The following is a 72,089-nucleotide window of genomic DNA, read 5'->3' as shown; positions in this document are numbered from 1 at the left end:
GGGGTGCCAATACTTTTGGCCAGCACTGTAACTGACTTTAAAGGTGGAGTGGCGCTTTAAAGGTAAGCTCTCTGCCACCTGTCATATACTTACCTTCCACCGACGCCACTCCGAACCCATGGCACCATCTTTGTGACAGTAACTTCTCACTGATCAAAGTCAGAAGTTGCGTCACAAGTAGTGAATTGGTGAACCCGGACTGTAAAAGTCCGGATCTGTGCGGTTTCAAATGTACAAGAGTGCCGGGCCCGGAATTTTCAAGGAATTCCAGCTAATGATCGGGATCTGGCCCTCAGGTAATAAAAAAAAAAAAAAATAAAGGAAAAAGAAAGAAAAAAAATAATAAAGCAAGCGGTGCTTCATACTACTCCCGCGGCCTCTCATTATTCTTCTGGGGACGCTTATTAGGCTCATGCATATTCACGGTTTTCCCCGCTCATCGGTGTCTGTGATTGGTTGCAGTCAGACGCGCCCCCACACTGGGTGACAGCGTGTCTGCGGGTCTACATCGTACAGTAAAAAAAAAACCTGACATACAGTCCATCCATATTATGATACTCAGCACCGCTAAACCAACGGCTACAGGCTGCAACACCCAGCTGTGCGCTTATCTTGGCTGTGTATCAAACTAAAAGGAACTGCATGTATTTTTTTTTAATTATTTAAATAAATAATTAAAAAAACAGCATGCTGTCCCCTGAATTTTGATGACCAGCTATGATAAAGTCCAACAGATGGGAGCTGGTATTCTCAGGCTGGGGAAACCAATGGTTATTGGGAGCCCCCCCCCCCCCGCCTAAAAATAGCAGCCTGCAGCTGCCTAGGATTGTTGCATCCATTAGATGTGACTTTCCCAGCACTTTTCCTGGCTCTTCCCGATTGCCCTGGTGAGGCAGCAATCGGAGTAATAAATGGTTAACCGCAGCTCACAGCTACCACTAAGTCCTATATTAGTAATGGGAGGCATCCATGAGACCCCCCGCCATTACTAATCTGTGAGTGAAAAGAAATAACGACCTGTGACCTCAGGTGGTCACTGAGTTTAATGAAATACCCTGAGGTCAGGATACCTGCGGTCATTGGAGCAGGACCATCAGAACCTCCAGCTGTGACCGCAACTTACCTGAGTGACATAAATGCTTATCGCAGATAGTTTCTGCCTGCAGTTACAGCGTGTGGACATCTTCCATGATCGCCAGCTGTAATTTCAGATGTAGCAGAACTGAATCATCGCAAGACTTTGTGTGGATTACATTGGACCTGCAAGGGTGTTTTGGGGGTTAATAAAGTAGTGAAAGAGGGTGTTTTTTTTGTCTATGCCACATAAAGGATTTTTTTGGTCCTTGCCTTTATTTCTTTTCACTTACAGATTAATAATGGCGCAGGGTCTCAGACACACCCCATTACTTATCTATGGCTTAGTGGCAGCTGTGGGCTGCACTTGCCACTGCACGAGGGCAATCAGGAAGAGCCGGTAAAGTGCTGGGATTGTCGCATATAATGGATGTGACAATCCTGGGCAGCTTTAGGCTGCTATTTTTAGGCTGGTGAGCTCCCTATAAACATGGATAATATCCCCAGGCTGTGAATACCAGTCCCCAGCTGTCGGGCTTTATCATGGCTGTGTATCAAAATTGGGAGGGGGGGGCCACACGCTGTTTTTTTTTAAATGAATAATAATACATAAAAGACATGCGGTTCCTCTTAGTTTGATACACAACCAAGATAAGCGCACGGCTAGGGGCTGCAGTCTGTGGCCATATGCTTTATCTGTGCTGGATATCATAATAAGCAGGGACCGTATGCCAATTTATTTATTATTATACCACAATAGAAGCGCATAGCGTCTGTGATTGGAAGCAGTCAGTTGACACACTCACTTAGGGTGGGGATGCCTCTGAGGCAAGGAAAGCAGTACATACAGTGCTGGCCAAAAGTATTGGCACCCCTGCAATTCTGTCAGATAATACTCAGTTTCTTCTTGAAAATGATTGCAATCACAAATTCTTTGGATTATTATCTTCATTTAATTTGTCTTCAATGAAAAAAAATAAAATAAATTGTCATAAAGCCAAATTGGATATAATGCCCCACCAAACATAAAAAAGGGGGTGGACAAAAGTATTGGCACTGTTTGAAAAATCATGTGATGCTTCTCTAATTTGTGTAATTAACAGCACCTGTAACTTACCTGTGGCACCTAACATGTGTTCGCAATAACTAAATCACACTTGCAGCCAGCTGACATGGATTAAAGTTGACTCAACCTCTGTCCTGTGTCCTTGTGTGTACCACATTGAGCATGGAGAAAAGAAAGAAGACCAAAGAACTGAGGACTTGAGAATCCAAATTGTGAGGAAGCATGAGCAATATCAAGGCTACAAGTCCATCTCCAAAGACCTGAAAGTTCCTGTGTCTACGGTGCGCAGTGTCATCAAAAAGTTTAAAGCCAATGGCACTGTGGCTAACCTCCCTAGATGTGGAAGGAAAAGAAAAATTGACGAACGATTTCAACGCAAGATTGTGCGGATGGTGGATAAAGAACCTCGACTAACATCCAAGGGTACAAGAGTGTCAACCCGTACTATCCGTCGGCGTCTGAATGAAAAGGGACTGTATGGTAGGATACCCAGGAAGACCCCACTTCTTACCCCGAGACATAAAAAAGCCAGGCTGGAGTTTGCGAAAACCTACCTGAGAAAGCCTAAAATGTTTTGGAAGAATGTTCTCTGGTCAGATGAGACAAAAGTAGAGCTTTTGGGAATAGCCATCAACATAGAGTTTACAGGAAAAAAAAAGGCATTCAAAGAAAAGAACACGGTCCCTACAGTCAAACATGGCGGAGGTTCCCTGATGTTTTAAGGTTGCTTTGCTGCCTCTGGCACTGGACTGCTTGACCGTGTGCATGGCATTATGAAGTCTGAAGACTACCAACAAATTTTGCAGTATAATGTAGGGCCCAGTGTGAGAAAGCTGGGTCTCCCTCAGAGGTCATGGGTCTTCCAGCAGGACAATGACCCAAAACACACTTCAAAAAGCACTAGAAAATGGTTTGAGAGAAAGCACTGGAGACTACTAAAGTGACCAGCAATGAGTCCAGATCTAAATCCCATAGAACACCTGTGGAGAGATCTCAAAATGGCAGTTTGGAGAAGGCCCCCTTCAAATCCTAGGGACCTGGGGCAGTTTGCCAAAGAAGAATGGTCTAAAATTCCAGCAGAGCATTGTAAGAAACTCATTGATGGTTACCGGAAGCGGTTGTTCGCAGTTATTTTGGCTAAAGGTTGTGCAACCAAGTATTAGGCTAAGGGTGCCAATTCTTTTGTCTGGCCCATTTTTGGAGTTTTGTGTGAAATGATCAATGATTTGATTTTTGTTTCATTCTCCTTTGTGTTTTTTCATTGCAAGAAAAATAAATGAAGTTAATAATACCAAAGAATTTGTGATTGCAATCATTTTCAAGAAGAAACTGAGTATTATCTGACAGAATTGCAGGGGTGCCAATACTTTTGGCCAGCACTGTATGTATGAAGGCTAATGAACGGCCCTGGAAATGAATGGGCAGCTGCAGTTACAGCAAACCTGGAGCCTTGGTAAGTATAGCACACCTGCTCCTATCCCCCCTATCATTTCTACCACCATTTTTTAAACGCCTGATTCTGGTCACCATACACTTATATGAGTACCGGAATCCGGCCAGATACCCGGGATCAATCCCAGGCCGTAACTATATATATATATATATATATATATATATATATATATATATATATATATATATATATATATATATATATATATTTTTTTTTTTTTTTTAAATTCGGTTAGGTCTGCCCATCACTAGTCACAAATGCTCAATCCGTCTCTATGAGAGCCAGGACGAGACTCTCATACAGTTGTATTGAGTTGTGACATGCAGCGCGCTCCATGAAACATGAAGCTGCTGGCAGGTCACAAATCACTGGAACCACTAAAGAAAACAAACAAAAACTGGTGGACTAATGAAGAAAAAAAACAAAACAGTATTTTAGAGTTTTCTGTATGTGCCTTGTGTATACCTATTTTATTGCATGTGTTATGTCTGGGTTGACTGTCATCTTAACTCCTTCTTCCCCTCCAATATAGTTCCCCTAATGGAAGCACTGTTTTGGTACAGATAGATAAACTACAGAGCGAACAGCAGTAAGATTTTGAGAGAAGTAGGAAGAGACGCTAGTGAGCACAAGTTTGAAAATCACGAGTCGTAACCCGATGTCTGCTGGAACTGGCAAGCAGAGCTGAATCCTGATGGTAGGAGTGGGCATTCTACAGTGCTTATTTTTTATAATTGAGGTTGCCCAGGTTTGTGATCAAAGTCTGCGCTTTACGTGACTACACACTTCTGAATCCCCACTGCGTGCTGTAAGGACTCTGCCATAACTATGGTGGGAGTAGACAGTCATGTGAATGCCCCTTTCCAACTAAACGGGCATTGCCTTGCTCAATACAAGTGAACTGAGCGATACAGTGCACGTCTAGTCTGCAGGTGACTGACCGCATGTATGCAAATTACATACTTGTGGTTAAGTGACCTCCCACTCTCCACAGAATCCTTACACAGTGTGCACGCTGAGAGGATTCAGAAGTCTGCAGTCACAGTGACTGAACTTTCATCAAACCTAGAAAACCTCTTTAATGTGCCTAACAGACATACAAATGTAGTAACCCTTATCCTGTTAGACAGCACAATATGATAACATGGCCATGTAGTCTTATAAGGTATGGATTTTACATAAGTACAAGATCAGAACCAATAACAGCACAAGAATACATTACCAGAACCACCATCAGTACATAAATACAATCACCAAATGCCCTGTGTGCCTAATTACGCAAGTAACCTAATTTACATAATTGGTGCAGAAAAACTACAACAAACATCAAAAAACTCACCAAATACAAATCATAGGAAAATAACCTTAAACAGCTAGAATACTGATGGGAAGAAAAAAATTGCAGCAGTGGTACTTTAATTCTTTAACGATCCATGACGTAACTATGTCAGTCATTGGTCGTCTCCCTGCCTTTGACGTGGGCTTGTACACCGAGCCAGCATCTTTCCCTACATGTTAGCTGATTTAACCCCTCATTGGTGCCCCCGCGATGGGATTGTGGGATGCTGATGAGTTGTCATGATAGCCAGGGGTCATCTGATGACCCCTGTGTCTGTCATCTCAGCACTCCTATGAAAGCAAGCGTTCATAGACTGAGTTCTTTTCAATACAGCAATGCTGTGACATTGCTGTATACAGTGTGTCCACCCATATCCTGTTCACTGCCATTAACTTGAGAACGGCGGCAGCTATAGGCATAGAAGTGGTGTCTAGGTGAAGTAAAGTTGCCATGCGCTATGCAATGAAACATCCTATAGCGCCACCTGGTGGGAAAACAACAGAGTTAGCATTTTTATCTCGAAGACGGAACGAGATAGAGAAAAAAAGTGAATTACAAAGTTGTAGGGCATCATCAATTCAATACAAATCGACACGTTGCATACAGAAATGCTATGATTAGAACGTGTAAAACTCACAAGGCTGTGGACGTGAAGCGATACCTCATGGAGACCTTCCTACAAGTCATTGGGTATGGTGGCTGCGTGGAATGGCCTCCATGCTCACCTGACCTGACCCCATTGGACTTCTTTCTGTGAGGTCACATCAAACAGCAGGAGTATACGAACCCTCCATCAACATTGCAGGACCTATGACGACGTATCACAGATGCTTGTGCAAATGTGTCACCTATCATATTGCACAACGTGCAGCAAGATACAGTATGCTGTCCAGAGGCCAGATGTGCATTGCAGCTGATGGTGGCCACTTTGAGCATCAAAGTTAAATGAGCGCCATATGCGGGAACAGCATTCAATGTTTTAGGGGGGGTCATGGGTTTCATATCATAACATTTCTGTATGCAAGGTGTCGATTCGTATTGAATTGATGATGCCCTACAACTTTGTAATTCACTTTTTTCCTCTATCTCGTTCCGTTTGAGATAAAAATGCCAACTCCGTTGTTTTCCACCAGGTGGCACTATAGGTGGTTTCATTGCGTAGCACATGGCTAATTTACTATACCTAGACACCACTTCTATTCCTATAGCTGCAGCCGTTCTCAAGTTAATGACGGTGGACAGGATATGGGTGGATACACTGTATAGAACAAGTGATGAACCTAATAGTCTAAAGTCCTCAAAAGAGGGCAACTAAATACAGTACAAAGTAGAAAAAATGTTTTCAAAAATATGAAAAAATTAGAGATATAAGTTCAAATTACACCTCCTCTTACTACATTGAAACTTAATAATAAAAAAAACAAAACACATTTGGTGTCCCGTTAGGTAAAGCGCATAATGAGAAAAAAAAAAGTTAAAAAGAATGTAGTTTTTCAGCAGCAACAACAGAAAAATATATTAACAGTCAATCAAAACATCATATATACCCCAAAATATCAATAAAAAACATCAGCTCAGTGCGCAAAACACAAGCCCGCAAGTCGTGACACAAGCAAGATTTTATTTTTTCAAAATATCTGAATTTCTTTCATCAGTTAAAATAGTTTGATATCTATGTAATCCAGGGGTGGGGAACCTTTTTTCTGTCGGGGGCTATTTGGAAATTTCTACCAACCTTCGGGGGCCGCACAAAATTATCAATGTTTAAATGACCCTGCTATATTGGGTGAAGCAATTAACTGGGGGCATGGGGCTGGGGGCACAGACACCACACGCGGGGCTGGGGGCACAGACATCACTGGAGGGGCTGGAGGCACAGACACCACTGGAGGGGCTGGAGGCACAGACACCACTGGAGGGGCTGGAGGCACAGACACCACTGGAGGGGCTGGAGGCACAGACATCACTGTGGGGAGGCACAGACATCACTGTGGGGAGGCACAGACATCACTGGGGGGGAGGCACAGACATCACTGGGGGGGGAGGCACAGACATCACTGGGGGGGAGGCACAGACATCACTGGGGGGAGGCACAGACATCACTGGGGGGGAGGCACAGATATCACTGGGGGGGAGGCACAGACATCACTGGGGGGGAAGGCACAGACATCACTGGGGGGAAGGCACAGACATAACTGGGGGGGCTGCACACAGGACTGGGGGGGGGGCTGCACACAGGACTGGGGGGGGCTGCACACAGGACTGGGGGGGGCTGCACACAGGACTGGGGGGGCTGCACACAGGACTGGGGGGCTGAACACAGGACTTGGGGGGGCTGAACACAGGACTGGGGGGGGGCTGAACACAGGACTGGGGGGGGGTGCACACAGGACTGGGGGGTGCACACAGGACTGGGTGATGGGCTGCACATAGGATTGTGTGGGGGTGCACACAGGACATTGGGGGGATGCACACAGGATTGGGGGGGTGCAAACAGGACTACTGGGTGATGGGCTGCACACAGGACATTGGGGGGCTGCACACAGGACATTGGGGGGCACACTGCGCTGAGAGTTTCATGCAACTCTGGGGGAGAAGGTTTACAGAACTGGTGTGGGGAGGCACAAAGCATTGGGCAGGGCACATAGCAGCAGAGGGTCGGCGCTGGACTCACAGCAGCATTGCATTCACATCACCGGAGTGCAGGAGCCGGACATACAGCATCAGAAGGAGAAGGCGGGCACTGATCTCCGGAGGGCAGGGGGCGGACATACAGCATCAGAAGGAGAAGGCGGGCACTGATCTTCGGAGGGCAGGGGGCGGACACACAAGGCTGGAAGCTGTGAGGCTGCTGTGGACCCGCCCACAATTGGCACTGGCCGACGGGAGAACACATTGCAGCACAAATAGCAATGTGTGAATTTAAAGGGCCGGCGGCAGCAAGACCGCGGTGACAGCATCAGCACTGCCTCCCCCGGGAATCTGCCCGGGGCCACATAAAAGGTCATGGCGGGCCGCATGCGGCCCGCGGGCCGGAGGTTCCCCACCCCTGATGTAATCATACAGACCTGGAGACTCACACTGCCAGGTCAGTTTTAGGGTAAAAAGAACGCTGTAAATAAAAAAAAACCAAAACAACAATTGCAGAATTTCACTTTTTTTGCCACACTTAGGCCCGTTTCACACGTCCGTGAAAAAAACTGACGTGTAAAACACGCACATGTCCCTCCGTGTTCCGTGATTCACGGCACACGTGGGTTGTCCATGTGCAATCCGTGATCCCGTGATTGCATATGGACATTACTCACCTGCCTTCGCTCCTGCTGTCCATGGTGCTGAACTCCACGGGTCTGCAGCGTCCACCCACCGCTCTCTGCAGCTACTTCCTGGTCGGCTATTCCTGCTCTCATGAATATTCATGAGCCAGGCAGGAGCTGCCGAGAGCGGAGGTTCCAGCGCGAATCGCAGGCAAGGTAAGTTGAAAATATTTAATATGTCCGTGATTTTCTGGTACGTGTTTCACGGATCACACCATAGTGTGGTCCGTGGGTCATCAGTGATGCCAGAAAAAAAACTGACTTGCCTCCGTGCAAAATCACGGCCACGGGTGTACGCTGCACGGAGACACATTCAGTGAAAAATCACTGATGTGTGAGCAGACCCATTGATTATAATGGGTCTGCGTATGTCAGCGATTCTAGTACGTAGAAAACAAAAAGCACAAACGTACCAGAATCACTGATGTGTGAAGGGGGCCTTGGACATTTTTTTCTGCTTACCATTACATCATATGATAAAATGAATGCTGCCATTCAAAAGTACAACTCAACCCGCAAAAAAAAAAAAAAAAAAAACCTTCACACGGCTAGATCGACAGAAAAAGCAGAAAGTTATGGCTTTTGGTATAAGGTGAGGAAACCGAAACAAAAAATTGTCCAGTCCTTAATAGGTTAAAGTGACTGCAATCTTACATCAATTAGGAGATTAAGGTAGAATGCTAATAGGACATGACTTTGTATGGTTGACATGAAAACTGTACCAACCTTCACTTGACTGCAAGCCTTTACCCTTGGATTATTCTCTGCTACTATGTTAATGGGTTAAAAGTAAGTGGATGCTCCAAATGTATGAAGTGAGGCTTTTCCAAAGGCCCCATTCCCTAGACTGCGGCCAAATTATACCTCTTGGCCGCCCATCTGGAAGGTATAAAATCAGCACTGCAAATTACACTAACGGCATTATGGATGAGATTTTATCGATTTATTTCTGCAGTGTAAATCCACAGAATGTCACTTCCAGCATTTAACATTGATATGTGTATTTTTTCTGTTGCAAATGATGTTCAAATACCCCTAAGGCCTCTTTCACACGTCTGTGAAAATCACGCACTTTTTTCGGGTCAAAAGGTGCGTATTGCCCTCCGTGTGCAGTGTTTATGTCACACGTGTGTTCTCAGTGTGTTATCCGTGATAACACACGGAGAACGGGAACTTTCTACTCACCTGTCCCTGGCGTTGCAGTCCGTGATGCTGATCTTCGGTCTCCGGTCCAGCCGACTCCCCGCTGCTGCTGCTTCCAGCCCGCAGTGGAGTGACTATGCGATGAGCATAATGAGCGGCGGTCAGAAGCAAGTGACAGCAGAACCAGAGACAGGAGGGCTGGAGAAAGTGAGTATAGAAATTCTTTTATCACAGACACGTGTTTTCTCCGGTGTGTGTCACACAGATCACATCTGTGCGTTCCGTGTGACACCCATGATGCCGGAGAAAAACTGACATGTCTACGTGTGGAGCACACGGGCACACGTATGCTCCACACGTACACACGGTCCATGGCAAAACACGCACGTGAGCGCAGACCCATTGATTTTAATGGGTCTACGTGTGCCCGTGTCTCCAGCACGTGAGGAAGAGGACCAAACACGTGCCAGAGACACGAACTTGTGAAGGAGGCCTAAAGCAGTGTTTCTAAAATCCAGTCCTCAAAATCCCACAACAGATCATGCTTTGAAGATTGCCCCGGTGGAAATTCCAGCAGCTGTGCAGTCTCAAAGAAATTCTGAAAACATGATCTTTCGGCGGCTTTTGAGGACTGGATTTCAGAAACACTGCTTTATAAGGCTCGCTCACACCACCTTATATATCAGACAAATGCTATCTGATTTTTTTATGGGATAGCACTAGGTCCAATGATATGTAATGGGGCAGTGCTGATGCCAGATTTCTTTCTCTTATATCGATTGGGCAGGAGAAAAAAAAAATTGCAGGATTGCTTCAATTTGATTCTCAAATCGAATGCCACTCATCCATTCTAGTCTATGCCTTCATGGAAATCATTAACGTGTAGACTGATTTCCGCTGACTCGCAGGATGGAAAAGGTGGAGAAATTGTGTGCTCCAATGCTCTCCCTGGAGAGAATACAACCACACTAAGCTGACATTCAGATCCCACTCTGATCAGTGTCATTAGCATAATTGACTTGATTTTCTCACCCAACAGAATATGACCACACTAAAGGCCCAGTCACACACAACGACTTACCAGCGATCCTGACGATACGACCTGATAAGGATCGCTGGTAAGTCACTGGTGGGATGTCACACAGTCAGGCCTTACCAACGACGCAGTAACGATGAGCGACCTGTATAATGATCTCGGCAGCGGTGGGACCCTGTTAGGAGGTCGTTGGTAGGTGTCAAACACAGCGATGCGTCCTGCCCAGCAGGACATAGTCTTTGAAGAAAATAGTCTGGACCATTCGGCAACGACTAACGATCTCACAGCAGGGGCCGGATCGCTGGTAGGTGTCACACATAACGGGATCACTGACGAGATCATTTCTACGTCACAGAAACCATGACTCAGCAACGATCTCGTTGAGTGTGACGGGGCCTTAAGGGAACACTCTGATCAGAGTGTCATTAGCATAATTGACCTGATTCTCTTGGATGAGAGAATCTATGGTCCTGTGATCCTGTCCAAAGGGTTATTCCAATCCTCACATATGAATAGTTGCAAAATGACCTTTTACAATTTACTTATTAAATGTTGCAGCTGTTCTTGAGAGATTAACACTGTAAACAAACATTTTCATGAACAGTTAATTGTAAAAGTTCTGGTATTTACAGGTACTATCTGAGAAAACTTATGAAGATGGGAATACCCCCTTTATGTTTCACTTGTGTGCTGAAAATTTCTATCCTAATATCCCCCTATTTAACCTGGACACAGAGAAAACTGACTGTTGCACAGGATATCTAGTCTATCTGTATGGGTGACCATGTAATACAGTGATTGAGCTGTGCGTCCCCAAGAGTAGGGACGCTTTTAGTGCAGCTGCATTCCCTCTGATGTGATCAGACATGAACGTTCCTGTACCCACTCTGGGGACTTGGCACAATTACAGAAACCTCTACTCCATGGTATACATCCAACTTCCAAAAGCAGGTCATTTTTTTTTTTCAATTTAATGTACCTGTGATGAGTATTCCTTATATTTTTTTGCCAAGAACAATGTTGGAATTTTTCAAAAAGAGAAAATATATGGAAACAAATCAACAGCTGTGTGAAAACACTGTATGTGTGTACCCTGATGAAGTGTGTACTCTTTGATGAGGGTCATAATAATGGCAGTGAACAAAACAGTTAAATTACCGCTGATGTCCCAATCTTAAATATGTAATGAATCAACCACAAACTGTTTATTTCCGCTCTTTAATGGGTAGCCATTTTGCTGAAGGCCCAATATCCTACATATTTATAGGAACACCTCCACATTCCTGAAAGAAGGGAATTTTGTTTACTTACCGTAAATTCCTTTTCTTCTAGCTCCAATTGGGAGACCCAGACAGTGGGTGTATAGCTACTGCCTCTGGAGGCCGCACAAAGAACTACACTTAAAAGTGTAAGGCCCCTCCCCTTCTGGCTATACACCCTCCCGTAGGAGTACGGATTCCTCAGTTTTAGTACCAAAGCAAGAAGGAGGAAAGCCAATAACAGTTTCAAAAACAAATTCAATCCGATAACAAGATCGGAGAACTTAAGAAACAACATGAACAACATGTGCACCCGAAAAACGAAACCCTAAGAACAAATAGGGCGGGTGCTGGGTCTCCCAATTGGAGCTAGAAGAAAAGGAATTTACGGTAAGTAAACAAAATTCCCTTCTTCTTTTTCGCTCCTAATTGGGAGACCCAGACAGTGGGACGTCCAAAAGCAGTCCCTGGGTGGGTAAAAAGATACCACATGAACGGGCTGTCAGACAGCCTCTTCCTACAGGTGGGCCACCGCCGCCTGAAGGACCTGTCTACCTAGGCTGGCATCTGCCGAAGCGTAGGTATGCACTTGATAGTGTTTGGTAAACGTGTGCAGACTCGACCAGGTAGCCGCCTGGCACACTTGCTGAGCCGTAGCCTGATGCCGCAATGCCCAGGACGCACCCACGGCTCTGGTAGAATGGGCCTTCAGTCCAGATGGAATCGGAAGCCCAGCAGAACTGTATGTGTGAAGAATTGGTTTCTTGATCCACCGCGCCAGGGTGGATTTGGAAGCTTGCGATCCCTTATGCTGACCAGCGACTAGGACAAAGAGCGCATCAGAACGGCGTAGAGACGCCGTGCGAGAAATGTAAATCCTGAGTGCTCTCACCAGGTCCAACAGATGTAAACCCTTTTCAAATTGGTGAACTGGATGCAGACACAAAGATGGCAAAGTGATATCCTGATTGAGATGAAAGGAAGAAACCACCTTGGGAGAAAACTCTGGAATTGGACGCAGTACTACCTTGTCTTGGTGAAACACCAGGAAGGGAGATTTGCAAGATAACGCCGCTAGCTCGGACACTCTTCGAAGAGACGTGACCGCCACAAGAAAAACTACCTTTTGTGAAAGCCGAGAAAGGGAAACCTCTTTCAAAGGCTCGAAAGGCGGCTTCTGGAGAGCAATGAGAACCTTGTTCAGATCCCAGGGTTCCAATGGCCGTCTGTAAGGAGGAACGATATGACAAACTCCTTGGAGAAACGTGCGTACTTTAGAAAGCCGTGCCAAGCGCTTCTGAAAGAATACGGATAGCGCGGAGACTTGACCCTTAAGAGAGCTAAGCGACAAACCTTTTTCCAACCCAGACTGCAGGAAGGAAAGAAAAATTGGCAATGCAAATGGCCAGGGAGAAAACCCTTGAGCCAAGCACCACGCTAAGAATATCTTCCACGTCCTGTGATAGATCTTAGCTGAGGATGGTTTTCTAGCCTGTCTCATTGTGGCAACAACTTCATGAGATAAACCTGAGGCCGCTAGGATCCAGGACTCAATGGCCACACAGTCAGGTTCAGGGCCGCAGAATTCAGATGGAAAAACGGCCCTTGAGACAGCAAATCTGGACGGTCTGGTAGTGTCCACGGTTGGCCTACCGTGAGATGCCACAGATCCGGGTACCACGACCTTCTTGGCCAATCTGGAGCGACGAGTATGGCTCGATGGCAGTCGGACCTGATTTTCCGGAGAACTCTGGGTAACAATGCTAGAGGTGGGAACACATAGGGGAGTCGGAATTGCGACCAATCCTGAACCAAGGCGTCTGCCGCCAGTGCTCGGTGATCGTGAGACCGTGCCATGAAAACTGGGACCTTGTTGTTGTGCCGTGACGCCATCAGATCGACGTCCGGCGTCCCCCAGCGGCAACAGATCTGCTGAAACACGTCCGGGTGAAGGGACCATTCTCCTGCGTCCATGCCCTGGCGACTGAGAAAGTCTGCTTCCCAGTTTTCCACGCCTGGGATGTGAACTGCGGATATGGTGGACGCTCTGCTTTCCACCCACGTCAAAATCCGCTGGACTTCTTGAAAAGCTTGGCGACTGCGTGTTCCCCCTTGGTGGTTGATGTACGCCACCGCCGTGGAATTGTCCGACTGAATCCGAATCTGCTTGCCTTCCAGCCATTGTTGGAAGGCTCGCAGGGCAAGATAGATTGCTCTGATTTCCAGAACATTGATCTGCAGGGTGGACTCTTCCTGAGTCCACGTCCCCTGAGCCCTGTGGTGGAGAAACACCGCTCCCCACCCTGATAGGCTCGCATCCGTCGTGACCACTGCCCAGGACGGGGGAAGGAACGACTTTCCCTGTGACAATGAGGTGGGGAGAAGCCACCAACGCAGAGAGTCCTTGGCAGTCTGAGAGAGGGAGACAGTCCTGTCGAGGGACGTCGATTTCCCATCCCATTGGCGTAGAATGTCCCATTGTAGCGGGCGCAGATGAAACTGCGCGAACGGGACTGCCTCCATTGCTGCTACCATCTTTCCTAGGAAATGCATGAGGCGCCTCAGTGAGTGCGACTGGCTCTGAAGGAGAGATTGCACTCCAGTCCGTAGCGAGCACTGCTTGTCCAGTGGAAGCTTCACTATCGCTGAGAGAGTATGAAACTCCATGCCAAGATAAGTCAGAGATTGGGTCGGGGTTAGATGAGACTTTGGAAAGTTGATAATCCACCCGAAACTCTGGAGAGTGTCTAGTGCCACCTTCAGACTGTGCTGGCATGCCTCTTGAGAGGGTGCCTTTATAAGCAGGTCGTCTAGATACGGGATGACCGAGTGACCCTGCGAGTGCAGAACAGCTACTACTGCTGCCATGACTTTGGTGAAGACCCGGGGGGCTGTTGCCAGACCGAAAGGTAACGCTACGAACTGCAGGTGTTCGTCGTGTATGACGAAGCGTAGGAAACGCTGATGCTCTGGTGCAATCGGCACGTGGAGATACGCATCTTTGATATCTATTGATGCTAGAAAATCTCCTTGAGACATTGAGACTATGACGGAGCGTAGGGATTCCATCCGGAACCTCCTGACTTTTACGTGTCTGTTGAGCAACTTTAGATCCAGGACGGGTCGATACGATCCGTCCTTTTTTGGGACCACAAACAGATTGGAGTAAAAACCGTGACCTTGTTCCTGAAGAGGGACGGAGGTCACCACTCCTTCCGCCTTTAGAGCGGCCACCGCCTGCAACAGAGCATCGGCTCGGTCTGGTGGTGGAGAAGTTCTGAAGAAACGAGTTGGCGGACGAGAACTGAACTCTATCCTGTACCCGTGAGACAGAATATCCCTCACCCAACGGTCTTTGACGCGTGACAGCCAAATGTCGCCAAAGTGGGAAAGCCTCCCACCGACCGCGGGTGTGGGAATCGGAGACTGCAAGTCAGGAGGACGCCGTCTTGGCAACGGTTCCTCCGGCTGTCCTTTTTGGGCGTGACTGAGACCTCCAAGAATCTGAGCGTCTCTGGTCTTTTTGAGTCTTTTTTGACGAGGCGAATTGGGACCTGCCCGGTCCTCGAAAGGACCGATAACCAGACTGACCCTTCCTCTGTTGGGGTTTGTTTTGTCTGTGTTGCGGTAAGGATGAGTCCTTACCCTTGGAGTGTTTGATGATTTCATCCAAACGCTCTCCAAACAATCGGTCACGAGAAAAAGGCAAATTGGTTAAGCACTTCTTGGAATGAGAATCTGCTTTCCAATGTCTCAACCACAGGGCCCTACGCAAAACAACGGAGTTGGCTGACGCCACTGCCGTGCGGCTTGTAGCGTCAAGAACAGCATTAATCGCGTACGACGCGAATGCCGCCATTTGCGAGGTCAATGGTGCTACCTGCGGGGCAAATGCACGTGTGACTGAGTCGACTTGCGCAAGCCCGGCTGAGATAGCTTGGAGTGCCCATACGGCCGCAAAAGATGGCGCTAATGACGCTCCAATCGCTTCATAGATGGATTTCAGCCAGAGCTCCATCTGCCTGTCAGTGGCATCTTTAAGTGCCGCTCCATCTTCAACTGCAACCAAGGATCTAGCTGCAAGCCTGGAAATTGGAGGATCCACTTTTGGACACTGGGTCCAACCCTTGACCACCTCAGGGGGAAAAGGATAGCGTGTATCTTTAAGCCGTTTAGAAAAACGCCTTTCAGGATAAGCGTGGGGTTTCTGGATTGCGTCTCTAAAGTCAGCGTGGTCCAGAAAAGTGCTTAATGTACGCTTAGGGTATCTGAAATGGATTCTCTCGTGCTGCGAAGCTGACTCCTCTACAAGAGGAGCTGGTGGGGAAATATTTAACATCTTATTGATGTTAAATATAAGATCATTAACTATGGCGTCACCATCTGGTGTATCTAGATTGAGAGCGGTCCCAGGATCAGAATCCTGATCAGTTAAGTCCGCCTCATCACCCATAGATTCATCTCGCTGGGATCCTGACCATTGAGATGAATGTGAAGGCCCGTCATAGCGAGCCCGCTTAGGCTGCCCGGGGCCATCGTCCGAGTCAGAGTCTTCACCCTGAGGTGTATGTGCCCGTCCCGGAGCTTGGAGGTAACTCAGCTGAGGAGGACCAGGGGGCAATGATTGCACAGTGTCCGTGGCCTGAAGTACAGGCCTAGCTCGCAATGTGTCAAGAATTTGTGACATAGTGAGAGACATTCTGTCAGCAAAAGCTGCAAACTCAGTTCCTGTCACCTGGACAGCATTCACAGGTGGTACACCCTGGGTCACGTCCAGCAGAGGTCCCGACTGTGCAAGCGCCGCAGGGGCCGAGCACTGCACACAATGGGGGTCCGTGGAGCCTGCCGGTAGAAAAGTCCCACATGCGGTGCAGGAAGCATATAATGTCTGTGCCTTGGCACCCTTGCGTTTTACGGACGACATGCTGCTGGCTCTCTGCAATGTGAGAGAGTCTATAGCCAAAGGGCGACCAGCGCTATGCAATACAAAGTATTTGTAGAAACAAAATACTAAGAATACTACTGGCACAAGAGGGGGTGAGCCCTGAGGGCTGCTTACCGCCCGCTGAATAGCGGGTAAGAGGCGCAGAATTCCTTGTCTGGGTCTCCCCGGCTCCCCTCTGCAGCTCAGCGTGTCAGCAGGAATGGCTGCCGGCGTCTGTGGAGAGGGGCGGTCCGTGGGAGTTCCTAAACAAAAGTGCGGGAAACAGTGTCCCCTCTGTGCCGATTGTGAGGGCTGGAGTATGTAAAAACGACTCCAGCCCTCGGCGCTGATGCACTGACCAGCGTCCCGCCCCTCTCCTGACTGGCAGGTCTGGGGGCGGGAACGAACGGAAGCAGGCCGCAAAAGCCGGGGACTCGAGTTATCAGCGCGGCCGCCGTAAAAGCGCGGCCCGCGCTGAAGTCCCCGGCGCACCACAAGTGCCAGCCGCGCCGCAGTCCCAGCGGCCGGCGCGACCGATTCCCAGAAGTGTGCCTGCTTCAGCGAAGCTGAATGAGGCCATGGCACAAGCGCCGCAGCGCTGATGTCCCCGGCGCACTACAACACCCAGCATGCTTCGGTGTGAGCGCCAAATGCACGGGGACACAGAGTACCTTGAGGAAGCAGGGCCATGTCCCTGATGTACTCCGCTCCATCCAGCATCTTCTCCAGGGGCTGTAGATGGAGCACGGTCTCAGTGCCTGGAGACCAGTAAATCCCACTTCACCCAGAGCCCTGTAAAAAGGGATGGGGAAGGAATCAGCATGTGGGCTCCTGCCGCCGTACCCGCAATGGGTACCTCAACCTTACAAACACCTCCGACATACAGTGGGGTGAGAAGGGAGCATGCTGGGAGCCCTGTATGGGCCCTCTTTTCTTCCATCCGACATAGTCAGCAGCTGCTGCTGACTAAAAACAATGGAGCTATGCGTGCGTGTCTGACCTCCTGCGCACAAAGCTAAAACTGAGGAATCCGTACTCCTACGGGAGGGTGTATAGCCAGAAGGGGAGGGGCCTTACACTTTTAAGTGTAGTTCTTTGTGCGGCCTCCAGAGGCAGTAGCTATACACCCACTGTCTGGGTCTCCCAATTAGGAGCGAAAAAGAAAACGCGGTAGCAGAAAATCATTCCCATGGATTTATATGGTATGTAGTGCAGACCCAAGGCGAGATTCTTCTTTCTTCATTTCCGATTTTTGTAAACATTTAATATCAGCAAGACTGATATAGAAATCAAGCTATGAACGGGGCTCTTGGATTTCGCCGGTGACTGACACGGTTTGCATGAAGCAGCTATTCCAATCCACAGGATTGAGCCGCTGGATAGGGGCAACAGATAGCCGTGGAAATTGAAGAATGCTCCGCTAAACAACCCTAGCATAAGTTTGTAGATTCAGCATTCAAGAAAAAAATATATATGAAAAACAATGCAGCCGTGTACCTTCCCAAAATATACTCAAAGCACACTCCAGTTAAGTCAAACATTTATATTAAAAAAATAAATCAAATCAGACCTTCCCCAAAGAAAAAAAACTGCAGTCTCTAAAAAGTGATTGTTCCTCTCCCCCCACCTTCTGATGGTATTCATTCCCATTAACGAAAGTATGAAAATACCACTTAAATTATCTCCTTAACACCCACATAAGAAACGTTTGTACAATCCATGTTTCTTAGAGGGAAAAAAAGTTCACATTTTGGCTTTGGGTATATTGCCAGATCATTCAGTTAATAGAAACGCTTGTTTCGTTCTTGACGTTTCTGAAACACGACCGCTCCCACCACCGCACAGACTATAATTCCCAAGAGAGCAGCGAGCAGCAGAAGAAACACCTTCCATCCGGTCAGAGGACCGCTGCGGAAGTTCCCAGTTGGATCGTCGACATTATCTATAAGACAAAAAAGAAGAAAAAACATTAAGTATCCAGAGAAAAAAAACTAACAACAGCCAACATATGTGCTTATGAAGATATACCATATCCACTGCAGATAAACAGCTACAAAAAAGGTGTAAATAAATTCACGCAAATTGTTCTATTTGCAATGGGCTATAAGCAAAGTTATACATTGCCATTATCAAAATTGGCTAACCCTTCACGTCACGTGACTTCCGGTATCGGCTGGTAAGTAAATGTTTACCGTCGATGCAGTTATAATGGCACTGTCACTTACGGACAGTGCCATTTAAGGGGTTAAACGACACGAGCAGATAACGATTCTGCTCGTGCCTAGCAGGTGCACATCTCAGCTGTGAAAATCCGCTGAGCTGTGCGCCGATCGCGGCAAGACCGCGGGCAGTAACACTATGACCGCTAGGACGTAATATTACTGCCCACGGTCGTTAAGGGGTTAAACAGCTAAATCAAACATAAGAGATATTAGCTTGTAAAGTTTAGATGCAAGTTTTCCTTCAACCAAGTGGACATTAGTAGAGATTCTTCTCTGATGCAGTTTACGTTTTCTCTGTATGATGTTGCCAATCAAAAGGAAGGCAACCTAAAGCAAGGGAAAAAGTAAAAGCCCCCAAGAAGGTTAGAACTGGCTTTCTCACCGTGATCTGATAAGACCCGTATGTAACTTGGTCAACTAAGATCTTACTGCTCGCATTTACGATCATTACACAGAAGGGAGGGGGACTGCTGAGCTGTGTGTCGTTATATACACCGCTGTGGATCTATCCCAGGCATCAGGGAATAATGCCCCAGGACCTGGGATAGATGGAAAGCAGGGTATGTGACACACTGCTTGTACATCACCACTCTCCTCTCCCTACTCGGTCATAACATAAATGGAATGACAGAGCTGACAGATGAGCTGCATCTCATGTCCCACACCTGGGATAAATGTAAAGCAGGGGGCTCACGGCAATATTCTCCAATGCCTGGTATAGATCCAGGGCATTGTAGGCAATGACCCACACACCGCAGTTCTCCTTGCACTGGTTATGTCAGTTAAAGCGGGCAGTGAGATCTCAGTGTGACCTGGCTAGACATAAGAATCCTACCACATCACAGAGAGAAAGCTGGTTCTGATCTTCTCAGGGGGCATTCCTTTTTTATGACTTGTATGATGCTCCCTTCTTATTACTGGGCACCATCATACTGGGAAAAAAGAAATCACCTTCAGAGAAGAATCAACATGCCCCCCTGCTAGAAGAGAAAATTAATCTCTACATTTTATAAGTCATTATCTCCGTAAGGGAAAAGAACAATAAAACAAATAAAAATGCAATGTTTATCCAGCTCTTCTGATACTTTATCATAATGTTGCCAGATTAGCATATAAGACATGGTGAAAGACCCTGTAAAGGCCCAGTCACACACAACGACTTACCAGCGATCCCGAAAACGATGCGACCTGATAGGGATCGCTGGTAAGTCGCTAGGAGGTCGCTGGTGAGATGTCACACAGTCAGATCTTACCAGCGATGAAGGAAGGGTACAGGTCGCAGTAGCGACCTGTATAACGATCTCAGCAGTCACTGTGACCCTGTCACACAGTGTGAAACACAGCGATGTGTCCTGCCCAGCAGCACATCGCCTTTGAAGAAAATGGCCTGGACCATTCGGCAACGACTAGAGATCTCACAGCAGGGGCTTGATCGCTGGTAGATGTCACACATAACAAGATCGCTAACGGGATCGCTACTGCGTCACAGAAACCGCGACTCAGCAGCGATCTCGCTAGCGATCTCGTTATGTGTGACGGTACCTTAAGATATACAAAGAAGACCTTCGTTTTCACAGCATCCCATTTTTTCTTGCCAATGTATGTAGACGTTTTCTTAATCCCAAGAACAGAAACAGGGATACAGTATAGAGGATAATTGAGAAGTATGACCTACACCACTGTATTGCTGGTCTGTGCTCTGAGGAGTATTTGAAGCAATGGTTTTATCACATCTACACATTTTCTTGCCAAGATTCTAGCTTCTCAAGGGCTTTTCATGCTCAGTTTGACATGTAGTTTGATTGTGTGCCTCAATCAGAAGTGAAATCCAGCATTTACGAAAAAAGACGCATGGCACCCTGCAGTCACGTGAGAAATGGCCACATGTGCAGTCACTTGACAATGAACATATAGAATTAGAGACGGACAAGCCAGTATGGACTTTCTATAAATGCAACAAGATAAAAGAAGGGAATTTTGTTTACTTACCGTAAATTCCTTTTCTTCTAGCTCCAATTGGGAGACCCAGACAATTGGGTGTATAGCTTCTGCCTCCGGAGGCCACACAAAGTATTACACTTAAAAGTGTAAAGCCCCTCCCCTTCTGCCTATACACCCCCCCGTGCATCACGGGCTCCTCAGTTTTGGTGCAAAAGCAGGAAGGAGGAAACTTATAAATTGGTCTAAAGTAAATTCAATCCGAAGGAAGTTCGGAGAACTGAAACCATTCAACATGAACAACATGTGTACACAAAGAACAAGAGCCCGAAGGGAACAGGGGCGGGTGCTGGGTCTCCCAATTGGAGCTAGAAGAAAAGGAATTTACGGTAAGTAAACAAAATTCCCTTCTTCTTTGTCGCTCCATTGGGAGACCCAGACAATTGGGACGTCCAAAAGCAGTCCCTGGGCGGGTAAAATAATACCTCGTAATAGAGCCGTAAAAACGGCCCCTTCCTACAGGTGGGCAACCGCCGCCTGCAGGACTCGCCTACCTAGGCTGGCATCTGCCGAAGCATAGGTATGCACCTGATAGTGTTTCGTGAAAGTGTGCAGGCTCGACCAGGTAGCCGCCTGACACACCTGCTGAGCCGTAGCCTGGTGCCGCAAAGCCCAGGACGCACCCACGGCTCTGGTAGAATGGGCCTTCAGCCCTGAGGGAATCGGAAGCCCAGAAGAACGGTAGGCTTCGAGAATTGGTTCCTTGATCCACCGAGCCAGGGTTGACTTGGAAGCTTGTGACCCTTTACGCTGGCCAGCGACAAGGACAAAGAGTGCATCCGAGCGGCGCAGGGGCGCCGTACGAGAAATGTAGAGTCTGAGTGCTCTCACCAGATCTAACAAGTGCAAATCCTTTTCACATTGGTGAACTGGATGAGGACAAAAAGAAGGTAAAGAGATATCCTGATTGAGATGAAAGGGGGATACCACCTTCGGGAGAAATTCCGGAACCGGCCGCAGAACCACCTTGTCCTGGTGAAACACCAGGAAAGGGGCTTTGCATGACAGCGCTGCTAGCTCAGACACTCTCCGAAGTGATGTGACTGCTACTAGGAAGACCACTTTCTGCGAAAGGCGTGAAAGAGAAATATCCTTCATTGGCTCGAACGGTGGTTTCTGAAGAGCCATCAGCACCCTGTTCAGATCCCAGGGTTCTAACGGACGCTTGTAAGGAGGGACTATGTGACAAACCCCCTGCAGGAACGTGCGTACCTGTGGAAGTCTGGCTAGGCGCTTCTGAAAAAACACAGAGAGCGCTGAGACTTGTCCCTTAAGGGAGCCGAGCGACAAACCCTTTTCCAATCCGGATTGAAGGAAGGAAAGAAAAGTGGGCAAGGCAAATGGCCAGGGAGTAAAACCCTGATCAGAGCACCAGGATAAGAAGATCCTCCACGTCCTGTGGTAGATCTTGGCGGACGTTGGTTTCCTGGCCTGTCTCATAGTGGCAATGACCTCTTGAGATAACCCTGAAGACGCTAGGATCCAGGACTCAATGGCCACACAGTCAGGTTGAGGGCCGCAGAATTCAGATGGAAAAACGGCCCTTGAGACAGCAAGTCTGGTCGGTCTGGTAGTGCCCACGGTTGGCCCACCGTGAGATGCCACAGATCCGGGTACCACGACCTCCTCGGCCAGTCTGGAGCGACGAGGATGGCGCGGCGACAGTCGGACCTGATCTTGCGTAACACTCTGGGCAGCAGTGCCAGAGGAGGAAACACATAAGGCAGTTGAAACTGCGACCAATCCTGAACTAATGCGTCCGCCGCCAGAGCTCTGTGATCTTGAGACCGTGCCATGAATGCTGGGACCTTGTTGTTGTGCCGTGACGCCATTAGGTCGACGTCCGGCATCCCCCAGCGGCAACAGATCTCTTGAAACACGTCCGGGTGAAGGGACCATTCCCCTGCGTCCATGCCCTGGCGACTGAGAAAGTCTGCTTCCCAGTTTTCTACACCCGGGATGTGAACTGCGGATATGGTGGAGGCTGTGGCTTCCACCCACAGCAGAATCCGCCGAACTTCCTGGAAGGCTTGCCGACTGCGTGTGCCGCCTTGGTGGTTGATGTATGCCACCGCGGTGGAGTTGTCCGACTGAATTCGGATCTGCTTGCCTTCCAGCCACGGCTGGAACGCCTTTAGGGCAAGATACACTGCCCTTATCTCCAGAACATTGATCTGAAGGGAGGACTCCGGCTGAGTCCAGGTACCCTGAGCCCTGTGGTGGAGAAAGACCGCTCCCCACCCTGACAGACTCGTGTCCATCGTGACCACCGCCCAGGATGGGGGTAGGAAGGATTTCCCCTTCGACAATGAAGTGGGAAGAAGCCACCACCGAAGGGAGGCTTTGGCTGCCTGAGAAAGGGAGACGTTCCTGTCGAGGGACGTCAACTTCCTGTCCCATTTGCGGAGAATGTCCCACTGAAGTGGACGCAGATGAAACTGCGCAAAAGGAACTGCCTCCATTGCTGCCACCATCTTCCCTAGGAAGTGCATGAGGCGCCTCAAGGGGTGTGACTGGCCTTGAAGGAGAGATTGCACCCCTGTCTGTAGTGAACGCTGTTTGTTCAGCGGAAGCTTCACTATCGCTGAGAGAGTATGAAACTCCATGCCAAGATATGTCAGTAATTGGGCCGGTGTCAGATTTGACTTTGGGAAATTGATGATCCACCCGAATCTCTGGAATCTCTGGAGAGTCTCCAGAGCAATGTCCAGGCTGTGTTGGCATGCCACTCGAGAGGGTGCCTTGACAAGCAGATCGTCTAAGTAAGGGATCACAGAGTGTCCCTGAGAGTGTAGGACTGCTACCACTGTTGCCATGACCTTGGTGAAAACCCGTGGGGCTGTCGCCAGGCCGAAAGGCAGTGCCACGAACTGAAGGTGTTCGTCCCCTATGGCGAAACGCAGGAAGCGCTGATGCTCTGGTGCAATCGGTACGTGGAGATAAGCATCTTTGATGTCGATTGATGCTAGGAAATTTCCTTGGGACATTGAGGCGATGACGGAACGGAGCGATTACATCCGGAACCGCCTGGTTTTTACGTGTTTGTTGAGCAGTTTTAAGTCCAGAACAGGACGGAAAGATCCGTCCTTTTTTGGCACCACAAACAAGTTGGAGTAAAAACCGTGACCCTGTTGCTGAAGAGGAACAGGGATCACCACTCCTTCTGCCTTCAGAGTGCTCACCGCCTGAAGAAGAGCATCGGCTCGCTCGGGGGGCGAAGATGTTCTGAAGAAACGAGTCGGAGGACGAGAGCTGAACTCTATCCTGTAACCGTGAGACAGAATGTCTCTCACCCAACGGTCTTGTACCTGTGGCAGCCAGGCGTTGCAAAAGCGGGAGATCCTGCCACCGACCGAGGATGCGGTTTGAAGAGGCCGAAAGTCATGAGGAGGCCGCTTTGGGAGCGGTTCCTCCGGCGGTCTTTTTAGGACGTGACTTAGACCGCCATGAATCGGAGTCCCTCTGACCCTTCTGTGGCCTGTTGGACGAGGAGAATTGAGACCTGCCCGCGGGCCGAAAGGACCGAAACCTCGATTGTACCTTCCGTTGTTGAGGTCTGTTTGGTTTGGACTGGGGTAAGGATGAGTCCTTTCCCTTGGATTGTTTAATGATTTCATCCAATCGCTCACCAAACAGGCGGTCGCCAGATAGTGGCAAACCGGTTAAGAACTTTTTGGAAGCAGAGTCTGCCTTCCATTCACGTAGCCACAAGGCCCTGCGGACTGCCACCGAATTGGCGGATGCTACCGCCGTACGGCTCGCAGAGTCCAGGACAGCATTAATGGCGTAGGACGCAAATGCCGACGCCTGAGAGGTTAAGGACACCACTTGCGGAGCAGAGACACGTGTGACTGCATTAATCTGCGAGTGACAAGCTGAGATAGCTTGGAGTGCCCATACGGCTGCGAATGCCGGAGCAAAGGACGCGCCAATAGCTTCATAGATGGATTTCAGCCAGAGTTCCATCTGTCTGTCAGTGGCATCTTTGAGTGAAGCCCCATCTTCCACTGCAACTATGGATCTGGCCGCCAGTCTGGAGACTGGAGGATCCACCTTGGGACACTGAGCCCAACCCTTGACAACGTCAGGGGGGAAGGGATAACGTGTGTCCTTAAGGCGCTTAGAAAAGCGCTTATCTGGACAAGCTCGGTGTTTCTGTACTGCCTCTCTGAAGTCGGAGTGATCCAGAAACGTACTCATTGTACGCTTGGGAAACCTGAAACGGAATTTCTCCTGCTGAGAAGCTGACTCCTCAATTGGAGGAGCTGGGGGAGAAAGATCCAACACCTGATTGATGGACGCTATAAGGTCATTCACTATGGCGTCTCCTTCAGGTGTATCTAGGTTGAGAGCGACCTCAGGATCAGAATCCTGATCTGCCACCTCCGCTTCATCTAGAGAGTCCTCCTGCTGAGACCCTGAGCAGTGTGATGAGGTCGAGGGAAGCTCCAGCGAGCCCGCTTAGGCGGTCTGGGACTGCGGTCCGTGTCGGAGACCTCACCTTGGGACCTATGAGTCACCCCAGGAGCACTTTGCTGCTCCAACCGAGGGGGGCCTGGGGTCAATGATTCCACAGTGCCGGGGGCCTGTGTTACCGGTCTGGACTGCAAGGCTTCTAGTATCTTAGCAGACCATTTATCCATAGACTCAGAAAGTTTGTCAGCGAATACTGCAAACTCTGTCCCTGTCACCTGGACAGTGGTAGCAGGTGGTTCCAACTGGGCCACCAGTGGCAGAGGCTCCGGCTGAGTAAGTGCCGCAGGGGCCGAGCATTGTACACAATGAGGGTAGGTGGAACCTGCCGGTAGCATAGCCGCACATGAGGTACAGGTTGCAAAGTAAGCCTGTGCTTTGGCACCCTTGCTTTTTGCGGACAACATGCTGTTGTCTCCTCAGAGTACAATCCGGGAGGGTATATAGCCAAAAACCAACCGTGCGACCGTACACAGTATATGTATAGCATATAAGCATATATATATATATATATATATATATATATATATATATATATATATATATATATATATACACACTTCGGCACCCAGGGGGGCCAGCACCTAGTAACAGGTGCGGCTTACCGACCGCCCAAAGCGGTTGTGTGACCACCAGATTCCCTGCCTGGGCCTCCCAGAGCCGTGTTGTCTCTCCTCTACAGCTTCAGAAGTGCTGACAGGAATGGCTGTCAGCGTTCTGTGAGGAGGAGGGGGCCGTGGGCGTGCCCTAGAAAGTGCGGGAATCTGGTGCCCCACTGTGCTCAGTGAGGGAGGAGGAGGATACAAAGTATGCTCCAGCCCTCAGCGCTGACGTCCAGTGCAGCGTCCCTCCCTTCCCCTGACTGGCAGGCCGGGGGGCGGGAGTATGTGGTACTAGGCCGCAGAAGCCGGGGACTAAAGTTATAAGCGCAGCCGGCAAACAAGCGCGGCCAGCGCGGTAGTCCCGGCGCACCAACACACCCAGCAGTGCTGCAGCGTGTATGACACAAGCGCTCCATGCGCCGTCCCCAAGGGGACACAGAGTACCTCACAGTAGCAGGGCCTTGTCCCTGACGATACCCGGCTCCTGTCCAGCAGATTCCCCAGGGGCTGCGGGAGGGAGCACGGTCCCAGTGTCTGGAGACCGATTAGGATCCCACTTCACCCAGAGCCCTTAAGGGATGGGGAAGGAAAACAGCATGTGGCTCCTGCCTGTGTACCCGCAATGGGTACCTCAACCTTAACAACACCGCCGACCAGAGTGGGGTGAGAAGGGAGCATGCCGGGGGCCCTGTTATGGGCCCTCTTTTCTTCCATTCGATATAGTCAGCAGCTGCTGCTGACTAAATTGTGGAGCTATGCGTGGATGTGTGCCTCCTTCGCACAAAGCATAAAAACTGAGGAGCCCGTGATGCACGGGGGGGTGTATAGGCAGAAGGGGAGGGGCTTTACACTTTTAAGTGTAATACTTTGTGTGGCCTCCGGAGGCAGAAGCTATACACCCAATTGTCTGGGTCTCCCAATGGAGCGACAAAGAAATATTATATTGTACTGTTCGTGGATCCATGCACAGCGCTTCAGGAATATCCCTATATGCCAACAAGATATTTATGCTGCTAAAATGGGCTCTTATGATAAATAGAAGTCATCTCTACTAATAAGAGCAATTATCAGAGCTAGGTTAGTTGTTCCTCACTCATTAATAGTCAACAGGTCTTATTTAAAAAGAGGTTGTCCACTACTTTTACATTGATGGCCTATACTTAGGATAGGTCATCAATTTCTGATCGGCCGAGTCAAACATTCAGCATCCCCGGCAATCAGCTGTACTAAGTAGCCAAAAATGCTCAGTTCCTGGAGCTGCCAAGTCACTGACAGCAGCCATGGCCGGGTACTGCACATCCTCCTCATATTCAAAATAACAGGAGGCAGATGTTCGGTAACTGGTCACAGCCGCCATCAGTTGGTCGAGGCAGTTCCGAAACTGTGCATTTCCTGCTGCTGCCACCGAAAACAGCTGATCGGCAGGGGTGCTGGTGTCGACCCCAGCCGATCAGACATTGATCACCTATCCTAAGTAATGGACAACCTCTTTAATTGACTAAAAGGGTTAATACACAGCAATACTGTAATAGGTAGAATTTCAGCTCTTCTCTAATTAGTGTTTTAATGGAAAAAGTTCTTAAATGTTTTATGGAAAGAGCAATATTTGCAGTCTATGGCTCTATTTAGATTTTTCCTGTTAGGCCCGGACAGTACCAACTATGAGAAAAGACCTCATTCATATAAACCCACCTTTTGGAGACTTTAGGAGGCTTACACTGGGCTCTATTTTTGTCCAGTCGATATTTTCATCATCTGGCGAGTGCTCTACCATAAGCTGGTACAACTTCATGGAAATAATATCATGATTATCTATAAGAAATACAGATAAAAAAATAAGATTTACTAAGTGTGGCAAATCGGGGTGGTCAATAAAGCAGGTCTGTCAACAGTTTCACATACAAACTGTACGCATTAGACAGACCTGATGAATCTTATTTACTTTTAATATTCATTTCAAAATGGTTGTATAATTCTGATATTAAGATACCGTATTTTTCGTTTTACCTTTTTATAATCTGGTGGTCTTTTACCGGGGAGGTGTTACAGCATCGGGGGGGGGTTGAGTCACAGGAGGCAGGGTCAGTATATGAGTACAGCGGCAATGCTATCGGCAGTGCAGGGGGGGGTCCAGATACTCACTGCAGGCTGCAGCACTGCACGATGCTGGTGCTCGCTGTAGGCGATGAGGCACTACCATTCTGAAGATGCCAGCGGTGAGAGCTTCAAAGAAATAGCGGTCACAGTCGGCGTGTGCGCAGATGAGAACTTGAGCCATCTGCACACGCGACTACTCTAGGCGCCATTATTTAAAAGCCCTTACCGCCGACACCTTCTGAATGGCCCGTGCCTCGCCGCTAAGAGCTTCGCAGAGCAGGGCCGCCCGCCACTGCACAGAACAGACCAGGCTGCCCGCTACCGCACAGAGCCTCGCAGAGCAGACCAGGATGCCCGCTGCCGCACAGAGCCTCGCAGAACAGACCAGGCTGCCCGCCGCCGCACAGAATAGGGCCGCCTGCAACCACACAGAGCCTCGCAGAGCAGGGCCGCCAGCCACCACACAGAGCCTGACAGAGCAGACCAGGCCGCCCGCTGCCGCACAGAACCTCACAGAGCAGATTAGACTGCCCGCAACGACCCCTCTCCACCACCCCCCCCCCGGTAAGCTACATTCAGATTTTCAGACGCACCCCTCATTTTCCTCCGAAATTTTTGGGAGAAAAAGTGCGTCTTATGATACGAAAAGAAGGGAATTTTGTTACTTACCGTAAATTCCTTTTCTTCTAGCTCTTATTGGGAGACCCAGACGATTGGGGTATAGCTACTGCCCTCCGGAGGCCACACAAAGCACTACACTAAAAAGTGCAAGGCCCCTCCCCTTCTGGCTATACCCCCCCGTGGTATCACGGGTTCTCCAGTTTTAGTGCCAAAGCAAGAAGGAGGAAGCCAATAACTGGTTTAAACAAATTAACTCCGAATAACGTCGGAGAACTGAAAAACCGTTCAACATGAACAACATGTGTACCCGCAAACAACAAAACAATCCCGAAGGACAACAGGGCGGGTGCTGGGTCTCCCAATAAGAGCTAGAAGAAAAGGAATTTACGGTAAGTAACAAAATTCCCTTCTTCTTCAGCGCTCTATTGGGAGACCCAGACGATTGGGACGTCCAAAAGCTGTCCCTGGGTGGGTAAAGAGATACCTCATGTTAGAGCTGCAAAACAGCCCTCCCCTACGGGGGTGTCACTGCCGCCTGCAGGACTCTTCTACCTAAGCTGGCATCCGCCGAAGCATAGGTATGCACCTGATAATGCTTGGTGAAAGTGTGCAGACTCGACCAGGTAGCTGCCTGGCACACTTGTTGAGCCGAAGCCTGGTGTCGTAATGCCCAGGACGCACCCACGGCTCTGGTTGAGTGGGCTTTTAACCCTGAAGGAACCGGAAGCCCCGCAGAACGGTAGACCTCTAGAATTGGTTCTTTGATCCATCGAGCCAGGGTGGCTTTAGAAGCCTGCAACCCCTTGCGCGGACCAGCGACAAGGACAAAAAATGCATCGGAACGGCGCATGGGCGCCGTGCGGGAAATGTAGATTCTGAGTGCTCTCACCAGATCTAGCAAACGTAAGTCCTTTTCATACCGGTGAACCGGATGAGGACAAAAGGAAGGCAAGGATATATCCTGATTAAGATGAAACGAGGATACGACCTTAGGGAGAAACTCCGGAATGGGGCGCAGCACTACCTTGTCCTGGTGGAACACCAGGAAGGGAGCCTTGGATGACAGAGCTGCCAGCTCCGACACTCGCCGAAGCGATGTGATCGCAACAAGAAACGCCACTTTCTGTGACAGGCGAGAAAAGGAAACTTCCTTCAGAGGCTCGAAAGGCGGCTTCTGGAGAGCAACTAGTACCCTGTTCAGATCCCATGGATCTAACGGCCGCCTGTACGGGGGCACAATATGACAGACCCCCTGCAGGAACGTGCGCACCTTAGGAAGACGTGCTAGACGCTTCTGAAAAAACACGGATAGTGCCGAGACTTGCCCTTTAAGGGAGCTGAGCGACAAGCCCTTTTCCAACCCCGATTGCAGGAAGGAAAGAAAGGTGGGCAATGCAAATGGCCAAGGGGATACTCTCTGTGCAGAGCACCAGGATAAGAAAATCTTCCACGTTCTGTGGTAGATCTTAGCAGACGTTGACTTCCTAGCTTGTCTCATTGTGGCTACGACTCCTTGAGATAATCCTGCGGACGCTAGGATCCAGGACTCAATGGCCACACAGTCAGGTTCAGGGCCGCAGAATTCTGATGGAAAAATGGCCCTTGGGACAGTAAGTCTGGTCGGTCTGGCAGTGACCACGGTCGACCGACCGTGAGATGCCACAGATCCGGATACCACGATCTCCACGGCCAGTCCGGGGCGACGAGTATGACGCGGCTGCAATCGGATCTGATTTTTGTGCAGTCCTCTGGGCAAGAGTTCCAGAGGTGGAAACACATATGTGAGCCGGAACTGCGACCAATCTTGCACTAAGGCATCTGCCGCCAGAGCTCTGTGATCGCGCGATCGTGCCAGAAATGCCGGGACCTTGTTGGTGTGCCGAGACGCCATTAGGTCGACGTCCGGCACCCCCCAGCGGCAACAGATTTCCTGAAACACGTCCGGGTGAAGGGACCATTCCCCCGCGTCCATACCCTGGCGACTGAGGAAGTCTGCTTCCCAGTTTTCTACGCCCGGGATGTGAACTGCGGATATGGTGGATGCTGTGTCCTCCACCCACATGAGGATTCGCCGGACTTCCTGGAAGGCTTGCTGACTGCGCGTCCCTTCTTGGTGGTTGATGTATGCCACCGCTGTGGAGATGTCCGACTGGATTCGGATCTGCTCTCTTTCTAGCCACTTCTGGAAAGCTAGTAGGGTAAGATACCCTGCCCCGATTTCCAGAACATTGATCTGAAGGGTGGACTCCTGCTGAGTCCACGTCCCCTGAGCCATGTGGCGGAGACAAACTGCTCCCCACCCTGACAGACTCGTATCTGTCGTGACCACTATGAGGTGGGAATAAGCCACTATTGCAGATAGTCCTCGGCCGTCTGGGAAAGGGAGACTTTCCTGTCCAGGGAGGTTGACTGCCCGTTCCATTGGCGGAGAATGTCCCATTGCAGTTGGCGCAGATGAAAATGCGCAAGGGAACTGCCTCGATGGCTGCCACCATCTTCCTTAGGAAGTGTATGAGGCGCCTTAAGGGGTGCGACTGGCCTTGAAGGAGAGACTGCACCTCTGTCTGCAGTGAACGCTGCTTGTTCAGCGGAAGCTTCACTATTGCTGATAGAGTATGAAACTCCATGCCGAGATACGTTAGTGATTGAGTCGGAGACAGATTTGACCTTGCCAAATTGATGATCCACCCGAAAGTCTGGAGAGTCTCCAGCGTAACATTCAGGCTGCGTTGGCATGCCTCGAGGGAGGGTGCTTTGACGAGTAGATCGTCCAAGTACGGGATCACCGGGTGTCCCTGAGAGTGCAAGACTGCTACCACTGCTGCCATGACCTTGGTGAACACCCGTAGGGCTGTCGCCAGACTGAATGGCAGAGCTACGAACTGAAGATGTTCGTCTCCTATCACAAAACGTAGAAAACGTTGGTGTTCCGTAGCAATTGGCACGTGGAGATAGTCATCTTTGATGTCTGTTGAGGCAAGGAAGTCTCCTCGAGACATTGAGGCAATGACGGATCGGAGGGATCCCATCCGGAACCGCCTGGCGTTCGCATGCTCGTTGAGCAGTTTCAGGACCAGAACAGGACGGAAGGAACCGTCCTTTTTTGGAGCCACAAAGAGATTGGAGTACAAACCCTCGCCCTCGTTCCTGAGGGGGGACAGGGATCACCACTCCTTCTGCTCTTAGAGCGTCCACCGCCTGCAGCAGGGCATCTGCTCGGTGGGGGGTGGGGCCGTTCTGAAGAATGGAGTCGGAGGACGAGAACAGAACACTGTCCTGTGCACGTGAGCACAATGTCCGTCACCCACCGGTCTGTGACCTGTGGCAGCTAAACGTCGCCAAAGGCGGGGGAGTCTGCCATCAACCGCGGATGCGGAGAGAGAGAGAGAGAGAGAGAGAGAGAGAGAGAGCTGAGAGTCCTGAGGAGGCCGCCTTGGTAGCGGTTCCTCCGACTGCCTTCCTTGGGCGTGATTGAGCCCGGCCGGAATCTGAGCCCGTCTGAGGTTTTGTAGCCCTTTTGCACGAGGACAATTGGGACCTGCCGGAGCTTGGGAAGGACCGAAACCTCGACTGTACTTTTAGGACAGTATAAACAGGGTAAGTCGCAGTGCAGACATTGCGGGGTTACGGACGCCTCTGCGGTACAGATGTCCCTGTGCTCAAGGCCAGCTGCGCAAGAACAGCTGAAAAGGTTAGGTTGCCTATACGGCTGTGGATGCCGGAGCAACCGACACGCCGATAGCTTCCTAGACAGATTTCAACCAGAGTCCATCTGTCTGTGAATGGCATCTTTAAGTGAAGCCCCATCTCCAGTGCAACTATGGCTCTAGATGCAAGCCTGGAGATTGGAGAATCCACCTTTGGACCCTGGGTCCAGCGCTGACCACGTCAGGGGAAAAGGGATAACGTGTATCCTAAAAAACGTTTGGAGAAGACGCTTATCTGGTAAGCGTGGTGTTCCTGGACTGCTTCTCTGAAGTCAGCGTGGCCAGAAAAATACTCAATATCTGTGTGAGATACTGAAAAAGGACTTCTCCTGTTCGTCTCCTATCTCCACTGGGGGAGCTGAGGGAGAAAGATCCAACCTTCCATTGATGGACGGTATAGGATCATTCCGTATGGCGTTACCACCCGGTGTATCCGGATTGAGAGCGATGTCAGGATCAAAGCCCTGAAGAGCTGCCTTTTGATCAAGTAGATTGCCCATGGCCTGTCTGGACTGCAAGTCTCTATATTATGACTACTCCGTCCCTGTCCATGGACAGGGTTGACAGGTGGTTTCTTTGGCCACGACTAGTAGAGACCCCGGCAGACGAAGTGCTAGAGACCCCGGCAGACGACGTGCTACAGGGGAGCAGGCACACAATGGGACGGTGTCATGAACAGCATCCCATGTAGTAAAAACAGCACTGAAAATCTGTGTTGCTTTTTTGCCGCTGCCGACTAGCTATCTAAAAGTATATAGCCAAGATTGGTGACCGTACAGTGCAATGTATAGCATACAGGCATAAAGTACAAATGACCACTGCAGCACAAGCAATACAAGCAGCATAGAAGCCTGTGCTCTGGCACCCCTGCTCTTCTGCTGCTGTATACTAGTCATCTAGGGGAATATAGCCCAGAAGAGTGACCCTACAGTGCAATGTATAGCATACAAGCACAAGTACAAAAGAACACTGCAGCACATGCAATACAAGCAGCATAGAAGCCTGTGCCCTGGCACCCCAGCTCTTCTGCTGCTGTAGACTGGTCATCCAGGGGAATATAGCCCAGAAGAGTGACCATACAGTGCAATGTATAGCATACAAGCACAAGTACAAATGCACACTGCAGCCCATGCAATACAAGCAGCATAGAAAAAAACCTGTGCCCCAGCACCCTTGGTTTTCTGCTGCTGTAGTCTAGCCATTCCAGGAGAATATAGCTAAGACTAGCGACTGTACAGTGCAATGTATAGCATATAAGCATAAACACAAATGAACACCTCAGTCGTGCAATACAAGCAGCCTAGAAAGCCTGTGCCTTAGCACCCCTGCTTTCCTGCTGCTGATGTGTCGCTCCCCAAGCTGGCATATAGCGACCTATGCAGTTAAAAACAACACATGTACACACTGCATATATATTGTGGTCAGCACTATGTGTGCCGCTTACCGCCCGCCTATAAGCGGGTGTATGGTCGCCACCGTCCTGCCTGGTTGCCGAAAGTCCGAGCTCGGACTGCAGTAATGGCTGCCGGCTTCTTCCCCAGCTCGTGTGAGGAGGGGCGGGCCGTGGGCGTGCCCCAAGGCAGAGCGGGAATCCGGCGTCCGACAGTGTGCAGTGAGAGGGCTGGAGCATGTAAATAAGGCTCCAGCCCTCGGCGCTGCTGATTGCTCAGCGCCTGTCCCCTTCCCTGAGTGACAGGGAGGGGGCGGGAACGAAGCGGCACTAGGCCGCAGAAGCCGGGGACTGGATTTATAAGCGCCGCCGCCGTAAAAGCGCGGTCGGCGCCCAGTCCCCGGCGAACTACAAGTCCCAGCCGCGCCGCCGCTCCCGGAGCGTCCGGCGCGGTAGTTCCCAAAACACAAAGTCACTCAGCAAAGCTGCAGTGACTGTAACCCATTACTGTCCCCGGCGCACTAGCACACCCAGCAAGTCTGGAGTGTGCTGTGTCCGTGTGACCGGGGACACAGAGTACCTGTAATGGTGCAGGGCCATGTCCCTGAACGGTACTCCAGCTCCGTATCCAGCAGGTTCAAATGGGTCTGTGGATGGAGCCCGGCGTCAGAGCTTTGAGGCCGGTAGGATCCCACTTCCTCAGAGCCCCCCAGGGGGATGTGGAAGGAAAGCAGCATGTGGGCTCCAGCCTCCGTACCAGCAATAGGTACCTCAACCTTACAACACCATCAACGGGTGAGAAGGGAGCATGCTGGGGGCCCTATATGGGCCCTCTTTTCTTCCATCCGAAATAGTCAGCAGCTACTGCTGACTAAAATCTGTGGAGCTATGCATGGATGTCTGACCTCCTTCGCACAAAGCTTGAAAACTGGAGAACCCGTGATACCACGGGGGGGTATAGCCAGAAGGGGAGGGGCCTTGCACTTTTTAGTGTAGTGCTTTGTGTGGCCTCCGGAGGGCAGTAGCTATACCCCAATCGTCTGGGTCTCCCAATAGAGCGCTGAAGAAATACGGTATGTATCACGATAATAACGAGTCTACCTATAGCTCACAAGTCCCAGTGTACTCAATCTCCACCACTAAGCCTGACTCACAGCTATGGCTTGTACTGAGCAATGTGAGATAGCAGCAGCAAGGAGAGTACTGCGGATCTGTCAGGTAGGTGGGCTGAGACTGATAATTATACAGCCATTCTGACAAGGATATTCAAAGTAAATGCAACATTTTTATCAGGCCTAAGAGTTTTAACTTAAAAGTGCCACTCTGGCGTTTGTTTGTAATTATATTGCTGGACTGGTGTCACTATTGTAAGTTCCCTGCCCCTTGTAATATACTCACCAGCCGCAGTATTCAATTGTTATTGGAACTGCTCCGGTTGTCTTTTTCAGTTCGTGACCTGACAGATCTCTCCAATGTTTGTTGGGTGAGCTGAAAGTCAGTTCTTAATGTAAGTCTATGAGAGCCAAAACAAGGCTCTCATAGATTTATATTGAGAGCTTGTGACTGTTAACTCTGCCTTCTGGTAAGTCATGTTGCGGTCACAATATGGAGGACTAGAGCCACACCGTAACAGCTGAAGATCAGAGCTGGTAAGTATATTATAAGGCGCAGGGATCATGCATTAGTGATTCCAGCACCAACATAAAATAACACACTGAAGTGGTACTTTAAATGCTTCCTTCTTGCAATATGAGTTTTAACCTGATAAGTCTCCAGTTGCTGCAGTTGCTCCAAAATAGTACCCTGTTGGCAACCGAACACCCGATAGATCAACACAATTCTTCCATTCGTTTTTCCCTTCAATGTCCGTCATGATCTTCAGCAAAATAAAACAGGTTAGCATGCAGGGTGAAAGTCATAATTGTCTTTACATTCCGCAACACAAAAGCAATCTTCAGGGATATATAAAGACTAAGCAATCAAAATCCTACGCTATTCTTACCGTGAGACGTCCACGAGAGTATCGAACGGCTACAAATGTGTCGTGGTTGCTATTGCGAACATCAGCAGTACAGCCGGCTAATTCTACCGTGCGCCCATCTTTGCCATGGTCATACTCCAAGGAGCCATTGTTTACCATGGCTGAGATATATGGAAAGACACGCTGAAAAGAAAAAGGTAGAATATTTTAGAGAAATGATCTGCAGGGAGGGAGTAGGCAGCATCCATACACGCCTTAGATTGTCAGCCGCATTCTTTCAATTGAGACCCCAAAACACAACAATATAGTTTACATGTACACGTTATAGGACAAGGGCATTTATAAGGTGACTAGAGATGAACTTTTGAACAATAAATAAGCGACACGTTACGTCAACTTTTTAGCTGAAATCCGCAGGTTATCAACAGATTTTAATATGGATTTCACTTTGAAATCATCAATGACAAAAAGGACATTGCGCAGATTTGGAAATCTGCAGCATACCCTCAATCCACGGCATACCCTCAAATCCACGGCATACCCTCAAATCCACGGCATACCCTCAAATCCACGGCATACCCTCAAATCCACGGCATACCCTCAAATCCACGTAATGTGGCCACATAGTGCCACACACTGGGGAATAATGAATGGAGAGAGCCGTCTGTGTGTGCAGACCGAATCACAAAAAAGCTCCTCTATCAGACACTGATGGTGTATCCCATGGGTAAGCAATATCCCTTTATCAAAGTGGCCGAGAAGCTTTCTACATACCATATTTTTCGGTTTATAAGACACCGAATTCTAAGATGCTCCCCAAATTCAGAGCAAAAAAGGGTGGAAAAAAAAAAAACAACAAAAAACGGGTCTTATAATCCGGTGGTGTTTTACTGGAGGCGGTGGCAGCGGTGGTGGAGCGGGGTCACAGGAGGCAGGGGTGGTGGGTGTCCCAGAAACTGTCGGCTGTACTGGGGCAGCTGTGCTGGGGCAGCAGCGGTAGCTAGTGGCAGCTGTGCTGGGGTTCGGGCTGCGGCGGGTGGTGAAGGCTTCAAAGAAACGGTGCCCAGAGTCAGTGCGTGCGCAGACTGAGCTCTCAACTCAATGGCAAGCCAAGATCTCATCTGCGCAAGCGCCACCTCTGGGCGCAATTTTTCTTCAGTCCACTGCTGGGAGATTAATGGGCCGGAGGCGGTGCGTGTGCAGAAGAGATCTTGAGCCGAGAGCACTATCTGCGCACGCGCCGTTATTTGAAGTCCTCACCGCCTGCCCCACATCGCCAGCCGCCGCAGACCCCGCACCGCCGCTGCAGTATTCCCCCAGCCTCCTGCAACCCCTCTCCACCACCCCCGGTAAACTACATTCGGATTATAAGACGCACCGCTCACTTTTCTCTTAAATTTTTGGGAGGAAAAGTGCGTCTTATAATCCGAAAAATATACACTGAACAAAAATATAAGCTGAACTCAAAGATCTAAGACTTTTTCTATGTACACCAAAGGCCTTTTTCTCACACATACTGTTCACAAATGTGTCTAAATCTGTGTTAGTGAGCACTTCTCTGCAGAGATAATCCAACCACCTCCCAGGTAGGGCATGTCAAGATGCTGATTAGACAGCAAGATTATTGCACAGGTGTGCCTTAGGCTGGCCACAATAATAGACCACTCTAAAATGTGTAGTTTTATCACACAGCACAATGCCACAAGTTTGGCATCCCGATTGTCCTCCAGAGCTGTTGCCAAAACACTTGGAATGCCTTGTTCTATTCTCAGGGACATGGACCTGGGCACAACAGAACAATGATTTTGGTTTATGCATCAACATATCTACTAACTCTACACTTACCTCTGTGGTTTCATCATTGGGATAGGTATCTACATACACTGCCAAGCCATGAAACTTGTCTTGGTTTCCAAACACGGGTCCTTAAGAAATATATTGCAAACTTTAAGTGTTACAACATTAAAAAGCAACAAGTACAGTCAAGCCAGCTCCAATGGAAAGGTTACCTGGCTGTAGACGATCCTTTGCATACCACAGGGCAAAGCCATCTCCATGAAGGTTCTTTTTTCCTGCCCCATGGATCCGGAAATGTATATGCAGCTCCCAATCCTTCAAGAAACATGGCTGTGGAGGAAAATATTATTTATACTACAAGCGAATACAATTTACTATTGTCACAAATCAGCTAGAAAATAAAAGTATTTCATATATATATATATCAACTTACCATACTATTCCAGATGGAACCCTCTTTACTCCGCTCATCCGGTGTCAAGCGCACATATTGACTTGTTAGCATTGTGCTGCCCCTAAAATCCCATAGTGGCATGGAGCTGGACCCCACTCCTACAAGACAATAGAATCAATAGAATATCTGTCATTTCAGGTGACAAGAGTAAAAGGCCCCGTCACACTAAGCAACATCGCTAGCAACATCGCTGCTAAGGAACAACTTTTGTGACGTTGCTAGCGATGTTGCTGTGTGTGACATCCAGCAACAACCTGGCCCCTGCTGTGAGGTCGTTGGTTGTTGCTGAATGTCCTGGACCATTTTTTAGTTGTTACTCTCCCGCTGTGAAGCACACATCGCTGTGTGTGACAGAGACAGAGCAACAACTAAATGTGCAGGCAGCAGGAGCCGGCTTCTGCGGACGCTGGTAACCACGGTAAACATTGGGTAACCAAGAAGCCCTTACCTTGGTTACCCGATATTTACCTTCGTTACCAGCGTCCGCCGCTCTCAGCTGTCAGTGCCGGCTCCCTTCTCTCTGCACACGTAGCTGGAGTACACATCAGGTAATTAACCCGATGTGTACTGTGGCTAGGAGTGCAGGGAACAGGGAGCCGGCACTGACGGCGTGAGAGCGGCGGACGCTGGTAACGAAGGTAAATATCGGGTAACCAAGGTAAGGGCTTCTTAGTTACCCAATGTTTACCGTGGTTACCAGCCTTCGCAGAAGCCGGCTCCTGCTGCCTGCACACGTAGCAGAGTACACATCGGGTAATTAACCCGATGTGTACTGTGGCTAGGTATGCAGGGAGCCAGCGCTAAGCGGTGTGCGCTGGTAACCAAGGTAAATATCAGGTTGGTTACCCGATATTTACCTTCGTTACCAAGCACAGCATCGCTTCCACGCGTCGCTGCTGGCTGGGGCTGGTCACTGGTTGCTGGTGAGATCTGCCTGTGTGACAGCTCACCAGCAACCCGTGTAGCGACGCTCCAGCGATCCCTGCCAGGTCAGGTTGCTGGTGGGATCGCTGGAGCGTCGCTTAGTGTGACATCTCACCAGCGACCTCCTAGCAACTTACCAGCGATCCCTATCAGGTTGTATCGTTGTTGGGATCGCTGGTAAATTGTTTAGTGTGCCTGGGCCTTAAGGTGTGTGTGTGTACATCAGGAGTAACACCAGGCCATTATATGACTTGTATCCTGTGTGTCCCCCCTGCAGACCCTCTCTGAACTAATAAGAGACCAGCTGTTATGAGGTCCTCCATACACAAGTAAAAGGAGCTCTGTAGCTCTATCGTGTCTGTGTAGCAAATGCCCATACACAGCAGCACTTTGCAGTGTAGCTGTGAATGAAGCATTGGGATAAGATTAAAACTATTTTTTTAATCAAGCAAACTTTTTGAAGTTTTCAAATAAAACATGTACAGACAAAAGTATCCCCCCCAACATAAACCCCTTATTCCCATATGTGCGAAATGCATAATTAGACATCTAAGGGTACTTTCACACTTGCGTTCAGCGCAGTCCATCACTATGGAGAATAGCGCAGTCCATTAACGCACTGTGCTATTCTCCATAGACTTGTATGGACGACGCACTGTAACGCAAGTGTCAGCGTTGCATCATCGTTATTTTGTCGCGTCTGGCGGTTTTTTGAGCAGCGCAATCCGTAGGATTTCACTGCGCATTCTCTTTTTTTTTTTAAAATCACAAACTTTATTTTGTCTCTCGTTCAGCTGAGCACCCGGCCGCCGGCATGCGAGAGCGCTCAGCTGAGCGACCGGCCGCCGGCATGCGAGAGCGCTCAGCTGATCGTTCACAATAGTCTGCTGCCGGTAAACTGTAAAGAAAAAAAAAAAAAGCTTTCTGTTTTGTACGATCCGTAGCATGGTAGCATCCGTTGTGCCACTATATGCAACGCATCCGTTGCATCCGTCACACAACGCAATGCAACGGATGCCGTTCAACGCAAGCGTGAAAGTAGCCTAAAGGAAAAATAAAGTATTGTTAATAAATTAACAAGAAAATCATATTTGGTTATATGATATTAACACAGAAATAAGTCAATATAATGATTTCTGCTATATACCGTATTTTTTGTTTTATAAGACGCACCTCAAATTTAGAGAGAAAAAAACCCATATATAAAGTCCATTTTATAATCTGGTGGCATCTTACCATGGAATAGGGCAGCAGCGGTGGTCACAGGAGGCCGGGGCGGTGATGGAGCTGGGCGATGCTGCGGACGGTGCAGCCAGCGGGTGTCCCAGAAACTGTTGGCGGTGGAGTGGGGTCACAGGAGGCAGGGGAGGTGATGGAGCTGGGCGATGCTGCGGAAGGTGCAGCCAGCGGGTGTCCCAGAAACTGTTGGCGATGGAGTGGGGTCACAGGAGGCAGGGGAGGTGATGGAGCTGGGCGATGCTGCGGACGGTGCAGCCAGCGGGTGTCCCAGAAACTGTTGACGGTGGAGTGGGGTCACAGGAGGCAGGGGAGGTGATGGAGCTGGGCGATGCTGCGGACGGTGCAGCCAGCGGGTGTCCCAGAAACTGTTGGCGGTGGAGTGGGGTCACAGGAGGCAGGGGAGGTGATGGAGCTGGGCGATGCTGCGGACGGTGCAGCCAGCGGGTGTCCCAGAAACTGTTGGTGGCGGCAACTGTGCTGGGGCAGCGGGCGCTGCTCTGCTGATGTTCGCTGAGGGCGGTAAGGCACAAGCCATTCTGAAGATGTCAGCGGTGCGGGCTTCAAAAGAAATGGCAGCGGGAGCTTGTCCATGCGCAGAATGACTTATCGGCTCAATGACAAGCCAATATCTCATCTGCGCACGTGCCACCTCCGGGTGCCATTTTCCTTAAGTCCGATGCTGGGACATTGATGGGCCGGATGCTGCACGTGCGCACATGAAAGCTTGAACCGAGAGCTACATCTGAGCATGCGCAGACTCTGGGCGTCATTATTTAAAGCCCACAACGCTGACATCTTCAGAATGGCTGTGCCGCATTGCCTGCCACATAGCCGAGCTGCACAGAGCAGCGCCCGCAGTACAGCATCGCCCCTGCATCCTGTGTAACCTACATTCAAATTTTAAGACGCACCCCTCATTTTCCTACCAAATTTTTGGGAGGATAAGTGCGTCTTATAATCCGAGAAATACCGTACAGAACAGACTATTATAGGCCAAATCAAAACCTCAGTCTTTTCTACTTTTTATATAAAATAATTTTTATTATCAAAATTACATACATACATATAACCAACACTAAAAACAATAGTAGGAGAGGAAAAGGATAAAGGGGCCACAGCCCTAGCCTTCCTAGAGTACGGGGGTCGGCGTCCTAAATTATAGTGACGCCCCCGTTCCGCGGTGACTAGGCCCTATGCAATCCCTCCCTGGTTCTGAGATAAGTGCATTAACTCAAGGAGTGTACTAACCCAAAGCAGTAGAACCACTGAGAGAAAGAAGTGCACAGTCCAGGGTAACTAATTTGTCTGTATCATCACCCGGGGCTGACAGGGATAGGGGGCCTAAAGCTGGGGTCACACTAAACGACAGCGACGTCGCTGTTATGTCACCATTTTCTGTGACGTAGCAGCGACCTTGTAAGTCGCTGTTATGATCGCTGCTTAGCTGTCAAACACAGCAGCCGAAGCAGCGATCATAACGACAGTGCTGCAACATGTGCAGAGAGCAGGGAGCCGCGCACACTGAGCGCTGGCTGCCTGCTCTCCTAGCTACAGTACACATCGGGTTAATTACACGATGTGCAATGCAGCTACATGTGCAGAGAGCAGGAGCCGGCGCTGGCAGCGCGAGAGCGGCGGAGGCTGGTAACGAAGGTAAATATCGGGTAACCACCTTGGTTACAGCTTACCGCAGCTGCCAGATGCCGGCTCCTGCTCCCTGCTCGCTTCATTTCGTCGCTCTCTCGCTGTCACACACAGCGATGTGTGTGTCACAGCGGAAGAGCGACGACCAAAAAATGAAGCTGGACATTCAGCAATGACCGGCGACCTCACAGCAGGGGCCAGCTCGTTGCTGGATGTCACACACAGCGACAGCGACGGGACGTCGCTGCAACGTCACAGAAAATGGTGACGTAGCAGCGACGTCGTTGTCGTTGTGTGTGACACCACCTTAAGGTTAGTCGCGTATATGAATCAGTCTGTGTGCTCAGTAGCAGATAGTAACTGAATAGAAGGTAAACACAAGATTTTACTATCCAAGAATTGCCCAACGCGGTTCGCCCTTTCTGATAGTCGTATTCTCAGGGCTCATCAGGGGCGTCTTAACTAGATCCTTGAAAAGTTTATTCATTAATTCCAATCAGAAAATGGATGGCTCCACACTTTAAAATGACAAGATTGAGTCCGATATATCCAATATCTTAATCGGTCAGGAGAAACACCCTCACAAAGGATTGTGCCGCCTCAGTCCATAGTAGTATAATAGAGATTGTTCATCCCTGGTTATCCGCGTGCAGTCTCATGTTTCCATGCACTCACTGCCTTGCATTGTCTGAGTGTGATCCGAATATTGGCTCAAACTCGGACAAACAGCGATTTGATCCTCAGACTCTGTTAGAGGAAAATGAAAAGAAAATTGGACATGTGCCATAGGCTAACATTAGTCCTAGTGTGATGATTGATGTTTTGTCGGATCACACCTGGGCTGAAAATATACTCATTGGCACCTGCCCTTAAAAATGGACAGCCCAAGCAATGGCATGCAATATGCATGAGGAAAAAGAACTCGTTGAACTTGTCAAAAGCAAGCTCCATACTTAGATAATGTAATGTATGGAGACGTGTCACATGAAAGCAAAGCCCAATGCCTACCAGATGATTCTTTCTACAAAGGTTATTAAACACAAATTGGAACTGTACTTGTTAATTCTGCAGCTTAGGTACACCATGTAGACAGCTTTCTATGACAGTTTTCTCATTACAAATAAGCTGAGCAGCAGCACTCAATGTCAAGCAGCAGCTGCTAAAGCAAACAAGATTCTAGGGTGTATAAAAAGAGAGATTAGATCCCGTGATCCCAACGTATTGTTACCCCTCTATAAATCACTTGTAAGGCTACATCTGGAATATGGGATCCAGTTTTGGGCTCCACATTTTAAAAAGGACATTCAGAAGTTAGAGTCAGTTCAAAGGCGGGCAACTAGACTACTACAAAGGAATGGAAGGCCGCACATATGATGGCAGGCTGAAAAAGTTAGATATGTTTAGCTTAGAAAAAAGACGTCTCAGAGGAGATCTCATTTATATGTATAAATACATGTGTGGTCAATATAAAGGACTGGCACATGACTTATTTCCTCCAAAGACAATACTAAGGACCAGGGGGCACTCACTGCGAGTGGAAGAAAAGCGATTCAGACAGCTAAGGCTGCTTTCACACCTCCGGTTTTTGCTATGCAGCACAATCCGGCAGTTTGCAGGAAAAACGCAACCGTTTTTTTTTTTTTGCTGCCGGTTGCGTTTTTCCTGCATAGACTTAAATTAGTGCCGCATTGTGCTGCATAGCCTTGCGTCCCGTCCGGTTTTTGCCGCATGCGGCAGATTTAGCTGATGCGGCGGCCAGACGGAACGTCGCCTGGCACGTTTTTTTGTGCGGCAAAAAAAACCGCACCGCGCCGCATCCGGCCGATGCGGCGCTTTTCCCAATGCATCCCTATGGATGTGGCGCGATGCAGCAAAAACTGCATCCGGCCGCCGCATGTGGTTTTTGCCACTGCGCATGCTCAGTAGCATGCCGCAAGCGGCAAAAACCGGACGGGCCGCATGTAAAAAACTTATGCAAAGGATGCGGCGTTTTCACAGCCGGATTGAGCCGCACGGCTCAAACCGGATGTGTGAAAGCAGCCTAAATAGGAAAGGGTTCTTTACAGTTAGAGCAGTCAGACTGTGGAATGCCCTACCACAAGAGGTAGTAATGGCAGATACTATAACAGCTTTTAAAAAAGGGCTGGATGATTTCCTCAGTACACACAACATTGTTGGTTATAAGTGACTAAAGGCTGCTTTACACGCAGCGACATCGCTAGCAATGTCGCTCGTGAAAGCACCCGCCCCGTCGTTTGTGCGTCACGGGCAAATCGCTGCCCGTGGTGCACAATATCGCTAACATCCGTCACACGTACTTACCTTCCTAACGACGTCGCTGTGGGCAGCGAACAACCTCTTTGTTAAGGGGGGCGGTTCTCGTGCGGCGTCACAGCGACGTCACACAGTGGCCGACCAATAGAAGCGGAGGGGCGGTGACCAGCTGCATTAACGACACGCCCACCTCGTTGCCGGAGGACGCAGGTAAGGAAATGTTCGTAGTTCCCGGGGTGTCACACGTAGCGATGTGTGCTGCCTCAGGAACGACGAACAACCTATGTCCACAATGACCAACGAGATTTGGGAAAGGAATGACGTGTCAACGATCAACGATAAGGTGAGTATGTTTGATCGTCAACACTCGCTCGGAGCTGTTACACGCAACAATGTCGCTAACGACGCCGGATGTGCGTCACGAATTCCGTGACCCCAACGACATCTCGTTAGATATGTCGTTACGTGTAAAGCCCCATTAGGGACAAAAAGTAGAACTGGTGGAGGAAGGTTGAACTAGATGGACCTAGGGCTTTTTTCAACCTAAGTAACTATGTAACAATGAAATAGAGCTAAAAGCTGCATTTGTAAGTAATTGGAGCAATGGGAAGGCATACATTAAAGGGTTATTCCCATCATAAAGCTTTACAGTATGTCCTTCGGTGCGGGTCACAAAGGTAGGATCTGTTGGAGATTTCCTAGGCGTTATTAGAGAGTGCTGCATACTTGTGGCATTAAAATGTACATGATTTCATTCAAGATTTTTAAGCATTTTTGTGCTCCTTTAACACAAACATTCCAATCCCACCGCGGCCAGTTTTCATTTTCGCACTTGTTTTCTCCCTCCTTTATTGACAAAGCCCTATGAGGACTTGTTTGTTTTGTGGCCTTAGTGGTAGCTTTGAATGATACAGTAAATTCCCATTTACCATATAATGACCTTGGAAACTTTATATATTTTAAAGGGTTTTATTTTTTTTCTTAATATATTTATTCTTTTGTGCCTTTTTACTTTTGTTTTTAGCACATAAGGGGATTTGCTTGAGTGCTGCAATGTATAGTGAAATTATCTATGAAGACTGGAGACATGCTGCTCCCGTTTCTTAGACTTCCACTTCAGATGCACAGTAGATTGTGTGAACAATGTCTCCCTTAGGCTATGTGCGCACGTTGCGTAAATACATGCAGTTACGCTGCGCTTTGTAGCGCAGCGTAACTGCATGCGTCCTGCGTCCCCTGCACAGTCTATGGAGATTGTGCAGGGGCCGTGCGCACGTGGCGTCTCAGAGCGCAGCGCTTCGGCTACTGCCGAAGCGCTGCGCAAAAAGAAGTGACATGTCACTTCTTTCCTGCGCTTTGCCGGCAGCTCCTGCTCTGTCTATGGGAGGAGCTGCAGGCAGAGCGCATGGAATCGGCGCTCACTACGGACATTTCTGCAGCGATCTAAAGCGCACATGTGCTCTTCAGATCGCTGCAGAAATATCTGCAGGGCTAGTACGCAACGTGCGCACATAGCCTTAGGGTACGCACGCATGCATGATCCTGGCACACTGCGTTCTAGACAATGTGTCTCCTCCCGCGAAGCCGAGTGTTCTCCGGAACGCAGCGTCCGCGCCCACAATCAGGGTTTTAGGAGTTGCATTCTCCCTGGTGAGAACACTGGCGTCTCCGCAGCATAAATTGACATGCTGAGGATCGGAAACCCGCCCCGTAGGTCAGTGTACACTGCGTGTAATAGCACAGTGGGCATGGAATTTCTAGAAATCCAATCCACTGTGCTTCTGCTGTACAGCGCAGCATTTTGGACATTGCAAAAACATACTGCAAAACGCTGCTAACACTGATTGTGGGCATGTACCATTACTTTTCCTCTGCTGTGAGTTGGATCAAGAAAAGGGTGGGCGCCACCCCAGGCGACATCAAGAAAAGGGTGGGCGCCACCCCAGGCGACATCAAGAAAAGGGTGGGCGCCACCCCAGGCGACATCAAGAAAAGGGTGGGCGCCACCCCAGGCGACATCAAGAAAAGGGTGGGCGCCACCCCAGGCGACATCAAGAAAAGGGTGGGCGCCACCCCAGACGACATCAAGAAAAGGGTGGGCGCCACCCCAGACGACATCAAGAAAAGGGTGGGCACCACCCCAGACGACATCAAGAAAAGGGTGGGCGCCACCTCAGACGACATCAAGAAAAGGGTGGGCGCCAAGTATAGCATAAGTCAGAAAAGTATAGTTAAACTAAATGTTATTGGTGGAGGGTCGCATTAAAGAGAACCAACCAGCAGGATTTTGCTATATGAGGTAAAGGCAGTGCTATACAGGTACTAGCATGCTGAATGCAGGAATACCTGTTATAGAAAGATCCGATGCTTGGTTGCTAAAATATCCTTAATCTAAGTTCCAGATATGCACTGCACTTTCATAGACTTGTGCGTCAGGGGCAGGCCTTTGTGGGTCAGGTCCTTGGTGTATAATACTCCTCCTGCGTCAGTATTGCATGTCCCCTTTTCTTTATTTAAACATCACCCCGCCATTGCTGGTGTTGGTGGTGCGTGCACATTCCCATAGTGATATCTTCATTAAAATGGCGCCGGAGTCCGCACAAGCATGTCAATATCTGGCGCCAATTTAATGAAGACATTGCGGATTAGACTATGAGCGGAAATAGCTGAAAATGTTATTTATTTTTACATCTGCGCACGCACCCCTGCAGAGTCTTCAATAAAATGGCACTGGTGATCACGGTACGCACATGCGTGGACTCTGGTGCCATTTCAATGGAGACATAATTAATGCATACGAGCCACCAACAGCAGCAATGGCGGTGCGCTGTTTAAATAAAAAAAAGGGGGCATATAATACAAGACGCAGGAGGTGGCATATACACAAAGCAGAGGACCCGACCCACAAAGGCCCTCCTCCGATGCACACATCAATGCAGGGCATTTGGAACTTTGATTAAAGATATGTTAGCAACCAAGCATTGGATCTTTCTATAAGAGGTATGCCTGCATTCAGCATCTTAGGCTATGTGCCCACTGGAGCACACAATAGGATAGTATCTGCAGCTCACCTTAGGGCCCAGTGATTGATGTACTATTGTACTACAGAAGGCCTTAAAGGGAACCAAACATCAGGATTTTCGTGTATAAGCTGCAGCCAGTGCAGTACTGGCACTATCATGCACAGTGTGTACATACCATCAGGGGGCAGCTCGGGTGTTTAGGCAGTGAAATTCAACTTTATAAAGTTTGAAAATCCCCATGTCTGAACCCTCTGAAAAATAAGATTCAGAAGTATGTGCCAAGAAGGCCATTGACTATAGTGGCGCAGATGGAGCTACCATGTACTCTGTTGTGCACCATTGTCAGGCTATATACCTAATGGAGGCAGACACCCAGAGGCAGTGTACAATGTCTGGGTGTCCGTCTCCAGTAGGCGTATGTGTCTGAAAACGGTGGACAAAGAACACTAACTCCATCTGCACTATAGTCAGTGGCCCTATCAGGAGTTACGTCTAAACATCCCACAAAACGGGATTTGTATTTACGCTTCGACGGTACCATTGACTATAGTGGTGCAGATGGAGCTACCATGTACTCTGTTGTGTCCCATCGTCTTGCGTATACGCCTATTGGAGGCGGACACTCAGACGTGGCATACTACATCTGCGTGAACGCCTCCAGTAGGAGTATATGTGCAAGATAGTACACGGCAGTACACACGGTAACTGTCTGCACCATTACAGTCAATGGCCCAATCGGGGCGTACATCCAAATCCCATTTTTCATGGGGGGGGTTGGAAGTCAGCCTTGACAGGACCAATAAATGGGGGACAAAACAGTGTGAAAGGGGTCTAATGCATTTTTACACCAGCCACCTATCAGAGCAAGCGTTTCCCAATATCCTCCTGATGATGGAGCAGAACTTGCATTCACCCTGTGTGGTCAGAATTTATACTGTGTGGTATATCATGGCAACGCTACCACCCACTGTGGAAGGGAATGACACCACACCAGGTCTGCCCCTGTACAAGACTTAGGCTGGCTTCACACATCCGGTTTTGCCGTCAGGCACGATCTGGCAAAAAAACAAATCCGTCGCATCAGTTTTTTCCATGCGTTCCTTCCTTTGTTTGACGGATCTGTTGTGATACTGAGCATGTTCAGTTAAAAAACCGGATCCGTCGTTGGATTGCGTCATATGCCAGATGATGACGGATCCGACGTCCATAGGCTTCCATTATACAATCCGGCACTGTCCGTTTTTTTTTTTGCCAGAGACAAAATACGTTGCATGCTGCGTCCTTTCCGGCAGCCGGACGAAGATAGTTCAACGGATACAGAGGACGCCGCATGCAACGCAATGCCATCAGGCACAATCCGACACTAATACAAGTCTATGGGGAATAAAACGCATCCGACGCCGGATCCGTGTTATCCGTATTTCGCTGGATTGTGCCTGACGGCAATAACCGGATGTGTGAAAGGACAGTAAGGGGTGCCTTTACAGTGGCCGATCAACGGGACTGGAAAACGTCATCACAGAATTAGCACTAATCTGCCAAGTGACATGAGACAAGCTCGCTTAGACATCGTTCTCGGCAGCACTTCCCCCTGTGTTAACAGTACTTGTTAATCCGAGCCCAATGACAGTGTGTGCGCACAGAACGATCGTGCTAGGTGCATGGGACTGTGGTGACCAATCTTTACACAAGTGCGGTTAGTGCCCACTGCAGCCAATCAGGTCATAGCTTTCATTTTCTAAGCGTTAGTAGAAAGGTAAGCCGCCTATTGTGATTGGCTCGTATCCATCTCCTGTGTCCCAGCTATAGAGGGGTATGTGGCGCCCAGGACTGGCGCTGAGGGCACCGGTGACCCCTCGGTGGGGCCGATCACTGCCTCTTACCCTGGTACGGCTTAATGAGGGAATGCTCCCGCTTCATGTGCTCACTGTTGCCATCAGTGAGATCGGCGCCGGCCCTATGTGCCAGGAAGCCCAGGAGCAGTGAGTGGAGGAGCAGCACAGGCTTCCACACCGCCGCCATCATCGCCAACTCTTGGCACAATACTTCCGCCTACGTCACTTCCGCCCACCCCAGGACTTTTCTAACTGTGACCAGCGACCCTGCTGTAAAGCCTGGACTGTGGGTGACGCTGGGGAATCTATAGACTGTGTGTTGTGAGGCAGCTGAGCCCACGGCAGACATCTTTGTCTTAGTTCCGGACATTCAGAGATAAGTTGCCCATTATAACAATGGCGCATAACGTGAGTGACTGCTTGTCTAGCAAGTATCTGCATGTGTCTGCCAGGGAGTGAATCCGCTTCAGTGCACCTCTAGGAGTAGTTAGCCATTTTGTTGAGGACATTCCTCGTAGTCGTTAAATTGGTTTGCTCTCCATAAAAATGGCGCCCTCAGTAAATATCCGAGGAATCTTGTCCTTGCTAATAAGAAGTGCACTTTGCTCTCTAGTGACTGGAACTTTTTTTTTCTGTCTGGTCGCTAGCCAATCAGTGAAAAGCAAGTAATCACTATTAACCAATTGGAATGTATCCTCTGTATAAGGCAGCACGGGTCAGCATGTGTGAATGATTATATCAGTGCAATCCTGGCAGTGGCTCAGTGTGTAAAGTTCATGTATCTGTGCGCTTATACTACATGGTATACAAGAGTTAATGCTCAGGACGCATACACAGCAACCATGGGGCCCCACAGCACAACCTCTAATTACCCACAGCTTTTCCGCCCATTCAAAGTAAGGGTACTTTCACACATCCGGACTTTTGCTCTGCGGCACAATACGGCGTTCTGCAGAAAAACCGCAACCGGCTTTTGTAACGCCGATTGCGGTTTTTTTTGCATTGACTTACATTAGTGCCGCATTGTGCCGCAGGGGCTTGCGTTCGGTCCGGTTTTTGCCGCATGCGGCAGATGTAGCCGATGCGGCGGCCGGATCGAACGTTCCCTGCAACGTTTTTTGCTCCGGCAAAAAACACCGCATCCGGCCGCTGCGGCGCATTTTTCAATACATCCCTATGGAGGCCGGATGCGGCGCGATGCGGAAAAAACCGCATCCGGTCGCCGCATGCGGTATTTTCCACTGCGCATGCTCAGTAGCATGCCGCAACCGGAAAAAACCGGACCGGCCGCATGTAAAAACTTATGCAAAGGATGCGGTGTTTTCACCGCATCCGTTGCATAGTTTTCACAGCCGGATTGAGCCGCAGGGCTCAAACCGGATGTGTGAAAGTAGCCTAATTCTATTGAAGCGCCTGGACCCCCGTTCCATTGCACCCATAAAGCAGGGGTGTCTAACCCGAATCCCACAGGCCACATTAGGCCCGCTACATCCTTTTATGCGACCCGTGAGCTGGGTTTCCAGTAAAACCCAGGGGTGTTCCTCTGCCGTCCATGGTGTCAGGAAGAAAAATGCAGCGTCTGTGATTTTTTCAAAATTTTCAGCCAATTTGGCCTGTACAGGCGCTAAACAGGCTGCCATGTGCAGTACAAACGCTAGATGCTAAAATGTATGGGCTCCTTGTGGGTGTGATCTCATTTCTCTCAGCTGTTGTTGGCTTGAAGGCTTCACTCCCGATCTGAAACACAGAGCGCCATTCACCGGAGTGGCTGGGACTCAGGGGACATGTGATGCACATGTACCGCCCCGCTCTCAGCAGCCGAGCTGCCCGGATCCGGTCCATCTGTGGGTGGCTGGAGGGTCTCCTGACCCGGGGGTCTCGCAGTCACTTCAAATGAAAAGGGGAGTGATGGAATGGTGGGTGTAGGACGTATATGTACGGGCTGAGCCGTACGGAGTTCGTGACGCCACCCACGGTATGTGGTGATATTGGACACTGCAGCTACGGGGCACCTGGGGGAGATGTTGCGCAGCAAGTTGTTAACCCCTCCGTGGGCAGGGATGGTGGCCCGGGACCCGTTGGGGTTTGGTGGTGCAGGGAGATGGGCGACCACAGGGTGTTGATGTACTCACTATTAGAAAAGCACACGAGTCTCTGGTAAACCAAGGTGATGGCGGTCGGTGCCCACAGCTGGCTGTTTAGGGTTCCCCCACCCGGCTGGTGGTCTCTGTCTTTCTCCTGCATTTGTTTTGGAATGGTGGACTGCCTGCGCTTGCAACTTCAGGAGTCCGCTCCCGGCTGGCTGTGGCCTAAGGAGCCCTTTGCCCGCAGACGCTGGCCCATAGGATCTCTGAGCCGTGGCGGTGGCCTGTTATCCCCCTCGGTGGGCTGTTGCCTTCAATCGGGACTTTGGGTGGGACAGGACCTCTAGTCCTGGCCGCAATCAGTTAATTAACTAGTTCCAGTCGCTTCTGGGCCTAGCTTCAGGGTCTGAGTATCCCCCTGTGTGCTCCGGTTTCCGACTCGGTTCCCCGGGTCGGTACCGGCGGGCACTACCCTGTCCACCTCGGTTCCACCGAGCCGTCTTCCCGGCTCCTGCAGACGGAGACCGCTGTCTGCCTCCTAGCTCAAGGGCACCAGGGCTCCTACTCTGGTACCTGTCCAATTTGGGTATTCGCCTCTGCTGGAGCTGGACACAGCTCCAGCCCACACTCCTCTCCAACTTGAACTCTAAACACAAACTGAGTTTTCCCGCCCCGGGCTATCTAAAACTCCTAGGTGGGCTTCTTCCAACCGCTTGGTTCCGCCCCCTGGTGTGTATATCAAGCCCTTAGGGGGGTGACTAGGGTTTTAAGGTTGGCTGTGTGTTACCTGTGAGGGAAGGGTGTAATGCGGGCCCTATTTGTGACTACCTGGCACGGCCAGGGTGTCACACACACTCACCATCTTTAGCCCTCTTTCACTATCAATGAGAAGGTGCAGGTGCAAAAACTAGAGGGTGATGAAATTTTGGGGGTCTATAATACCGGAGGGATTCCTGTGGTGGGTTTTGGGGATGTACAATGTTGAGGTGAAGCCTGCAGTGGGATTGTAAAGGTTTATAATGCTGTGGAGATACCTGGGTTGGGATTTGAAGGGGTGTGTGCAATGCTGTAGGGGTATCTGTCATGGGTTTTTGGAATAAACAATGCTGGCAGGAATTGTCATAAAGTATGATGCCAACAAAAATGCCCCACAAACACTGTATTATAACCCCCACAGTGCATTCCTCCACAGTACCCTCTACATGCACAGTATGATGACCCTACTGTACCCCTCTCAACTAAATCAGCAAAGTAAGGTGACCTCATCACAGTATGATCCTGCAACTGTGACTCCCACACAGCCCTCCATGCAGTATAATAGAGTTACATACACTATAATGGCCTCCACACAAATCCACACTGTATAAAGGCTCCCACTAGCCCTTCAAACAGTATAATGGCACCCACATAGCCCTCCACACTGTATAATTGCTTGCATACAGCATAATGATCCTCAAATAGCCCTCCATAAAGAATAAAGGCTCCCTCATAGCCCTTCAAATATCATAATGGCCTCCACATAACCCTCAAAATATTATAATGGCCTCAACATAGCCTTCCATATAGTATAATGGGCCCAACATTGCCTTCCATATAGTATAATGGGCCCCACATTGCCTTCCATATAGTATAATGGGCCCCACATTGCCTCCCATATAGTATAATGGATACCCCCATAGTTCTCCATATGGTAAAATTGGCCCCCCCATAGTTATTAATATAGTATTATGCACCCATAGTTCTCCATATAATATAATCCACCATTCATAGTCTGTCATATATAATGCACCCCCATAGTCCTCCATATAGAATAATGCACCCCGTTAGTTCTTCATACAGTATAATCCACACTCCATAGTCCTCCATATAGTATAATGCATCCCCTATAGTCCTTGATATAATATAATGCACCCTCCATAGTCTTCCATATATAAAGCACCCCCAATAGTCCTCCACATACACTGACAAGCAAAAGGGTAACAATGTTTTGAACTTTTGCCGTTCAGGCTTCATATCTCACTATACACTACAGCTTTGAAAGTGAGATTAGCATCACTTTATATCCAAAGAAAAAAGTTTGCAGCACCTATGATCAAAAAAACTGCATGTTTATGAAAACACAAGTTAAGCACAATAGGAACGCACATCCAATATCAAGGGATCCACTGGAAAACATACAGCAACAGCAACGTTTCGACCAGATAGTCTTTATCAAGCATAATAAAGACTATCTGGTCGAAACGTTGCTGTTGATAAACATTCATGGAATAAACATGGACTGAGTATTTTTACCCATCGGAACGCTATCATCCTTTGATATATGGTACTATCATATTATAGACAATCATCTTGGTTATCTCATACATAAATTTGACTTGTAGCTATTTAGCCTATGATTAGTTATGCAGATTCTTGTCATGTCACTGCATTGTAACTGTTTTGCTTCTAAACTCAAAATTGTAATTAGCATTTTGTAAATCCACCTTTGACTTTTAACACCACCTAAATTTTTCTGGTCATTCTCTCTATCAGAATCAAGTATGTCTCCACTTAAATCTGATGCCAGGTCTCTTTTATACGTTCCTAATGTGGGCGCATACTGGTCGAATCACTTGGGTATGTACACAGCTTTTTCTTCAACTCTACCCACAAGTGCTCGATTGGGTTGAGGTCTGGGAACTGTAGGGTTCAATTTATCACCTCTACTTCATTGTCATTGAACCATTTCTGTGCCAATCTCAGGGTTTGCGTCATTGTCCTGCTGGAACAATATGTCAACCTTTTCATGCCTATAGTAGTACTTCAGTGTACAAAGTAATTCATCTTGTAGGACACTTATACGCATGTGGTCAAAATTGTTGGTACTCCTCATTTATTAAAAGAAAAATCCACAATGGTCACAGAAATAACTTGAATGGGACAAAAGTAATAATAAATAAAAAATGTATGAAAATGATCAAATGAAAGTCAGACATTGCTTTTCTGCTTCCACAGAATTTTTAATAAAACTCATGAAATAGGCCTGGACAATAATGATGGTACCCCTGAAAATATTGTGAAAAAAGGGACATGTTAAATCAAGGTGTGTCCACTAATTAGCATCAAAGGTGTCTACAATCTTGTATTCATTCAGTAGGCCTGTATATAGGGCTACAGATACTCATTGTGATGTTTGGTGACATGGTGTGTGCCACACTCAACATGGACAAGAGGAAGTGAAAGAAAGAGTTCTCTCAGGAGATTAGAAAAAAATAATAGACAAGTGTACCACCCCGTGCTCGGCGGCACCCGAGTCACCCGGATCCGGATCTTCTGTGCGTGCCTCGAGGGTCTCCAGACCCGGAGGTCCTGCGGTCACTCCAACTGAAAAAGGGGGGGATCTGTAGTATTGAGATGTAGGTATACGGCCGGAGCCATGTTTTGAGTTTGTGACGCCACCCACGGGATGTGGTGAAGGTGGACACAACCGCTGCAGTTACGGGGCACCCAGGGGAGATGGTATGCAGCAAGTTGTTAACCCCTCCGTGGGCAGGGATGGTGGCCCCGGGACCCGTTGGGGGTGTTTTGGCGGTGCAGGGAGATGGGCGGCCAGAGGGCACTGGTGTACTCACTATTAGAATGAAACACTCGAGTCTCTGGTAAACCAAGATGATGGTGGTCGGTGCCCGCAGCCGGCTGCAGTTGGGTTCCCCCACCCAGTTGGTGGTCTCTGCCTTTCTTCTGCACCTGTTTGAGATGTTGGACTATCTGCACTTGCAGCGTCAGGAGTCCGCTCCCCGGCTTGTGAATGTCGGAAGAGCCCGTTTGCCCGCAGACGCTGGCCCGTGGGATCTCTGAGCCATGGCGGTGGCTGCTTATCCCCCTCGTTGGGCTGTTGTCATCTATGAGGGACTTTGGGTGGGAAAGGACCTCAAGTCCAGACCGCAATCAGTTAATTAACTCAGTCCAGTAGTTTCTAGACCTCGTTTCAGGGTCTGAGTACCCCCTCTTGTGCTCCGGTTTCCGAGTCGGTTCCCCGGGTTGGTACCGGCAGGCCACTACCCTGTCCCAGTCCACCACGGTTCCACCGAGCCGTCTTCCCGGCTCCTGCAGACAGAGGCCTCCGTATACCTCCTAGCCAGAGGTACCAGGGCACCTACCCTGGCACCTGTCAGACAGTTGCAGACCTGACACACAGGCCTGACCTCCTCTCACTCCACTCCACTGAACTGCTCTCTGTTTTCCTGCCTCAAGCTCTCTGAACTCCTAGGTGGGCGTGTCCATCCACCTGGCTCCGCCCCCTGGTGTGTCCATCCAGCCCTGAGGGAGGTGACTAGGGTTTAATGTGGTTGGCTGGTGTTACCTAGTGAGGGGACTGATGTAATGCGGGGCCCTATCTGTGACTACCTGGCTTGTCCAGGGCGTCACACAAGCTTATTAAAGGTAAAGGTTATAAGACCATCTCCAAGCATCTTGATGTTTCTGTGACTACAGTTGCACATATCATTCAGAAATTTAAGATCCACAACCTCCCTGGACATGGCCGCAGAAGGAAAATTGATGACAAATCAATGAGACGGATAATACGAATTGTAACAAAAAAGCCCAAAAAAACCTCTAAAGAGATTAAAGGTGAACTTCAAGCTCAAGGAACATCAGTGTCAGATCGTACCATCCGTTGTTGTTTGAGCCAAAGTGGACTTCATGGGACACAACCAAGGAGGACAATATTGGTGGAAAAAAAAACATATAAAAGCCAGACTGGACTCTGCCAAACTACATGCTGACAAGCCACAACGCTTCTGGGAGAATGTCCTATGGACAGATGAGACAGAAATGGAACTTTTTGGCAAGGCACATCAGCTCTATGTTCACAGTCAGAAAAATGAAGCATATGAAGAAAAGAACACTGTCCCTACTGTGAAACATAGAGGAGGCTCTATTATGTTCTTGGGCTGCTTTGCTGCATCTGGCACAGGGTGTCTTGAACCTGTGCAGGGTACAATGATATCGCAAGACTATCAATGGATTCTAGAGAGAAATGTGCTGCCTAGTGTCAGAAAGCATGGTCTCAGTCGCAGGTCATGGGTCTTGCAACAGGATAATGACCCAAAACACAGCTAAAAACACCCAAAAATGGCTAAGAGGAAAACATTGGACTATTCTGAAGTGACCTTCTATGAGCCCTGACATAAATCAAGTTGAGCATCTATGGAAAGAGCTGAAACATGTCGTCTGGAAAAAGCAACCTTCAAACACGAGACAACTGGAGCAGTTTGCTCTTGAGGAGTGGGCCAAAATACCTGTCGAGAAGTGCAGAAGTCTCATTGACAGTTACAGCAATCATTTGATGGCAGTGACTGCCTCAAAAGGTTGTGCAACCAAATATTAAGTTTAATAATTATTATAATAATATTATATTATATATTATATTATAAGTAATATTAAGGGAACCATCATTTCTGGCCAGGCCTATTTCATGAGTTTTATTTTTTTTAATTCTGTGGAAGCAGAAAAGCAGCAATGTCTGACCTTCATTTGTTCATTTTCAAAGATTTTTTTATTACTTTTGTCAGATTCAAGTTATTTCTGTGACCGTCATGGGTTTTACGTTCATTAAACGAGGGGTACCAATAATTTGGATCACGTGTTTATATAGCTTAGCATTGAGACCACCATCGATCCTGGTCAAGTATTCAAAACCTGTGGCTGTGATCAACCCCATATATCCAGGCTTCCTCCACAGCACTTGATAGTTCCTTCAATTTCAAAATCCATTAGCCCCTTTTTCCCCTTGTTTCTTCCACACTCAATTGCAACCATTAGAGCTTAGTCTGTTGATTTTTGTCTCATTGCTCCGAATCACCCGTTTCAATCACCCATTTCAATCTTCTGCTGTCCACTTTTCGTGCATTTTGCATACACAAGTTGACGTTTCTTTTGACAGTCGTCGATAAGTGGGGGCACCATATTGTCAAATTAGGGTGCCAACGTCCGCTGCCAGGTAGTGCACAGGAGTAAGCAATTCATTGTAGGGAATCTGCTTCCTTGTTACTATGCACTGTAAAATGTCATGTGTTATTGAATGTATTTAATGTGGTCTTAATAGTTTTACATAGGTTACAATAAATTTAGTTTTTTTTATAAGTAGGACTTGACTTCGATATTTTGTCTGGATGTCCACCTCTTGGCTTTTAAATGGATGGAAGGACTTCATTTCACATTCTTCCAACTATCATGGTGCTCACATGATGCAATTTAGCAATTTTCTTGGCCGAGAGACCTCTATCAATGAGCTAGATGATGCTGTATCTCTTTTCATGGGAAATCTTTTTTTATGGCTGCTCCTCAGTTCAAACCAGTGACGTTTCACTTGAGAATCAACCTAAGAACACACTGAGCTATTAGGGAATGTGAGAACAGGTTGTAATTTGTAGTATACAGGAAGACAAAAGATTTTTCCACCATCAGGAGAAAAAAAGGGAGCAATACAGTGACATGACAAGAATCTGCATAACTAATCATATGCTAAGCAGTGGCAAGTCAAATTTATGTAAGAGATAGCCAAGATGACTGTCTATAAAATGGAGGTAGTCTCATGTTCAAAGCTGTAGCACATGGTAGTCCTCCATATAGCATAATGCACATCCCATAGTCCTTCTTGTAGTAATATATCCACCATGTACTCTCTGATTTAAAAAATAAAAATACTCACCTCTCCTCGGTTCTGAAAGTGTGTCTTCACTCCTCTGTACAGCAGATGCAATAAAATGACATCATCGCACCCACTTCGCTAAGCTTTCAGATCTCAGACACAGTGGGAGACTGATAAAGGAGGGAGCAGACAGCGGAGCGCTCCCTCTTCCATTATTGCTTTCTATTGTATCAGCATCTATGATGCCGACACAGTTGAAAATGTCATGGCAGGCATAGGGGTGGGGTCCTGTGTCGGTGCTGGCACTAGGCCTCCCGACTCATGGGCCCCCTAGCAGCCACATGGTCTGCCACCATTGGCGGTAGGCCACTAATAATGCTAAATTCTGTCACACTCTTACATAGTTACATAGTTACTTAGGTTGAAAAAAGACCTAGGTCCATCTAGTTCAACCTTCCTCTGAACTATAATAAACTGATTACTAGAGTGCTCGTGTGTTCCCCAATGCCCCCTCTCAGCCAATCACTGTGTGCTGTCTGCTGGAGCTCAACCTCGAAGCCTAGTGATTGGCTGCCGCAGTCTTGCTTTGTAATCATGTAGTCAGCAGAGACTGCAGAGGCAGCAGTGGATCTGAGGTGGGTGAGTATTGCTGTGTTTTATATTTTCATTCTCTGCAAGCCTACTAATAAATAAAAATGATTCCAGACAACTCCATTAAAGTCTTTGAAGCCAAAGTCACATGCAATTCGAAATCTGCAGCGAAAGTGTTGGAATTTGTGCGAAAGTCACAGGATGCACCATTGACAATTATAGGATGTGATGCTGCAGTGCGTCAAAGACATCCCCAGGAAACTGCGCAAAATTCCATCATCATCATCATCATCTGCCAGCAATAGTCAGCGGTAATGTACCCATATTAAGGGCTCATTCAGACGACCTTTCCGTCTGTCCTGTTCAGTTCCTGTTTTTTGCGAACCTACTGACAGGACCATCTTTTCAATGTCTTTTGTGTAGGATCGGATGGCACACGAAACCACTTCCTTGTGCATCTGATCCTACAAAAAAAAACATCGGATGCCGTATGTCCGTTCCGTTATTATGGAACATGTCCTATTCTGTTCCGTAATAACGGACAGTGACTCAATACAAGTCAATGGGTCCGCAAAATCCCTGGAAGCCGCATGGAAGCACTTCTGTGTGACTTCCGTCGGGTGCCCCTGCAGTCTGTGTCCCGCTCCCACACCAGCTCCACAGCTGCATGCACTGTAGTCTGTCAGCATCTGCCTGCACAGCAGTGTCAGCAGCTGCGGGGATGACGAGCGCCAACATTAGGAGGTTAGCAAAGTTCATTACCTGCACTCCTAACGTCAGCGCTCGTCAATGACTTCCATGCCCGCCGCGTTCTCACATCAAGTCTCGCGGGTGGCCCGAGACTGTGACTACCGGTGACGTCACGGGTCGCTCGCTATATTCCGCTTATGAATGTGGCGGACAATGGAAGTCAGTGGCAAGCGCTGATGTCAGAAGTGCAGCAGACTTCATCACCCAGGTAATGTACCTAGTTAACCTCATGTTGTTGGTATTCATCATCCCCTCCGGTGACCTGGCCTGACCTAATGATGTTAGCTCAGGTCGTTGCACTGCTCTCCCAGTCAATGGGGAACATTCTGTTCTTCATTGACTGGGACAGCGTGAGACTCCCTTATTGATTTGGGGTTTTTTTTTCCCAATAAATTGGTGAAAGAGGAGATGTGTTGGGCAGTGTTATTTAAAATAAAAATTTGTTTGTAGTCTATTATTTTTTTATTACTGACTGAGTTAGGGATGTTCGGTATCTGATAGACGCCGTCATATCAATAACCCCAGGGCTTGATGCCAGGTGATATTACACAGCTGGTATCAACCCCATATATTACCCCGTTTGCCACTGCACCAGAGCATTTAGGATTCGCTAGGTAAAGTCCCGGGACTGTCACATCTAATGGATGTGGCAATTCCGACTGGCTGCTGGCTGATACTTTTAGGCTGGGTGGGCTCCCAATAACGTGGGTCTTCCCAGCCTGAGAATATCAGCCAGCAGCTGTGAGGCTTTATCTTGGCTGGTATCAAAATTGAAGGGGGCCGCACGCCAAGTTTTTTTAAATTATTTATTGTACTGTACGATATAGACCTGCTTACTGGCGGCTGTGATTGGTTGCAGTCAGACAGCTGTCACAGCGTGGGGGCAGGTCTGACTGCAATGAATGACAGACGCCGGTGAGCAGGGATGCAGTGAATATGAAATGAGCGGACGGCTTGGAAAGAACAAAGAGCTGCTGCAGGAGCCGGATTCTGTTCCCATAGACCTTATAAGGGGACCAGCATCTGACCAGACACCCTGGATTGTATATAAACAAGGATTGGAGTCTGCTAAGAAAGAAAGAAAATACCCAAACTAGCAATATTTTTAAATATTTATTGAAATAATGTGCTTAGGGTATAACAATACATAAAAGTTGATATAGAAGGAAAGGGGAGATGATAAAGGGGAAAGATCCCCACATGTCCCGGAACAATGGAGAAAAAAGAGTTTTTAACTCCAAAAATTGGTAACCTCAATTAAATATAGGCATAATGCCCAAGGCAGAAGCAGAGCTGCATCGATAATAGTAATGGACTCATCGAGAGTCATAAAATACTTCTATGTCTAAGACAATAGAAAGCAGCGCTACTTACTAAAGCCGGGTTACCGTCAGATGCCGGGTTAACACATGGGGACCGGCATCCCACCACGTGTTTCGCGTTGATGTTCTTCGTCGGGGGACAATCCTTGTTTATGCACTATCTCTAGGGAGTTGTTGCTGATACCGATTATGCGATCTGTGTGTGGTCCTTGTTTTTTTCAACTTTGGATTGTATGTAACTGCTTCCATTTTTTTGCGGTCCGCAAAAAAGACGAAAGTCACACGGATGAAACACAGTCCGTATATGGAACAGAACAGGATGGATGCGGTTGTCACACGGATGCCACACGGGTGCATCCATGGAAAAACAGGACAGTTTTTTGCAGACCGCAAAAACAGAATGGTCGTGTGAATGTAGCCTAAGAGGGAGCCATCATCAGAAAATTACTTAATGACTAAATCAGGTTTTTGTGTTCCATGTATTTTTTTTTATTTTTTTTTTAAATATTCTGGCAACGCTTGTTCTTTATAAAGATAATATGAAGAAAAAATAAATAAATTAGAAATCTTGCAATTTTCACACTGGCCTCTGAGATTTTTCTCAGGCCCATTCTCTTGTCTTTTCAGGAAGAGTTTACAGCAGGCTCCTTATCGTCAGAGGCAGGATTACAATGACTGTTATCACCTCTATACACAGGATCCACCGATCACAAGAAGTAATGTCACCACTGACCTGGTCCCCCCACCAAGCCTTCCAGCCACTACACAGTGACCTGTGCACACTTATTAGATGCTTCAATACAAAAGGGAAAATAATGGTATGGTGCTTTAAAAGGGTTTTCAACTGATTTTAAAAACTATCACTGGTCCTAAGATGGTTTAAAAAAAAAAAAAAAAAAATGGACTACTGTCATTTCTTCATACTGATGCTGTCTAATGAAAGGGCGCATCATGTGATGGCTGCAGCCAGTTAGCAGCTTTGGTTCGACTGCAGCCTTGAAATTCTCTTCGAGTTGGAAGAAACATTGTTCATGCAGCTACAAATATCACAGAATGATGTAAAAAATAATGTTGTCAATGGTAAAAAAGTATACTTTTCGTACTCGAATAAAAATTTCCCCATGTCCCCTGTGAATGCCTCAGATAAACACTTTTAGCTACAGCGCACGTTCAGGCATAGCCAAAAACATCTGTTCTCTGCGTGCATACAACAGATATTCCACACAAATCTATATGTAGCGGGCAGGGCGACTGCTCGAGACCATGGCCAGCTTTACCTATGTGCGAGTGGAGCGGTCACACAGGGCGCCAGCCGGCAGCATGCAGAAGGGGCGCCCAGGGAGCATCAATTCACTTTCACTTTGCTGCTCCTTCGGTGCACTCCCTCTCCTGCACTCAACTCTGCATACTGTCTCCTTCCACTCTGCACAGCCTCCAGCAGGGAGCGCCCCCCCTCCTCTGTTCCCTGTGTCTGGTCTCCTCCCCTCTGCACTGTCTACAGCAGGGGGCGCCCTCCCCTGCTCTCTGCTCTGTGTCCTCTCTCCTCCCGTGTTTACCAGAGAGAGCAGAGAGAGGGGGGAGGGGCGGCAGCACTGCTGGAGATGCTGTTACAAAAGCCACATTGAAATCCTGGAGCCCAGGAAGTAACTGTATGTGAGTATAATGTGCTGTGTGTCATATCTGTAATGTATTATGTGCTGTCTGTGTGTGTTATGTATAACATGTGTGTGTCTTGTATACTGTGCAATGTCTGTCTGTCTGTGTATACATCCATTCTGGCTGTCTGTCTATGTATAGCTATCTATTATCTATCTATTATCCATCTATCTATCTATCTCTTTCTATTATATATCTATCTGTCTGTATCTATCTATTTCTCAATTATATATCTGTATCCATCTTTGTCTCTATTATGGTATCTATCTATCTATCTATCTATCCATCCATCCATCCATCCATCTATGTATCTATCTTTCCCTCTATCTATCTATCTATCTATCTATCCCTCTATCTATTCATCTATCTATCGCTCTATTATTTATCTGTCTATCCATAGATCTCTCTATTATATTTGTATCTATCCATCTGTCTGTCTATTATCTATCCCTCTATCTATCTATCTATCTATCTATCTATCTATCTATCTATCTATCTATCTATCTATCTATCTATCTGTTACGTCTGGGTGGTGGAAACACTGGACCGTACACTGATTTCCCCTGAGGAGGCAGCCAGGCTGGTCACCCCGCCAGAGGGTCCTGATGCACGGCAGCCGAAGCACTATTGGTAGCTGAACAGTCCGTAGAGGAGCAGGAAAGGTGGATGGTGCTGAGCACACGAAGTTCTGAACGGTAGTCCGGGTGACGAAGCTCAGTGTCCGATGCCGGGTTGTAGGGTCAGGCGGGATCTGGAACCTGCTGAGCGATGGAACGGGTCACCGGACGGAGCCAGGGACTGGAGACTGGCGGAGCTGCAGAGGTGGTGGAACATCCGCCGAAGTCACCGTCAGGGTCCAGGGATGAACTTGGTTCGGAGCGGCTGGCGTGGCAGGGCAGGCTCTGCGAGACAGACAGGGTTAATATAAAGCAAAGCACAGGGCAAAGCAATACGGGGACCTGAACACTAGCTTGCTAAACACGTAGAACAGGCCCCGCCCACCTGGAATAAGAATCCTCTTATACCCTGTACCTGCAAGCCAATATCCTGTTTCTGGGTGCTGGCCCTTTAAGAAAGGGTGAATGACCGCGCGCGCGCCCTAACGCGCATGCGCGAGGCCTGAGTGTCGGATACCAGGGAAGGAAGCATCGCTGAGGAAGCAGGAGTGCCGGGCAGGGTGTCCTGTGATGCAGAGGGACGCCTGGAGCGGGAACGCCTGTAGGATCCTGGCGAGGAAGAAGGAGCAGGAGAAGCGGGAGTGGTGAGCGGAGCGCGCCGTCGGGAACCGGGAGGCATGCCACGGGGACCGGAGGGAGCAGCACGGGGGCCAGGGAGCGCAGCACGGGGACCGGGGAGCGTGACAGTACCCCCTCTCCCACGCCCCCCTCCCCGCAAGCGGGACAGGAAGGCACGAACCAGAGGAGTGCCAACATTCTCCCGGGGCTCCCAGGACCTATCCTCGGGACCATAACCCGCCCAGTCTACCAGGAAGTATTGCCGACCTCGCACGGTCTTCATGGCCACGATATCCCTTACCGCATAGATGTCATCGTCAGCAATAGGAGGAGGAGCAGTACCAACCTCAGCGGAGAAGGGACCAAGGACAACAGGCTTGAGTAAGGAGACATGGAAGGAGTTGGGTATCCGCATCGTGGCCGGGAGCTGCAGCTTGTAGGAGACAGCATTGATCTTGCTGATTATCTTAAACGGCCCGATGTAGCGAGGACCCAACTTGTACGAGGGTAACTTCAATCAGACATATCTGGATGCAAGCCAGACCAGATCACCTGGGGAGAAACACGGGGGGTCCAGGCGCCTCTTGTCCGCATGTCTCTTCATCCGAACTGAAGCACGTTCTAGGGAAGACTTGACAGAGTTCCATATAGCTGAGAAGTCCCGAACCAGAGCATCTGCTGCGGGGATGTCGGAAGCCGAGGATACTTGCAACGGGACAGAAGGCTGCAGTCCGTAAACGATCTGGAAGGGAGAGCTGGAGGTGGGCTCGCTGATGTGCTGGTTATGGGAGAATTCAGCCCAAGGTAGGAGCGTGGACCAATCGTCATGATGGATGTTGACGTAGTGGCGCAGGAAGGAGGTCAGGATCTGATTGACCCGTTCCACTTGGCCATTCGACTGAGGATGGTAGGCCGAAGAAAAGTCCAAGGACACTCCCAGATGTTTGCAGAGAGCCCTCCAGAAACGTGAGGTAAACTGAGTTCCTCTGTCGGACACGATGTGTGCGGGGAAGCCATGCAATCGAAATATGTGCTGTATGAAGGAGTCAGCTAGCTCCTGGGCAGAGGGCAGCCCCGCCATGGGAATGAAGTGAGCCATCTTTGAGAAGCGATCCACCACGACCCATATGACTGTCCGGAGGATAAGGGTAAGTCCGTAATGAAGTCCATTGCGATATGTTGCCACGGAACGGAAGGAATGGGCAAAGGCAGAAGACGTCCATATGGTAGGTGCTTGGGTGTCTTGTTCCGGGCACAGGATGGACAGGCTGAGACGAAGGTTGCGACGTCTTTATGGAGGGACGGCCACCAGTAGTGACGGACAATCGTACTCCAAGTCTTTTTCTGACCAGCATGGCCGGCGATCTTTGAGGCATGGCCCCAGTGCAGGACTCTCTGTCTATCAGCATCTGAGACATAGGTTTTCCCAGGGGGTATCTGCGTTAGAGCAACAGGAGTCACCGGAATGACTTTACTGGGGTTGATGATGGGCTGGTATGTCTCCTCCTCCAACTCCACGGGCACGAAGGACCTGGACAAAGCGTCTGCCCGTACGTTCTTATCCGCAGGCCGAAAATGGAGTTGGAAATCAAATCGAGCAAAAAACAAGGACCAGCGGGCTTGTCGTGGGTTCAGTCTTTGGGCAGACCTCAGGTACTCCAGATTCTTGTGGTCCGTGTATATGAGCACAGGGTATACAGCTCCCTCCAAGAGGTAGCGCCATTCCTCCAAGGCCAGCTTCACGGCCAGTAGCTCCCGATCCCCGATGGTGTAGTTGCGTTCGGGTGCCGAGAAGCTCTTGGAGAAGAATCCACAAGTGACCATCTTTCCGGAGGGGGTGTTCTGCATCAACACTGCCCCGGCTCCTGAGGAGGAGGCATCCACCTCTAAGGTGAACTGTTGGTTCAATTCAGGGCGATGGAGAACCGGGGAAGAAGCAAACGCCTGTTTCAAGGAGCAGAACGCGGCATCGGCCGCCGGGGACCAGTCCTTAGGATTAGCTCCTTTCTTAGTCAAGGCAGAGAGAGGTGCAGTCAAGGCAGAGAAATGCGGGATGAATTGACGGTAATAGTTCGCAAAGCCGAGAAAGCGTTGGATAGCCTTCAGTCCGGAAGGAGGAGGCCAGTTGATGATGGCAGACACTTTCTCTGGGTCCATCTGCAGGCCAGTGTCTGAGATTACATAACCCAGGAAGGGAAGAGATGACTTTTCAAAGATGCATTTCTCGTACTTGGCGTACAGACGGTTCTCTCTAAGCCTCTGGAGAACTAGCTGCACGTTCTCTCTGTGGGTTTGTAGATCCGGAGAGAAGACCAGGATGTCGTCCAGATACACCATGACACAGACATAGAGGAGATCTCTGAACACGTCGTTCACCAGTTCTTGGAAGACTGCCGGAGCATTACACAGACCAAAGGGCATGACACAATACTCGTAATGCCCATCCCGAGTGTTGAATGCGGTTTTCCATTCGTCTCCAGAGCGAATGCGAACCAGGTTATAGGCCCCACGGAGGTCCAACTTGGTGAATACACGGGCTCCTCGGAGCCGATCGAATAGTTCAGGGATAAGCGGCAGAGGGTATTTGTTTTTTACGGTGATCTGGTTTAATCCCCGGTAGTCAATGAAAGGGCGCAGATCACCCTCCTTCTTCTTGACGAAGAAAAACCCTGCTCCAGCAGGGGATGAGGACCTCCGAATGAACCCCTTAGCCAGGCTCTCGGTGATATAGGCAGACATAGCTCGTGTTTCAGCAGGGGACAAGGGGTATATCTGTCCTCTAGGAGGCGTAGTTCCTGGCAGTAAATCGATGGCACAGTCGTAGGGACGATGAGGCGGTAGTACCTCTGACTCTTTTTTATCAAAAACGTCCGAGAAGGACCAGTAGGCAGAAGGCAGTCCTGGTAGAGACTCTGGAACCGGAGGGCGTCGGACGGGCTGGATGGATTTCAGACATCTCTCATGACACGAGGAGCCCCATCGGGTGATTTCACCTGTACTCCAGCTGACCGATGGTTCGTGTGTCCGTAGCCATGGGAGTCCCAGCAGGATCTGATGAGACATGCGCGGGAGGACGTAGAAGGTGATCTTCTCGGTGTGCAGAGCACCGATCCGTACTTCCACAGGCTTGGTGATCAGTGAGACGGTGTCAGAGAGGGGTCTCCCATCTACAGAGGCGATCACCAGCGGTTTCTCTAGTGGGAGGACAGGCACCTGGTACTTATCCACCGTGGCCTGCTGGATGAAGTTGCCTGCTGCTCCGGAATCGAGATATGCCGTGAAGCGGGTCTCTTCTGTAGTGACTTGAATAGTCCAGGTAACGGAGTCTGAGAGCGTCCCAGCACCTAGGGTGGCCTCTCCTACCAAGCCTAGGCTTTGGAGTTTCCGGGCTTCTCGGGACAAGAGCGTAGCAGGTGTGTGCCATCACCGCAGTAGAAGCAGAGACCCTTTGCTAGTCGTTCTGCTCGGCGTTGCTCCGACTGCCTCAGGCGGTCAATCTGCATGGGCTCGTAGGTAGACGCGCCAGGTGACGCCAACTGGGGAGCGATGGACTTCTGTGGTGGGGAGGAATGCCGTATCAGACGCCTCTCGCGGGACACTTCTTTGGATCATTCCTGAAAGCGAAGATCCACTCGAGTCGCTAGAGCAATCAGGGCATCCAGGGTGGACGGCACGTCACGACCAGCCAGCTCATCTTTAATACGACCCGAGAGTCCCTCCCAGAAGGCGGCGGTTAGGGCCTCATTGTTCCACCCGAGTTCCGAGGCCAAGGTGCGAAAACGAATGGCATATTGGCCCACCGTCAGAGTCCCCTGACGTAGCCGGAGGAGGGATGAGGCAGACGCGGAGGCGCGTCCGGGTTCGTCAAAGGTGCTACGAAATGCCTGCAGGAATTCCTGGATGTTGGTAGTTACCGGATCCTCCTTCTCCCACAAGGGGTTCATCCAGGCCAGTGCCTCTCCCTCTAGATGGGACATCATGAACGCGACCTTGGCTTGGTCAGAGGAAAAAAGGTGCGGCAGCAGCTTGAAATGGAGGGAGCATTGGTTGATGAATCCCCTGCAGGTCTTGGGATCTCCGGCGTACCGGGGTGGTGAAGCCAAACGAAGTCTGGAAGCATCCAAGGAGGCTGCCACGGGAGCTGCGGCCGTGGATTGTACAGTGGAAACCTGAGATGCCAGGGATGTGGCCGTCGCTTGTAGCGTGTTCAGGCGGGTATCCACAGAAGACATGAAGTTCAGCATACGGGTCTGGGTTTCGTGCTCGCGTACGAGTTCCTGCTGCAAGGCCGCTAGTGCTTCGGCGGGATCCATGGCCTGTTCTAGCTGTTACGTCTGGGTGGTGGAAACACTGGACCGTACACCGATTTCCCCTGAGGAGGCAGCCAGGCTGGTCACCCCGCCAGAGGGTCCTGATGCACGGCAGCCGAAGCACTATTGGTAGCTGAACAGTCCGTAGAGGAGCAGGAAAGGTGGATGGTGCTGAGCACACGAAGTTCTGAACGGTAGTCCGGGTGACGAAGCTCAGGGTCCGAGGCCGGGTTGTAGGGTCAGGCGGGATCCGGAACCTGCTGAGCGATGGAACGGGTCACCGGACGGAGCCAGGGACTGGAGACTGGCGGAGCTGCAGAGGTGGTGGAACATCCGCCGAAGTCACCGTCAGGGTCCAGGGATGAACTTGGTTCGGAGCGGCTGGCGTGGCAGGGCAGGCTCTGCGAGACAGACAGGGTTAATATAAAGCAAAGCACAGGGCAAAGCAATACGGGGACCTGAACACTAGCTTGCTAAACACGTAGAACAGGCCCCGCCCACCTGGAATAAGAATCCTCTTATACCCTGTACCTGCAAGCCAATATCCTGTTTCTGGGTGCTGGCCCTTTAAGAAAGGGTGAATGACCGCGCGCGCGCCCTAACGCGCATGCGCGAGGCCTGAGTGCCGGATACCAGGGAAGGAAGCATCGCTGAGGAAGCAGGAGTGCCGGGCAGGGTGTCCTGTGATGCAGAGGGACGCCTGGAGCGGGAACGCCTGTAGGATCCTGGCGAGGAAGAAGGAGCAGGAGAACCGGGAGCGGGAGTGGTGAGCGGAGTGCGCCGTCGGGAACCGGGAGGCATGCCACGGGGACCGGAGGCGGCAGCACGGGGGCCAGGGAGCGCAGCACGGGGGCCAGGGAGCGCAGCACGGGGACCGGGGAGCGTGACACTATCTATCTATCTATCTATCTTTCTATCCCTCTATCTATTCATCTATCTATCTCTCTATTATTTATCCGTCTACTGATAGATCTCTCTATTATATATGTATCTATCCAGCTGTCTGTCTATTATCTATCCATCTTTCTATCTATCTATCCGTCTGTCTATTATCTGTCTATCTATCATATATCTATCTGTCTGTCTATTCATCTATCATATATCTATCTATCTATCTATCTATCTATCTATCTGTCTGTCTATCCATCTATTATTATCTATCTATCATCTATCTATCGATCTGTCTAATGTGTATTTGTCTATCATCTATCCAGCGTCGGTCTGGCACACTGAGACACTGGTGAATGCCCCAGTAGGCTCTCCAACTGGATATAGAGGGGACCCGCCGGCAGGGGTGCCACTGGCATCAAAGCCCAGAACTTCTTGCCCAAAGCCCGGAATCTTCTGCAACCACTGTTCTGAACTGTGTCGGCATCGCGTTGCCCTGATACAGTTCAATCCTGTGACAGAGCACAGAGCTAGAGCTCCATGCTCTCTCACTGCCCGTCTCCTAAGCCACAGACCACTGCAGGCCTGTGGCTTAGGAGACCGTATGCCCACGAGGGCAGCACGGTGACATCATTGCATCGCGCTGCTTCTGGAGACCACCAAAGAAGAGGAGATGGAGGCTACGGTGCTGAGAATCAGGATTAGGTGAGTATAATATTTTTTAATGTCTATATAGGATCTGTGGGGGCCCCTGCTGTATATAGGAGGCACTGTGGAGGCCACTGCCTTTTATATGTCTATGTGGGATCTGTGGGGGTTCCTGCTGTTCATAAGAGGCTATCTGGGGGCCCCTGCTATGTATAGGAGCCTGTGTGGGGGCTCCTGCTGTGTATAGGATGCTGTGTGAGGGCTCCTGCTGTATATAGGACGCTGTGTGGGGGCCCCTGCTATGTATAGGAGCCTGTGTGAGGGCTCCTGCTGTATAGGATGCTGTGTGAGGGCTCCTGCTGTATATAGGATGCTGTGTGGGGGCTCCTGCTGTGCATAGCAGGCGGCTGTGTGGGGGCTCCTGCCGTGTGTAGGAGGCTCTGTGAGGGCTGCTGCTGTGTATTGAAGGTCTGTGTGGGGGCTCCTGCTGTGCATAGCAGGCTGTGTGGGGGCTCCTGCTGTGCATAGCAGGCTGTGTGGGGGCTCCTGCTGTGCATAGGAGGTTGTGTGGGGGCTCCTGCTATGAATAGGATGCTGTGTGGTGGCTCCTGCTGTGTATAGGATGCTGTGTGAGGGCTCCTGCTGTGCACAGGAGGCTATGTGGGGGCTCCTGCTGTCTATAGGATGCTGTGCGGGAGCTCCTGCTGTGTGTAGAAGGCTGTGTGGGGGCTCCTGCTATGAATAGGATGCTGTGTGGTGGCTCCTGCTGTGTATAGGATGCTGTGTGAGGGCTCCTGCTGTGCACAGGAGGCTGTGTGGGGGCTTCTGCTGTGCATAGGAGGCTGTGTGGGGGCTCCTGCTGTCTATAGGATGCTGTGTGGGGGCTCCTGCTGTGTTTAGAAGACTTTGTGGGGGCTCCTGCAGTGTATAGAAGGCTTTTCGGGGGCTCCTGCTGTGTGTAGAAGGCTGTGTGGGGGCTCCTGCTGTGAATAGGATGCTGTGTGGGGGCTCCTGCTGTATGTAGGAGGCTGTGTGGTGGCTCCTGCTGTGCATAGGAGGCTGTTTGGGGACTCCTGCTGTGCATAGCAGGCTGTGTGGGGGGTTCCTGCTGTGCATAGGAAGCTGTGTGGGGGCTCCTGCTATGCTTAGGATGCTGTGTGGGGGCTCCTGCTGTATGTAGGAGGCTGTGTGGGGGCTCCTGCTGTGCATAGGAGGCTGTGTGGGGGCTCCTGCTGTGCATAGCAGGCTGTGTAGGGGTTCCTGCTGTGCATAGGAGGCTGTGTGGGGGCTCCTGCTATGCTTAGGATGCTGTGTGGGGGCTCCTGCTGTCTATAGGATGCTGTGTGGGGGCTCCTGCTGTGTTTAGAAGGCTTTATGGGGGCTCCTGCAGTAGTGATGGGCAGTCCGGCTCTTTTTGGTGATCCGGTTCCTATGGCTCCGTTCACCAAAAAGAGCCGGATCTTTCAGCTCGTTCTTGGCTACTTATTAAATATGTGTTCACCGCAGGTGAACACATATTTAAGATTATAGTAACGCCGGAAAAAGCCCCGCCCACCCCGGCTAAGCCCCACCCACTTACAAGCGCCCAATTAGATTGCTGAGTAGGCGGAGTTTAGCCACGGGTGGGCGGGGTTTTGACAGCGAAAAGAGCTGTTTAGATATTTTAGCGGCTCACACTGGTGATCCGGCTCCTGTCGTTCACAGCAGGGAGCCGGATTTTTGTGTCGGATCGTTCGCGACCGACACATCACTATCCTGCAGTGTATAGAAGGCTTTGTAGGGGCTCCTGATGTGTGTAGAAGGCTGTGTTGGGGCTCCTGCTCTGAATAGGATGCTGTGTGGTGGCTCCTGCTGTATGTAGGAGGCTGTGTGGGGGCTCCTGCTGTGCATAGGAGGCTGTGTGGGGGCTCCTGCTGTACATAGGAGGCTGTGTGGGAGCTCCTGCTGTATATAGGAGGCTATGTGGGGGCTCCTGCTGTGCACAGGAGGCTGTGTGGGGGCTCCTGCTGTGCATAGGAGGCTGTGTGGGGGCTCCTGCTGTGCATAGGAGGCTGTGTGGGGGCTCCTGCTGTGCATAGGAGGCTGTGTGGGTGCTCCTGCTGTGCATAGGAGGCTGTGTGGGGGCTCCTGCTGTGCATAGGAGGCTGTTTGGGGGCTCCTGCTATGCATAGGAGGCTGTGTGGGGGCTCCTAGTATGCATAGGATGCTGTGTGGGGGCTCCTGCTCTCTATAGGATGCTGTGTGGGGGTTCCTGCTGTGTATAGAAGGCTTTGTGGGGGCTCCTGCTGTGTGTAGAAGGCTGTGGGGGGCTCCTGCTGTGTGTAGAAGGCTGTGTGGGGGCTCCTACTGTGATTAGGATGCTGTGTGGGGGCTCCTGCTGTATATAGGAGGCTATGTGGGTGCTCCTGCTGTGTATAGGATGCTGTGTGAGGGCTCCTGCTGTATATAGGAGGCTGTGTGAGGACTCCTGTTGTGCATAGCAGGCTGTGTGGAGGCTCCTGCTGTGTGTAGGAGGCTGTGTGGGGGCTCCTGCTGTGCATAGGAGGCTGTGTGGGGGTTCCGGCTGTACATAAGAGGCTGTGTGGAGGCTCCTGTTGTACATAGGAGGCTGTGTAGAGGCTCCTGCTGTGCATAGGAGGCTGTATGGGGGCTCTTGCTGTGCACAGGAGGCTATGTGGGTGCTCCTGCTGTGCATAGGAGGCTGTGTGGGGGCTCCTGCAGGTATTTGCATACAGTTGTAGTGTGGCCTCTAGATTTATCTCCTGTGGACCCCAGACACCCCAGTCTGACCCTGCAGCCATTTACCTTTTATATAGTATTTATGTGTGTCTCATGTATATAGTGTAATTTATGCAGTGGCAAAACGACTGGGCCTGTGGGTGATTGGGGCCATTGCTATTTTCTCGGATGCATGGTTGAACACCATTGAGGAGCGAATGGCCACTGGCTCCCTGTTTCGCCCCTTGCTCTGCAGCTGTGGGCCCCGGATAGGTGTAATGACATCAGGGGGAGCCTGTGACGTGATGCCAGTGCGCCCTGCAGCTGCGGCCAGAGTGGATGCAGAGCATGTGTAGGGGTT

General features: G+C 49.5%; 1 protein-coding gene across 1 annotated transcript; it reads right to left on the bottom strand.

The window, feature by feature from the left end:
• Positions 1 to 18,139: 18,139 nt before the first annotated feature.
• Positions 18,140 to 49,119, bottom strand: LMAN2 (lectin, mannose binding 2). Its single transcript, XM_075342368.1, has 8 exons — positions 48,941 to 49,119; positions 37,933 to 38,051; positions 37,712 to 37,829; positions 37,548 to 37,627; positions 35,724 to 35,885; positions 35,483 to 35,597; positions 27,599 to 27,718; positions 18,140 to 18,553 (listed from the first exon to the last, which is right to left on the bottom strand). Exons 1-8 carry the CDS (start codon positions 49,080 to 49,082, stop codon positions 18,393 to 18,395), a joined length of 1,017 nt encoding a protein of 338 aa, XP_075198483.1. The 5' UTR covers positions 49,083 to 49,119; the 3' UTR covers positions 18,140 to 18,392.
• Between the last annotated feature and the right edge of the window lie 22,970 nt (positions 49,120 to 72,089).

The sequence above is a fragment of the Anomaloglossus baeobatrachus genome, chromosome 4 (genome assembly GCF_048569485.1).
Source record: "Anomaloglossus baeobatrachus isolate aAnoBae1 chromosome 4, aAnoBae1.hap1, whole genome shotgun sequence".
NCBI lineage: Eukaryota > Metazoa > Chordata > Amphibia > Anura > Aromobatidae > Anomaloglossus > Anomaloglossus baeobatrachus.
This window is presented reverse-complemented; position numbering and strand designations above follow the sequence as displayed.

Excerpts from the sequence above, each read along its gene's own strand:
- LMAN2 (XM_075342368.1), bottom strand. The coding sequence starts at position 49,082 with ATGATGGCGGCGGTGTGGAAGCCTGTGCTGCTCCTCCACTCACTGCTC. Across the intron at positions 35,598-35,723 it reads ACTCTCGTGGACGTCTCACG|ATCATGACGGACATTGAAGG; the intron begins GTAAGAATAGCG and ends ATTTTGCTGAAG. Across the intron at positions 27,719-35,482 it reads AGCAACTGGAGACTTATCAG|ATAATCATGATATTATTTCC; the intron begins GTTAAAACTCAT and ends TATTTCTTATAG.